The sequence below is a fragment of the Rutidosis leptorrhynchoides genome, chromosome 1 (genome assembly GCF_046630445.1).
Source record: "Rutidosis leptorrhynchoides isolate AG116_Rl617_1_P2 chromosome 1, CSIRO_AGI_Rlap_v1, whole genome shotgun sequence".
NCBI lineage: Eukaryota > Viridiplantae > Streptophyta > Magnoliopsida > Asterales > Asteraceae > Rutidosis > Rutidosis leptorrhynchoides.
The window spans coordinates 434,904,172-434,976,260 of record NC_092333.1 but is presented as its reverse complement, the minus strand read 5'-3'; the positions used below and the strand labels follow the sequence as shown (position 1 = coordinate 434,976,260).

Genomic DNA, 72,089 nt, shown 5'->3' with positions numbered 1-72,089 from the left:
GTGTTAAACCCGGTAGCTACCTTTACGATTCGCGTGAATTAGGGTCATACCCGTTTTTTAATTCTTAGGTTACCAAGCAATAATAGGCAGGGGAAAAATATTCACAGTAATTAGTGGCAATTATAACGTCCAACTAATTCAATCATAATCAACAGAACTCCTGTCTGCATAATAATTCATTCGAGGAATGTTTTGCTTGTGTCATATCGCGTCAAACATTTATAAAAGCATTTCATGTATTCTCAGTTTAAAATATATTTCAAAAGCATTTAATAAAACAGTTATAAAAACAGTGCATGTATTCTCAGTCCTAAAAATGTAAAGAATAAAAGGGAGCAAATGAACTCACAATACGATATTTTGTAGTAAAAATATGCATACGACGATACTGAACAATGCAGGGTTGGCCTTGGATTCACGAACCTATATCATTTGTATATATATATTAACACACATAATTGAAATCGAATAAATTTATATCATTTTTATATTACTACTTCATATATTCATTTTTATATATAAAAATATAAATTTTGCTTTGATATAAGTATTAAATATATTTTTATGTATATACATTATTTGTTTATTAAGATAGTTATTATAATAATGCTAAAATAATATTAATAATGGTAACAATGATAATAATTATAATACTTATTATTACTAATAAAAATAGTAATATTAATAATTCTTTTAATGATGGTAATAATGATTAATAAATTAATAATAAAAGCAAAAATGTTACTTTTAATAAATTGATGTTCTTAATAATCGTGATAATAATAATACTTATATTTATGATAATTCTAATAATTTTAATAATAATTTTGTTAATAATAATGATAATATAGTAATGTTTATATAAAATTGTGTCATTGATAATAACATTAATAGTACTGATAGTAATAATAACTATAGTAAAAATAAGACCAATGATAGTGTTTTTAATCATAATGATAGTACTGATAATAACCTAATGATAATACTTATAATAATACTTATAATAATAATAATAATAATAATAATAATAATAATAATAATAATAATAATAATAATAATAATAATAATAATAATAATAATAATAATAATAATAATAATAATAATAATAATAATAATAATATTAATAATAATAATAATAATAATCATAATATTAATATTAATGATGATAATAATTACAATAATAACACTTATGTTAATAATATTAATGATAATAATATTAATACTAATCATACTTTCATAATTGATAAAATCATATTTTTAATGATGATAAGAATATTAGTAATAGTAATTATAATAATAATCATATTGGTAATTATGATCATAAAAATAATAATGATAAACTTGATAATAATACTTGTATTAGTATTAATAAGTGTTCTAAACTAACAATAATAATAATAATAATAATAGTAATAATAATTATAACAATAAGAATAAAAAGAATTAATTAGGTTACAACCTTTGAAGAAGAACAAGTTTCAAAAAAAGGAAGCCCCTGCCCGGACTCCAACCCACGACCTCTCGCTCACCCGCAACACACTTAACCATCCGTCTATTTCTGTTTTTCTTGATATTAATCCATCTCATTTTATTATAACCCGTATCACTAAATTCTCCCTCTTTCTTCTTCATCATTAATCGACCAGTGAACTTCAACAATCAAAACAACGAATTTATGGTTTCGTTTAGGATTTGTAAACAACCAGAATAAACAGAAAGTGGTGTCTTTTGATTAACAGAACAATAAAAAAAAAATATGGGTAGTAGCAATGTTCGTCAAGAACTCTTTGAACTCAATATTCGATTTTTGCAATACAGACATGTTTGGATGATAATCACAAAATGAAATATGTTTAAAATCTTTCATAGAAACTTTACGAATCGTTAATTTCAACAGAGATAACCTTTAAAGCTTTAATTTGATTTTTGAATTCCCGGTTGACTTTTTCCAACTGAGCTTTGACTCTAAAATTCAAACTCGTTACAAGGAATTGGGAGTTAAGATTTTACAGGAAGTTTTCTTGGAGGATTTCTAACAAAACTGCATTAGCACATTTTGAAGTGGTATTCGAATTCGAGATTTTGATGTTCTTGGTCAAGAACAGAGATAAATGGGTCTGTGACTTTAATATTTCTGTGTAATTCGACTGATAAAGGCTTAAAATGTTTAAAATTAATAATGGTAATAGATAAAGAATGATTTTTAACATCACATTGAGCTGCTTGATTGTTTTATAGTCAATTGAGTCGACAGGGAGAATCAAACAAGAAGAAAAATACAGAAAAATATAATAAAAATAAAAAAGAAGAAAACGACCTATAACAATTTTTGTAATTGTCTGTTTGATCGAATTTGTCTGATATCGACTTATCACAGAAATCCAGACAGGATATTAATTCAGATAGGATCGATTGGGATATATATAACAGATTCCATTTATTTAGCTTTTTAATTTATTTTTAATTAATATTAATAATTAATATTTATATTAATAATAATAATATTGATACTATTTATTAGTAATTAAAAATACTAATAACAATAATAATAGAAAAAAATAACAATATTAATCAAAATACTACTAATAATAATATGACTAATGATAAAGTAGTAAAAGTAATGATAATGATAATTTTAAATAAAAATGATAACTTTTAGTAATAATAATAATAATCGTAATAATATCTAAAATTATAATTTTTTTCACTAATTATAATAATAATGATATTAATAATGATAACAATATTAGTAATATTAATATTAATATAACAATTTAAATGTATCAAATTTTATATCTATATATTATATATTAAATTAATAACATTCACAATACAGATATTATTTTATTATTATTATTATTATTATTATTATTATTATTATTAATATTTATTTTATTGATAATAAAAGTTATAATAACTATATTTTAACTTGTAATTAATATTACATTTTATTAATTATGTAATATTTAATAATTTTATAATATATATTACATATACATAATATTCATACATTTTAACAATATATATATATATAGTAATAGTTTTGTATAGAAATTACTACTGTATATATGTAACTATGTTCTATATATCAAGTTTTTATTACTTTATTGATTATATATACTGAAATTCAAAGTATAACATTATACATTTATTACATTGGTAATGTTTACAAATTATGTCCGCCATCATTAATATTCAATATACTTTATATACTCAAAATAACAAGTTTTAATTATTCTAAGTTATCTTTCATAAAAACTAAATCACATAATAGTTCATTAATATATTTAACTTATTATATTTATTTATTTACATATACATGTATATATATACTTTTCTGTTTATAATTAAAAATTCGTGAATCGCCGAAAATAGTCTAAGGTTAAATGAATCCATGTAAACAGTTCAAAAATTTTGTGACTCAACATTACAGATTTTGCTTATCGTGTCGAAACCATATAAGAATTAAGTTTAAATTTAGTCGAAAATTTCCGGGTCGTCACATGTAGTACTTTTTCCTTGTGCATCATTACCAGAACTCTTAGCTGAATCCAAAACACACAAAGGTCCATATTTTTCAACTATATTCAGTTTCTTTGACTGAGCTACATCAAACACTGTGATACTTGCCAACTGTTCCATGTTAACCAGTGCCTGCTCATTAACAATCCTTAAACCCAAAGGTAACTGGGTTATATAAAGATAATTAGCCAAACACTTAGCAAGATTGCACGGCTTGTTATTAACAATACAATACATGTAAAACATGTCTCTTTTTGTAATATGGTTTATGCAGCTACCACGTTGATTGACTGACTTAGAAATAAGTCGATGAAGGATCTTGTAAGCTGTTTTTGTGATGGACATTGATGACACATTATTTTCATACACCCCAACACCAAAAGTCTTTCAAAATTCACTTGGCTCAATATCACTTGGCCAATCAACTAAACCCGATCCAAAGTTTGAACCCTTTACTTCCTCTTTAGTATACAAACCCATATACAAAGCAAACTCTTCAAACGAAAGGACGTAGTTTTAACCACGTAGAGTGAAGACCATTGGTGTTTCTAAGGTCTAATTACCCTTTATATAGCCTTGTGATTGAACTTGTACGTGTTGAGGAACTCGTAAATCAGTGACTTGTAGACCAGTAGTTGGATGCCAAATAATCTTCTCCAAACACGAGTCATCCATTCACTAAACTGCTTATGGACATCAAGTTCCTCGAGCATCTCCCACTGTAAAGTTCGAGGACCCAAAAATTTAGTCTTTAGCACAAGATCTGATGGTGTAGAAGTAGGGTCTATATGAGGTAGTAGATTTGCTGTTACTATAACTTTCTTCAATTGTGATTTACTCAATCTATTAGTGCTGGTGGTGGGGTTGACTGATACTTCAGGTTGTTTCTTGTTTCGTGGTTTTTCAGTTTGCGGATTTTCTGTTTCTTGGACTTCTGGTTCTGTTACTTGGACTTTTGGTACTTCTGTTTCTTTTTCTGTATTGGTAGCTGAACCATTAGTTGGTGACACATCTTCATTCGATGTTTTATTCTTTCGAGTTTTTGGTTTTGTTGGGAATTTTTGTTGCTGACTATTTGGCGGAGCTTTATGTTTTTCAGTTCTGGTTAGGGCATCAGTTTATTTTGAAACAGGTTGCTTTGTTTGAGAAGTGTTGGGTTTGAGTGCATTTTTTGTTATTTGAGTAATCGGAGAGTTTTGAACTTCTAGTTCATTTTTAACTGCAGGGGCATTAGGTGGTGTAGAAAGTGGTTGAATTATTTTTAATGTTGTGGAAGTTGTATGTTTATTTGCCATTTTTTGATTACAAATCTTTGGCGGAGAGTCATGTTCTTCGGTTCTGGTTGGGGCATCAGTTTGTGTTGAAACAGGTTGATTTCTTTGAGAAGTGTTGGGTTTGAGTGCATTTTTTTTATTTGAGTAGTTGGTGGGTTTTGAGCTTCTTGTTCATTTGTGATTGTAGACGCCTCATGTGGTGTGGAAACAGGTTGTACTATTTTTTGTGTTGTGGAAGTTGTGGGTTTGGTTGATGTTTTTGGATTAGAAATCTTTGGCGAGCTTTTAGGTTGTTGTTGTAGTATTGTATTGTTAGGCTTAGCAATTGATGTCAAAAAATCTAGCGCTTTATTCTGTATTTCACAATTAATGGGTTCGGATTGTGTCGATTTATTAATTGTTGGGGTTTTTTTTTCATGGTTGTTGCTTTTCGGTACTACTATCTACATCGTTCAGAGATGAAACCTCATTAGCTGTTTTCTGTGTGCTACGAGTCATAGTTTTGCGTGCTACTTCTGGTTTATTAGTTCTTGACAGGTTATCGGGTTGTTGTTGATCAGTAGTTGTTTCCAAAGCGTTAGGTGATGAAACCTGTTGAACCGTCTTCTGTTTCTTAGAAGTTCCATTTTGCCTTTTAGATGGAGTATGTGGTTGTGACACCTTTCGCTTTGGCACCATTTCTCGCCTAGGCATTATTTGAAGGTCTACAAACATGATAATCAACAAGAATATGCAAAAAAAAATTAATGAACTTGTTAAAAGAAACAAAAATCTGAAGCACATAAATGTAATGCATTCCATGGTTTGAAAAGCAAATGTAAATTCTAACACATTAGTTGTACATATATAAAATGTATTGATTGATACTTATTTATGAACATATATAAAATAAAACTTCATGTTCTGTTTTTAGTTGTACAAATTCCCAAAAGAGTCTGAGGCCCTACATTTAAGCACAAAGTTCAAAATCGAGCAGAAGGGATTCGAACTACTATCTTATTTAATGAACTTCGACAGCCTATTGGTAAAAAAACTTCCGAACTCACTCATTACATGGGAGTCATATCGAGGAGTGGCTAATATTTTCCAGTTTACAAACCATGGAATAAAGCTAAAAAACTAAAAACAAGCTTTGATCCCAAAGTTGAAGATACGTTATTAAAATCTATATGTTAGTGACTACCTTATTTATTTACTGATATTATATTTTATTTTTATAGATCAAATTTGATATTCCAAAAATTGGTCAAGAATGGATCCTCAAATCATTTGGAAGGAAATTGAAGAACTGGAGGGGAAGACTAAAGGCAAAATACCATGATCCATCTCTATCGCTCGAGGAACAAATAAGAGCTTGCCCACCCCAAGTACATGAAAAAAAATGGAAGAGACTTGTTTTCATGACCCGTCCTAATCTATCTGGACGAATACATTACATTTAGTTACATCGCGAGGTACTTGACCTCTATATGATACATTTTACAAACATTGCATTCGTTTTTAAAAGACAAACTTCCCTTATATCAAAAGTTGACGGCATGCATACCCTTTCATAATATATCCAAACTATGAATGATTTAATATTGATCTTGATGAACTCAATGACTCGAATGCAACGTCTTTTGAAATATGTCATGAATGACTTCAAGTAATATCTCTAAAATGAGCAAATGCACAGCGGAAGATTTCTTTCATACCTGAGAATAAACATGCTTTCAAGTGTCAACCAAAAGGTTGGTGAGTTCATAGGTTTATCGTAAACAATAAAATTCATCATTTTAATAGACCACAAGATTTAAATACAGTACACCTATCTCGTGTACAAAACCATATTTCATAATGCTTAGCAGAGTAGGTTCGTATCCTTTTCTCCCCCGTAGGTTGCCTCGCGATTTTTAATATCTTTCATAAACATAATCTCATATCAGGCATTTCGCACGACATAGAGATAAAAGTCATTCATATGAACTACAAACACCTGGTAATCGACGTTAACAAAATGCATCTATAATATCCCCCGCATACCGGCATTTCGCACGGTCATGCAAAAAGCATACAATCAAGCCACTCTTTTAAATATGATGGTTGTGTACACCTCACAAACAGATCATATCTTTTAAAGCTGGCGGTTGTAATACCTATTTCGAAGTAATAAAGCAGTTCAAATTCTCTGACTGGGGCTTGTTAGTGCCCATAGATCTATCTTTAGGATTCGCGTCAATTTGGAGCTCGGTTTCCAAATTCTCAGATTACCAAATTAAAAGGGGTGATATCCGGTGTACTCATAATAACTCATTCGTAGAATGTTTTTAAGCACTTGTGTATATCTCGTCAAACATTTATAAAAGCATTTCATGCATTCGCAGTTCAAAATATATCTCAAAAGCATTTAATAAAGCAGTTGTAAAAACAGCGCATGTATTCTCAGTCCCGAAAATGTAAAGAGTAAAAGGGAATCAAATGAACTCACAATACTGTATTTTGTAGTAAAAATACATATGACGGCATTGAACAAATGTAGGGTTGGCCTCAGATTCACAAACCTATATCATATATATATATATATATATATATATATATATATATATATATATATATATATATATATATATATATATATATATATATATATATATATATATATATATTACAACATATATTTGTAATCAAAAAAATTCATATATTATATTTATATATCTTATATATTTAATTTGTATGTATTTAATGAAACAACCCAACCCGTATTAAAACCGGCTCGTAAAATTTTTCCTTTTAATACACGTTAAATAATAGTTTAGCTAAATCATAAACCGGTTATAATCATTATGACCCGACTAGTTACATTTACACAAAATCGAGCATGGTGATTTGGGACTACGCTACCCAAATCCTAATCGAGTACAAAAACAAGATCTTCTAAAGCAAACTAGCCAAGATCTCTAATCCCCATGCTTACCCGAGCCGCCAAACACGCGAACCTATAAAAATATCAACAACGAGAGGGTAAGCTAATGCTTAGTGAATGTAAAGATACTACACACATACATATGCATAAAATGGCTACGCATCACCAAGCATCAAAATAACACATACCGTATTCGCATGGCAAAACAAACTACAAAAGGGCACATACACAAAGTAGCTACACGCTACGTAATCACCAAGCTAATGCCACAAGATTAGCTACAACACAACAATAAGTATATACGCGTATATAACAAATGTAATCAACAATAACGATAAGGTTAACCCCTTAACCCAAACCACATGAAGGTCGGCCGAACTACCCGAGCCTTAGTGAATTCGCACTACCCGAGATTCACTTCCTTCACCACTTCTACAACCGAGGTTGGCCGAACTACCCGAGCCTTAGTGAATTCGCACAACCCGAAATTCACCACCTCATCATCAAGATGACCGAAACAACCCGAGTCATTATGAATCCGCACTAACCGAGATTCATTTCTTCAACAACAAATGCTAGCAACCCATCGCCAAAAGGGTTATCCAAAACGCTAGCCAATTCACAACACCAAGGGTAAAAACCCACAATGCATAAGTGTATCTTATGGACTCGAAACACAAGGTCCATTCACCCACACGAACATAGAGTAAACCCGAACAAGGGTCACCCTACACACACGCACCCATTTTACACATACACATGTGCATAGTAAATTTACACTCACCTTAACGCCTCGATGAAGTGCAAATCCAAATCCGCAACTCGCCAAAGGAAAGTACCTATTCCATTAATCACAAATACAACAACACAATTAGGGTGGATTTATAAATCAACCCAAATTATCAACTAGTGCAATTCCGACCCAAATTGCACTTCCAAGCTCAATCCGCGCCAAAACTAACCAATAATCACTAACACAAGTGAGAATGGTCCTAATATGCCAATTAAACTCGAGCATAGGCATTAAATACCAATCTTGCCCAATATGACACCTTAACCCTAATTTTGACCCATTTCAAAATTGGTCAACCACAAGAACCCTAAAGGTCTCCAATACATCAATAATCACTAAATACTAGTGATTAATCCCATTTACAAGTCTTACAAGCATAAACTTGCACATCAAACCCAAAACCCGCCAACAACAACAATAAACCCAAATCTTGGTGTTAATCTTCAATTAACAACCAAATGGGTTCCATTATGAACATACAATCAAAACCCCTAAATTTAGATGATGAACACGAAAACAAAATTCGGAGTTAGAGCTTACCGCTAGTATCAACTTGTAGCTAAGAACGACGAGAACAAACTTGTCTCTTACGCTTTCGATCAAAACCCGCTTCTTCCTTTCCAAAAATACCTTTGAATCAATTGGGGTATTTGAGTTTTTGAGAGAAAAGAAGAAGAAAAGGAAAAAGATAAAAAGAAAAGAGGTGAATGGATGGGATTTAAGATCCCAAATCTGGCACATATGCAAAATGACCAAAATGCCCTCGAACATCCTTTAAAATTGCAAATCTGGTACCAGCTCGCCCAGAATGCCGCGCCGCGGCCTTTATCGTCGCGGCGCGACATATAACGTGGTCTGGTGGTTGCCTTGACATGCCTCCTGACTTTGAAACCAGCTAAATGCCGCGCCGCGACCCAAGGCATGGTCTGGTGCCTTCCTTACCGTGCCTCCTGACCCTGATTTGTTGTAATGTCGTGTCGCGACCCATACCTCCGCGCCGCGACCTTTAACTTGGTCTGATCACTTTTCGCATACAAGAACTTTAACGAATGAACATGTCTCAATTCCTTCATACACATATCGTACATACGCGATACACATGTAAATCATGTACGGGGAAAAACGGGGTGTTACAACTCTCCCCCACTTAGATTCGATCACGTCCTCGTGATCCTAATCACTTAAACAAATCGAACCTACACTCGATGATTCTCAAACAATCGTTCCAATCCGATTTCCAACACATTCCTCATTAGCCTGAAGATTAATTCATTAACTAAAATACACACTTGCACGCATTTCGAGACGTACAATACACACAATCATCTGAAGTCTTATAACGATCACTTGGAATACGCGAAATCGCCACGTATCCTTCCAACTCCTCTAGGCAATTCTTCTCATAGAGTTACCCCTAACAACTAAATCGTCATTCGCGATTTATCAAGTCCACAAATCCGAGCACTAAAACTTGCTCAATCCCTCATATCGGGAAAAACTCCACCAATCTTGTACCGAGACATCAACCCTTTAGCGTACCATACCAAGTACAATGCTAAAAGTAAACACGTCCCAAACTAAAGTCAACCATCTAGCCGATGAAGACCAAATAAAAGTGAAATCTAACGGATAACACTTACCACATAACATCCCTTGTAGTTGATAATGCTAAAAAAGAACATATATTTCATAGCATTATTCCTTAAGAAAGACAAGATTTTAGTTGGTATTGTTCGATTTACAAGCGATATTCGTTTAAATTTTAAAAAGAGAAGATAAAAGGCAGATTCGACAAATTGAAGACAAAAAGGTCCAAAGAGCTAAAAAGTACAAGATACAATTAAAAAGGTTCAAAATATTGATGAGGAACGTCTCAAAATGACAAGAGTACAAGTTACAAGACGCAAAGTACGCGATTTAAAATAATACGCGAGGACGTCCGAAAATCCGGAACCGGGACCTAAGTCAAGAAGAAACGCCCGACGCAACGGACCAAAAATATCTAGTCTACTATGCACAAGAATATAATATAATATATATATAATTATATATAATTATATATTATTTTATATATTATTATTATATTACGTCGGCAAGAAGAAAACAAACCAATTTGGCTGGATCCAGGGTGGCCATGCGACTCGCATGGCCAGAGGCACAAATCCATGCGAGTCGCATGGAGTGAGATTGCTGGTCAGGTCCTATATAAAGCCAGTTTTCTGCCGAGTTTTAATCATCTTTTTCCTTCCTCTTCATACGTAAAACTTATATATATATATATAATTTATATTTTAATTTTAATTTTAATTCTAATAATAAGGGTATGTTAGCGAATGTTGTAAGGGTGTAAGTCGAAATTCTGTCCGTGTAACGCTACGCTATTTTTAATCATTGTAAGTTATGTTCAACCTTTTTATATTAATGTCTCGTAGCTAAGTTATTATTATGCTTATTTAAAACGAAGTAATCATGATGTTGGGCTAATTACTAAAATTGGGTAATTGGACTTTGTACCATAATTGGGGTTTGGACAAAAGAACGACACTTGTGGAAATTAGACTATGGGCTATTAATGGGCTTTATATTTGTTTAACTAAATGAAAATTTGTTAATGTTAATATAAAGATTTACAATTGGGCGTCCCTATAAATTACCATATACACTCGATCGGACACGATGGGCGGGGTATTTATATGTACGAATAATCGTTCATTTAACCGGACACGGGAATGGATTAATAGCCACTAGAATAATTAAAACAGGAGTGAAATTACATTCAAGGGTAATTGGTGTAATTGTTAACAAAGTAGTAAAACCTTGGTTTACACGCAGTCGATAACCTGGTGTATTCATTAAACAAAGTATTAAAACCTTGTTACAATTCGAATCCCCAATTAGTTGGAATATTTAACTTCGGGTATAATAATAATTTGACAAGGACACTTGCAATTTATATTTATGACTGATGGACTGTTATGGACAAAAACCAGACGAACATATTGAATAATCCAGGACAAAGGACAATTAACCCATGGGCATAAAACTAAAATCAACACGTCAAACATCATGATTACGGAAGTTTAAATAAGCATAATTCTTTTATTTCATATTTAATTTCCTTTATTTTATATTTAATTGCACTTCTAATTATCGCACTTTTATTTATTGTTATTTTATTTCATCGCACTTTTAATTATCGTACTTTTTAATTATCGCAATTTTATTTTATCGCATTTTTATTATTCGCAATTTCATTATCGTTATTTACTTTACGCTTTAATTTTAGTCTTGTATTTATATTTTACATTAGGTTTTAACTGCGACTAAAGTTTTAAAATCGACAAACCGGTCATTAAACGGTAAAAACCCCCCTTTATAATAATAATATTACTTATATATATATTTGTATTTTTATAAAAGTAAACTAATATAGCGTTGAGCTTTGTTCAAAGATTTCCCTGTGGAACGAACCGGACTTACTAAAAACTACACTACTGTACGATTAGGTACACTGCCTATAAGTGTTGTAGCAAGGTTTAAGTATATCCATTCTATAAATAAATAAATATCTTGTGTAAAATTGTATCGTATTTAATAGTTTTTTTTCCTAGTAAAATAATAACTATTTTATATACACCTCGTTCGACATCAAGTATTTTTGGCGCCGCTGCCGGGGAAATTCGCCGAAGCGAAACGCCATATTTTTAATTTTTAAGTTATAATTAGTTTTTGTAAAATTTATATTTTTGTTTAAAAATTAAAAAATATAAAAAAAAAGAAGCTTTTAAAATCGAAAAAAAAAAAAATATTTTAAGTATATTTTTAAGTTTTTCTTTTATTTTTACAAAATTATAAAGTATTTTAAGTTTATTTTTAAGTTTTTATTTTAATTATATATATATATTTTATTTAAATTTAAAACAGAAAAAAAAGAAAAATATTAAATATTACGTGACCTGTCATTTGAACCAGTCCAATTGAACCAGTTCAGGGTGTCCATGCGACTCGCATGACCCACCCCCTTAAACCATGCGACTCGCATGAGGGGTCTGACAGGGCCACATCCAAACCCTAATTCCGCATTTATTACGGTTATTATTTAATTATTATTAATTAAACCCTAATTTGATTTTATTATTATTAATTAAGTTTTTAGTTTAATTAATTTTAACTACTTTTAATTAGTTTTATTATATTTAAAATTTAATACTTTAATATAAATAATATAAAAATAATATTTTTATAAAAATTGTACTTTTTACAACTTTTTGTATATTTTTATATTTTGTCCCTTTTTAATCGTTGTAGCGTAATATTTGTATTTTTAGCTCATATTTAATTTTAAACTTAGTTTTTGCTATAGTTATTTTTATTCCTAGATTTTTAGGCTTTGCCGTAGAATTCCTTAAGTGCCTTTTCTTTAGACTAAGATTTAGGTGCTTTAGAATTTTGCGACGCCTTTTTAAGTTTTAGTTTCTTTTTAAGTTATTTCCATTTGGGATTTAGTTTCTCCTGTAAGCCTTAATATTTTTAGACACCTTTTACTATGTATCAATTATCATTTCAATTAGTAATCTCAATTTGCGATTATAATTTTAAGTTAGTTGTAGTAATAAGGATAGGTTAGTTAAGTATTTTTAAGTTTTTATAAGTTTCTTTTATTTTTCCGTCACCTTTTATTTTTCAACCATTTTTTTTTCTTTTTCGACCTTTTTCGACGAACTCTTTTTCTCTCTTATTTCTCGCTATTCTAGTTTTAGGACTTAGAATTTTTTTCTACTTCTTATCTAAATTTCTTAAAATTACGAAAATTTATTTTGAGTGGTTAAATTAATAGACATCAAAATTTTCTGGTTCGTAGTAATAGTTGGATTTGTACGTGGACCGGGTTATTGGAGCCAAACAGTCCTCAATTATATTGAGACCAAACGAATCCTGCCCCTCTGCTGCATCTTTTGGCTATTCGAAACGTGGGCAAAATCAGAAAAGTCTATTGATTGGATAACTTATTATAATTTTTCTTTCCTTTTAAAAACTAATAGGATATTCAGTGAATGCACCGAGCAAGACATTCATCACCTTTTGTACGTTCACCACCTGTAACTAGATCAAGACATCGTTTAACAAATATAACCGCCGTTGATTTTTCTTTAGAATCGTCATCCAGTCGACCAAGTACTTCAGTTCAAATTTCCGATAATCCATTTTTTGAACCCAACCTCACAATTGAGAATCCAGAGAATATTCAGGAACGGTTCGTAGATCCTGAACCATTAAACTTTTCTCCGGAACCACCAATCATTCAAACAGAGATTGTTGAGGAACGAACTATTAAATCAGAATCATCTAGTGATACCGATTCAACAAATTCAATTATGGAGAATCTGGAACCTTTAAGTATGGAAGACCGAATGAGAGCTAAACGCACTGGCCAAGGTCACGCAATTACCCATCCAGACATTAATGCGCCAGATTATGAAATCAAAGGACAAATTCTACACATGGTGACTAATCAATGCCAATTTAGTGGTGCACCGAAGGAAGATCCAAATGAACATCTACGTACCTTTAATAGGATCTGCACACTATTTAAAATCCGAGAAGTGGAGGATGAACAAATATATCTCATGTTATTTCCCTGGACTTTAAAGGGAGAAGCCAAAGATTGGTTGGAATCGTTACCTGAAGGAGCGATTGATACATGGGATGTTTTAGTTGACAAATTTCTTAAACAATTCTTTCCTGCATCTAAAGCCGTAAGACTTCAAGCAGAAATTGTTACATTCACACAAAAACCAAATGAAACTCTATATGAGGCGTGGACAAGATATGGAAAGTTGTTAAGAGGATGTCCGCAACATGGTTTAGACACCTGTCAAATAGTACAAATATTCTACCGAGGATGCGACATCACTACAAGAAAAGACATAGATATAGCAGCTGGTGGTTCTATTATGAAGAAGACCGAAACTGATGCTTACAAAATTATTGATAATACTGCTTCCCACTCACATGAGTGGCACCAAGAAAAAGATATCATTAGATCATCTAAAGCAGCTAGAGCCGATTCTAGCCATGACTTAGATTCCATTTCCGCAAAGATAGATGATTTCGAGAGACGAATGGAAAAGATGACTAAAGATATTCATGCTATACGAATTAGTTGTGAGCAGTGTGGAGGACCACATTTGACAAAAGATTGTCTAAGTATTGAATTAACAATGGAACAAAGAGAGAATATTTCATACATAAACCAAAGGCCTGGAAATAATTATCAGAATAATTATCAACCGCCAAGACCGATTTACAATCAAAACCAGAATTATAACCGAAATATTCCATACAACAACCAACAAGGTCCTAGCAATCAACAAGTATCCAATAATACTTATAATCAGCAAAGACCTAATTTTCAAAACAAACCACCACAACAAACCGATGATAAAAAGCCGAATTTAGAAGATATGATGACGAAGCTAGTTGAAACTCAAACGCAGTTTTTCACCTCTCAGAAACAAACCAATGAACAAAATGCTCAAGCATTTAGAAATCAACAAGCTTCTATTCAAAATCTAGAACAAGAAGTAAGTAACCTAGCAAGGTTAATAGGTGAAAGAAAACCGGGAAGTCTACCTAGTGATACAAATGCTAACCCCCGGAATGAAACAGCTAAAGCTATTACCACAAGAAGTGGTACAACACTTAAACCACCTGAAATACCTGTAACTTCTGATGAAACTATTCCTACTCCACAAGAACCACAACCTGATCAAGATAAGGAAAAAGAACCGGTAGTTGAAAAGGTTAATGAAGATAACACAGTTAAGGATAAACCTTATGTTAAACCATACCAACCACCACTTCCTTACCCGAGTAAAATGAAGAAAGAGAAACTTGAAGCCGAGCAATCCAAATTCTTGGATATGTTTAAACAGATAAATGTAAATCTTCCTTTCATTGATGTGATTTCAGGAATGCCTAGATATGCTAAATTCTTGAAAGATCTAATCACGAATAGAAAGAAAATGGAAGAACTCTCGGCTGTTACTATGAATGCAAATTGTTCAGCAGTGCTGTTGAATAAGATACCAGAGAAACTATCTGATCCAGGAAGTTTCACAATTCCATGTTTTCTGGGTAGTCTTAGTTCAATAGAAGCATTGGCAGACTTAGGTGCTAGTATAAATCTAATGCCGTATTCACTATACGCTAAACTAGACCTTGGAGAATTGAAACCAACCAGAATAAGCATACAACTAGCCGATAGATCAATAAAATATCCTAGAGGGATAATGGAGAACATGCTAGTTAAAGTTGGTACTTTAGTATTTCCAGTAGATTTTGTTGTTTTGGACATGGAAGAAGATTCTCAAGTTCCTCTCATATTAGGAAGACCATTCTTAAACACGGCTAAAGCAATGATAGATGTGTTCGGTAAGAAATTGACCCTAAGTATAGAGGATGAGAGTGTTACCTTTTCAGTTGATAGAGCAATGCAACAACCACAATCTGCAGATGATACATGTTATTATATTCAAACTATAGATGCACATGCAGAATTATTAGAAGAATTTCCAGAATTACAAGGAACAGGAGAATGTTCTTTAGGAGAAGGTAATGAACCAATTGATGAAGCTGAAATGTTAGCTACACTTATAGCTAATGGATATGAACCAACAACAGAAGAAATTCAAATGCTAAAAGAAGAAGACAGATATCGATATAAATCATCGATAGAAGAACCTCCGAAATTAGAGTTAAATCCACTTCCAAACCATTTGGAATACGCTTATTTACATGGTGAATCTGAATTACCTGTAATAATATCGTCTTCTCTTACTGAAAATGAAAAATCACAACTCATTTCTGTGTTGAAAGCTCATAAACCAGCCATTGCATGGAAGATTCATGATATTAAAGGAATAAGTCCTTCGTATTGCACACATAAAATCCTTATGGAAGAAGGTCATAAAACGTATGTGCAACGCCAACGAAGACTAAATCCTAATATGCAAGATGTAGTTAAGAAAGAGATTATTAAACTGCTAGATGCAGGTTTAATTTATCCAATCTCTGATAGTCCATGGGTAAGCCCAGTTCAATGCGTACCTAAGAAGGGTGGTATGACTGTCATTATAAATGAGAAAAATGAGCTTATTCCTACTAGGACTGTAACAGGATGGCGTGTATGTATTGATTATAGAAAATTAAATGACGCCACCAGAAAAGATCACTTTCCCTTACCTTTCATAGATCAAATGTTGGAAAGATTAGCTGGAAATAGTTACTATTGTTTTCTAGATGGATTTTCCAGATATTTTCAAATTCCAATAGCACCCGAGGACCAAGAGAAAACCACATTCACGTGCCCTTATGGTACTTTTGCTTACAAACGCATGCCATTTGGACTTTGTAACGCCCCTGCAACCTTTCAAAGGTGCATGATGGCGATTTTTCACGACATGATAGAAGAATGCATGGAAGTATTCATGGATGACTTTTCAGTCTTCGGTGATACATTTAAATCATGTCTAGTTAATCTAGAACGAATGCTAATTAGATGCGAAAAATCAAATCTAGTACTTAATTGGGAGAAATGCCATTTCATGGTTAAAGAAGGCATCGTTCTTGGACATAAAATTTCAAAAGAAGGAATTGAAGTGGATAGAGCTAAAGTAGATGTAATTGCTAAACTTCCACATCCCACCAATGTTAGAGGAGTTAGGAGTTTTCTAGGGCATGCCGGTTTTTACCGACGTTTCATAAAAGATTTTTCTAAAATTGCCACTCCTATGAATAAACTCCTAGAAAAGGATGCTCCATTCATCTTTTCAGATGAATGTATCAAATCTTTTAATATTCTTAAAGAAAAACTCACTAATGCGCCGATCATGATAACACCAAATTGGAATCTACCATTTGAACTAATGTGCGATGCAAGTGATTTTGCAATGGGAGCCGTTTTAGGACAAAGGATTGAAAAACGATTTCAACCTATATATTATGCTAGTAAGACATTACAAGGAGCACAAACGAACTATACAACTACTGAAAAAGAACTCCTTGCTATTGTCTTTGCTTTTGACAAATTTCGATCATATCTCGTTCTAGCAAAAACGGTGGTCTATACCGACCATTCTGCTCTTAGATACCTATTTTCAAAACAAGATGCTAAACCAAGATTAATCCGTTGGATCTTACTCTTACAAGAGTTTGATATTGAAATCAGAGATAAAAGAGGAGCAGAAAATCTCGCCGCTGATCATCTTTCTCGTCTTGAAAATCCCGAATTAGAAGTTCTGAATGAATCGGCCATAAAAGACAACTTTCCTGATGAATATCTATTGAAGATAGATTATAAAGAAATCCCATGGTTTGCAGACTATGCAAACTACTTAGTTTGTGGATTCCTTGAAAAAGGATTATCGTACCAAAGACGAAAGAAATTCTTCAGTGATATAAAACACTATTTCTGGGAAGATCCACATCTGTTTAAAAGTTGTCCCGATGGAATAATACGCCGATGTGTATTTGGAAATGAAGCTAGTAAAATATTAAACCATTGTCACACAGGACCAACAGGAGGGCATTATGGGCCTCAACTAACAGCAAGAAAAGTTTATGAAGCTGGATTCTATTGGCCTACAATTTACAAAGACGCACACCTTCTTTGCAAATCCTGTGATGCATGTCAAAAGGCCGGAAAAATAAGTCAACGTGATGAAATGCCACAAAATGTCATCCAAGTATGTGAAGTATTTGACATTTGGGGTATTGACTTTATGGGTCCATTTCCAAAATCTCATAATAATTTATATATACTCGTAGCCATTGATTATGTATCTAAATGGGCGGAAGCACAAGCTCTCCCAACTAACGATGCACGAGTTGTAGTCAATTTTTTAAAACGTCTTTTTGCAAGGTTTGGAACACCGAAAGCTTTAATAAGTGATCGGGGTACTCATTTCTGTAATAATCAACTTGAGAAAGTTCTTAAAAGATATGGAGTAACTCATAAAATCTCCACCGCATATCATCCACAAACAAGTGGACAAGTTGAAAATACCAACCGAGCTTTAAAACGTATTCTAGAGAAAACCGTAGGATCAAATCCGAAGGAATGGTCCATTAAATTGGAGGATGCACTCTGGGCTTTTAGAACAGCCTACAAAACTCCAATTGGAACCACACCTTTTAGACTTGTTTATGGAAAAGCATGTCATCTTCCAGTAGAAATTGAACACAAAGCATTTTGGGCTTTGAAGACATGTAATCTTGATTTACATGAAGCTGGACGTCTACGATTAAGTCAACTAAACGAATTAGAAGAATTAAGACATGAAGCATACGAAAATTCGTTAATCTATAAAGAAAGAACGAAGAAATGGCATGATAAAAGAATCAGAAGTTCAAAAGAATTCAAAGAAGGAGACAGAGTTCTTCTTTTCAATTCACGATTCAAGCTATTTCCTGGAAAATTGAAATCAAGATGGTCTGGACCATTCATAGTCAAAAGAGTTTTCCCATACGGAACGATAGAATTGATAAATTCAAATGGGATTGAATTTAAAGTTAATGGTCACAGAGTTAAACATTACATACATGGTCCGATGGAAGTCGACAACGAAGTTAATCACAATTTCGATACCACAGCTAACTAAGTGTGGGGAGAATCAAGTCTTTAAAGGATAATATGTATTTCTGTTAGAGTTAGATTATCTGTTTTCGTGTAGTTCTCGAAAATGGAACACGTATGGTCTTTCCCTAGCAGACCCTAAAGAACTAGTCTTCTCCCCCCATTCTGAATTTTTATTTTTTTAGGTTTTTACGAAATGAAGACTGCCTGTGAACTAAACCATGGTCTAATGCTACACGCTTTGATCACTAAACGTAATAATGACATACTACCGAGTGAATTAGTATCAGTAATCAGAGAAAGAATGGACGAAGTTAGAAAAGGATCCAGATGCGAAGATAATAAGTTACAATTTGGTAAAGGAAAATCAAAATCCGCAGCGAAAAGAAGAGCACGACACCTAGAACGATGTCACAAATGCGGAAAATGGTCACATGGAGGTAAATGTTCAAATAATCAAACCTATTCAAATACCGAATTTGTTACTTTATGCAGAGACGGACCGTTCATATGTTTAGAAGAAAAGACAATGAATGCTCGAGGTTACGCCTATGCAGCCATGGAAAACCAATTAAACCGACTATCTTATGAATATAATAGATCATATAACTAAGAAATCTATTTCACAGGTATGTCTGTACAGTTTTTATTTTTATTTTTATTTTTAACCTTTTGATAATAAACGATAATTTGTTCGCTAAAAAGTATGAAATTGGTATTAAATAAAATTAGGTTTGGCGACCGAAATTATTGATATCGTTCAAAAATTTATTACATCACTGCGAAATTTAACGTTTATTCTTAAGGTATAAATATCTTTAATCAATCAACCCAAAATATTTCAAAAATTCGTCATGAGTTAAATTAGGTCTTGGAACCGAAATTACTTTACCGAAAAGAGGGACGCATATTTTTGATAATATTTGATTGATTAAAGTGGGATAAAAAGACAAAAAGATTTTTAAATTTATTTTTACCATGTTTTTAAAATTAATATTTAAATCTTAAGTTAATATTGTAAACTTTATAAAAACAATATATTTAAAATTGTAAATATTTGAAAAATTAATATAAGTTTGATATGAATTTATGAATTTTTAAATTAAGTTTGGTGTGAATTTTTAATTTTATATTTAAGTTGTGTGAATTTAAAAACAAAAATTTACTTTATCTCATTAAGTTAAGAATATGATTTTTAAAATTCGTCGTAAGTTGAAGACTAGGTCTTTGAACCGAAATTGCTTTACCCGAGGAAGGGACGAGAACTTTTATTATCATTATTTTTAATCTTATTGATTTAAAGTATGCCAAAAAATTAAAAAAAACCCAAAAATCTTAGCTTTTAAAACAATCGCTACAAAAAGACAAATTTTAAAATTTTGTCGAGGGACGGACTAGGGCATCATCCCGAAACGACCTCGTCTTAAAAAGAAACAAAATTTTTAAATTTTATTTAATTTATGTTTTAAAAGCTTAAGGTTTTAAAAAAAAAAAAAAAAAAAAAAAAAAAAAACCTGGAATTTAACCCCATGCGAGTCGCATGGGGATGGGCAGGAAACCATGCGACTCGCATGGCAGCCAAAAACTGGACAGGAACAAAATTCCAGCCGAGCTGCTCTTTTTCACAACACACATACACAAACACGAACTTACTCCAAAACCCTCTCAAAAATTCATCATTTTTCACCAAATTTCTTGCAAAACTTCACAACAATTATGCCTAGATTCAGTAGTCTCAACCCCTTCAGGAGAAAGGTAAAGATTTCACCCCTAATCTCTTTGAATTCGAATTTTTGTGTTCTTGAGCTAGAAATTTTATATTTTGATTTTGTTAAATTTAGGTGTAATTAAAGCTAAATTGTTGTTATATTATGCATGTATATCCTAGATAGAAGCTATTTAACATGAATTGAAGCTAAAAACTTCAAATTTTTAAGAATCTAGGGTTTGTGTTCTTGAGCAATTTGGGGCTTTTTGATATAAACAGGTTATGGCCGATTTTTGTCATGAATTGTTGCTAAATTAAGTAGTGTAACATGTTTAGGTAGTTAATTGATCCAAACTTTGAGCCTAAACATGTTTTTGAGAATTAAAGTGGACTTTTTAAGTCTAAAAATTCATGAACTTGGATAATTTGATATAAAGGCCATTTGAAACTTGTTTCATTGCTAGTAGTGATTATTTTGGCATGTTATTTGAGATAAATGCTTATGAACTTGATGTACATTTTTCGTATATGCTTATTTGACAAAGTATAGACTTGACAAAAATATGAAAATGAGCACTAGTTTGATTTGAATGCCATGTAACAAGTGTTTAATTGCTATAATGATTATTGTTGACATGGTTAAGAGTTTAAATGTGATAAAACATTGTACACATTTTCGTATGTAAAAGTGTAGAATTGTTATTGTTAAGAGAATGTGTATAAAATGTGTTATGAATTGAACATGTCATCATAATTGTTTCAAGTTATTATTTTGCTAACACTAATGCATATTTGGATGCACAATTTCTGTGTTTAATGTGTTTTACAGAGAGCCGATACTGGAGGTTCAGGAGCATCATCGTCCAGGCAACCAGAGCCCGAACCGGAAATGTTTCATGAACAAGAACAACATATGCAACAAGAAGAAGAAGAACAGGAGGAGCAACATATTCCATATCACGATCAAGATCAATTATTCATGAATCAGTTTCGTCAATTCGCTCCACATCAAAGGATTCTGAGCTTAGACATTAATGAAGATCAGTTACACCCAAATCTGAGATTTGATCGATGTTGGATAGAGTATCCAGATTATCAAAAGATCATGCACATTCTCTACTTTAAGGTTGTTGAAATGCCAAGGGCAATTGACTGGGTACCTTTGGAAACAGTTAACCTTGCCGAACCGATTCGGGAATTATTGGTGCAAAGGTATGGTAATTCTCAGTTTAACGATTGGATGCGCCTATTTTCCATTCGTAGAACCATATATAGGGAATGGTGTATAGAATTACTTAGTACTATTAAGTTAAACAGTGATGTTAGGAGGATAGATGATAGAAGCTTTATTAGATTTCTGTTAGGTGGACGCATGTACAGAATGTCCATGATAGATTTAGCCAGGGCCTTACAGATTTACACCCCTGCTGAACTTTTGAGCCCCGACTGTAATAGCCTGATTGCCCAAGGAGAAAGGATAGATAGGGAATTTGATATTAACGCCATCTGGAGGCGTATGTCCCACTTTAATGAATTTCACGCCAGTGGAAATCATACATACTTAGATATAGACAGAGTTGAACTCCGGGTGATTCATAGATTCTTAGCAAACACAATTACACAAAGGGGAAGAAATAAGGAGAAATTGACCGTAAACGATTTGTTCTACCTCAAGTGTATTAGAGACCCGAGGAGTTTCGTTAACATTCCCTATTGTGTTGGTTATTATCTCGCTAATGTAGTTTCGGGGATGAAATCGGGGAGTATTATAGGTGGTGGTATTTTCATTACTCTCATTGGAGAGTATTTAGGTGTAGATAAGCACCAAGGGGGTCCAATGAACGAAATAGAGGACGGAGGTGAAACTATAAGTTCAAATCTTTATCACGGTGCAAGGGTATTATTGATGAGACGTGGTCGGGTATATCGATACGAGGGACCTCAGCGACAGGTAGAGAGAGGTTCGGATGACGAGATGGAAGAGGCGAACAACATTATAGGAGTTGTTCGGGAGACTGCTCTTGATTTAGGCGTTCGTATGGAGGATGAATACATGACGAACTATGATAGGCATATGCAGTACGAGGCATGGCAACGTCGGAATGACTACGAGCATTCCCGGCAACGAGAGCATGGCCGATGGGATTATCATCAGCGCCAAATTATAAGCCAGTTGCAGCCTGGCGAGATGTATTATCCGACCCGACCCGCATACTATCCCGCACATCAGCCAGAAATGAGACCACCCTATGATTCATATGATTATGACGCAGCATACCAGTTCACCTATAATCAGCCATGGAACCCGGACGCGAACATGAATTGGGATCCATATCCTAATTATCCTCCTAACCCACCTCCTGATCAGTAGAGATAAGTTGGTAATTTATATTTTTATTATTTTAAACACTTAACATTTTAATTACATTTATGTAATGTTTGATATTTATATTATTATTGTGTACTAATATTTTTCTTATAGTTTGAAAGTGGGATGCCAAAGTTCCATTTCAAATTGCATGTATGATTATATTTGTATTGTATGTATTCTCTTTTATGCACAAAACAGGGTAAAACAACGCGTTTTGAAAGACTGGCATTAAGTTCAGCAAAAGCAAGTAATTTTGACGACAATGATGCAAAATATATGTGAAATAACAACAAGACGGAATGAACAAATGACGTGCACCATTTATCATTCAGCAAACAAACGCCAATATATTTGGAAACTTTGGTAAAGATTTAATCATTTTCACACAAATCACCCTCAATAATTTAAATTGTTACTGAATTCTTGCAAATGAGGGCATTGCAAGATCTTAAGTGTGGGAAGGGATTAAATTCTTTCGGATTTTAAAAATTTTTACTTTATACACTTGGTTACCATTAAAAATACTAGTAAAGCAGTAGTTGTATTAGAATCTAGTGCTCTCTGATAAAAAAAGAACAGCCCTAGTCTTATATACTGACTACCCAATTCTAGTAAAATTTTTCAAAATTTTCAATTAAATGAATTCAAATCATGTTTACACATATTTATGAACGATAAAACTAGGTTTTAACACCGAAATTATTGTTACCTCGGAAAGGACATAAATTGAGAAACAAACTAAAATGTTAAAATTCATTTAAAATGGAATAGAGGACGATAAAAAGGAAAATAAAAGCCAAGTGTGGGAAAATTTACCAAATTATTTTAAACAAATGTCACATATATCTGTAACAAATAACTGAAAATACTTTTGCTTTGGACTAAACTAAACTATTTTACCCAATGAAAGAAAAGAAGAGATGGATCTACACGATGAATCAATTCCATCATTAAAAGGAAGTAAAGTCTTCCGAAAAAGACACGCGCTTCTTGATTTAGGTCATGAAGTTGTCGTCCAGACCAGCTGTAGGTTGACGAAAAATCTAGAAAAGTCATCACTAAAATCAGCAGGAAATCCACGGACCTCAGCATTAAACAGGGTCGCCAAGTGGTCAGATTTATCCTAACCATGAGAAGGATTTATCTCGTACAATGGGGAGGCACCGTGCAAATTAGCTGGATAAGACTAATGAATCAGATCCCCAGAAAGGATAATCTCCTTAAAGATTAAAAATCAGCTTTTAAGACTGATATTACTCAATCCTAGAGATTGACCTTAAAGATTGAGAATTACAAACTCATGGAATTCAATGATATCTAAACTCGAGCTTAAACGAGAAAATATTTTGATCAAAATTACAAACCGATTTGTTTTCTGAAAACCCTATTTTCAATGCGTTCATTACCATTGAACGTAAAATCCTAGGAATTCACCTGGAATTCATTAGGTCACCTGAACTAAATCGGGTGTCAACCGTAAGAACGGTGGTTGCATAGTGGTCAAAGACAGGACCTTGTGCCAGACCGAAAAATTATAAGGGTGAGCTTTACTATTGCTCCTACCAAGGATAGTAATTGCGTCCGACACGTTATAGACCATAATCAAAAGCATGTCACTGGACATTGCCTTAACAGTTGCTTGTTCAACGCTTTCCTTTACAACCAAACGGTAGTTTGCCGAAAGGTAATATACGGAACAAGTAAACTGGACGTGTTGCTTTCCAAATACAAGGTTAGCAAGTGGGTGACACAAAACCGCAAGTTTTGAGCTAAAATTTTCAATTCTGAAACCCACCAAACCCACAAAAATATTTTGCAAACACCGGTAAAGGGTTATTCCGGAAAACTTATCTAGGGTAAAAACTAGATTTAATTTTCAGAAAGATCAAATGTTTTCATAAAGATCCAATTTCCTTAATGGATCTAAATTTTTATAGTCATGTGGGACTGTAAACCATATCGTTACTACCATTGTTTATACCGCCGTATAGAAATCACTGATGTACAAAGTGTGAAGAATAAAGAAGTGATTCTAGTATTTCAAGACAATATTGCTTGAGGACAAGCAACGCTCAAGTGTGGGAATATTTGATAATGCTAAAAAAGAACATATATTTCATAGCATTATTCCTTAAGAAAGACAAGATTTTAGTTGGTATTGTTCGATTTACAAGCGATATTCGTTTAAATTTTAAAAAGAGAAGATAAAAGGCAGATTCGACAAATTGAAGACAAAAAGGTCCAAAGAGCTAAAAAGTACAAGATACAATTAAAAAGGTTCAAAATATTGATGAGGAACGTCTCAAAATGACAAGAGTACAAGTTACAAGACGCAAAGTACGCGATTTAAAATAATACGCGAGGACGTCCGAAAATCCGGAACCGGGACCTAAGTCAAGAAGAAACGCCCGACGCAACGGACCAAAAATATCTAGTCTACTATGCACAAGAATATAATATAATATATATATAATTATATATAATTATATATTATTTTATATATTATTATTATATTACGTCGGCAAGAAGAAAACAAACCAATTTGGCTGGATCCAGGGTGGCCATGCGACTCGCATGGCCAGAGGCACAAATCCATGCGAGTCGCATGGAGTGAGATTGCTGGTCAGGTCCTATATAAAGCCAGTTTTCTGCCGAGTTTTAATCATCTTTTTCCTTCCTCTTCATACGTAAAACTTATATATATATATATAATTTATATTTTAATTTTAATTTTAATTCTAATAATAAGGGTATGTTAGCGAATGTTGTAAGGGTGTAAGTCGAAATTCTGTCCGTGTAACGCTACGCTATTTTTAATCATTGTAAGTTATGTTCAACCTTTTTATATTAATGTCTCGTAGCTAAGTTATTATTATGCTTATTTAAAACGAAGTAATCATGATGTTGGGCTAATTACTAAAATTGGGTAATTGGACTTTGTACCATAATTGGGGTTTGGACAAAAGAACGACACTTGTGGAAATTAGACTATGGGCTATTAATGGGCTTTATATTTGTTTAACTAAATGAAAATTTGTTAATGTTAATATAAAGATTTACAATTGGGCGTCCCTATAAATTATCATATACACTCGATCGGACACGATGGGCGGGGTATTTATATGTACGAATAATCGTTCATTTAACCGGACACGGGAATGGATTAATAGCCACTAGAATAATTAAAACAGGAGTGAAATTACATTCAAGGGTAATTGGTGTAATTGTTAACAAAGTAGTAAAACCTTGGTTTACACGCAGTCGATAACCTGGTGTATTCATTAAACAAAGTATTAAAACCTTGTTACAATTCGAATCCCCAATTAGTTGGAATATTTAACTTCGGGTATAATAATAATTTGACAAGGACACTTGCAATTTATATTTATGACTGATGGACTGTTATGGACAAAAACCAGACGGACATATTGAATAATCCAGGACAAAGGACAATTAACCCATGGGCATAAAACTAAAATCAACACGTCAAACATCATGATTACGGAAGTTTAAATAAGCATAATTCTTTTATTTCATATTTAATTTCCTTTATTTTATATTTAATTGCACTTCTAATTATCGCACTTTTATTTATTGTTATTTTATTTCATCGCACTTTTAATTATCGTACTTTTTAATTATCGCAATTTTATTTTATCGCATTTTTATTATTCGCAATTTCATTATCGTTATTTACTTTACGCTTTAATTTTAGTCTTGTATTTATATTTTACATTAGGTTTTAACTGCGACTAAAGTTTTAAAATCGACAAACCGGTCATTAAACGGTAAAAACCCCCCTTTATAATAATAATATTACTTATATATATATTTGTATTTTTATAAAAGTAAACTAATATAGCGTTGAGCTTTGTTCAAAGATTTCCCTGTGGAACGAACCGGACTTACTAAAAACTACACTACTGTACGATTAGGTACACTGCCTATAAGTGTTGTAGCAAGGTTTAAGTATATCCATTCTATAAATAAATAAATATCTTGTGTAAAATTGTATCGTATTTAATAGTTTTTTTTCCTAGTAAAATAATAACTATTTTATATACACCTCGTTCGACATCAGTAGTGCATAAACACGTCTAATACGCAACTACCGCAAACACGTGAGCAAAATACGACGATTGCATCACTATTCACACTAAAATGGTCCTTACGACCCCACCATTAGCGTATAAAACAACCAATAGATCACAACATGGTCCTCACTACCCCATCATCGGTGTATAAAACAACCGATAGATCACACAACACAACATGGCCGAAACAACCCGAGCCTAAACACATATGGAGGATGGTCGAAACAACCCGAACCTTAGTGAATTTGCAACAACTCGAAATTCACCAACCCAAACCATATTTCCTACAACGAAATGACCGCACAACCCGAGTCATCGTGAATACGCACAAACAGATATCCACTACCTCCACCACATAGTATACCCGAGGATGGCCGTACAACCCGAGCCTTAGTGAATCCGAACTACCCGACATTCACTACCTCAAACTATGAGTCCAACCAACAGGGACAATCGTACAACCCGAAACATTGTGAATACGAACAACCCGATATTCACGTCCCAAACCACACACAAGGAATGGTACTCGCATTTCCCGATAATGTTATACCATGCCGATATAACACTACTCCCATGATGAAGTCAGCGGACCCCGAAGGTCATGCTTCACCAATCAACAATACCATGATGAAGTCAGCGGACCCCGAAGGTCATGCTTCACCAATCTCATACGCACTTTTGGCCTCAAACAACGAGTAGTGCAACATTGCGCTCTGCTACACTATAGTGAACCTTAACGGATACCACTAACCATCCATACAATCGAGCGAGAACCACCTATATCGAACATAGGCACAAAAAAATAATTCTCTACAAGAGAATCCACCACGCACATCCCTTAGTCGAGGGATATCACCTTGCTTGCCAAACATGCCCATTATCTCTCAACGAGATTACCACATTATCACCTCGGTGATAATTTATATCCCAAAATCATAAGTACAATTTAACCGAAATTGTACTCTACCACAAATCGACCAAAACTAGGTCCCAACGCAAACTTCCGGATCTACCAAAAGCATTATCCGAAGTCTCACACTAAAACTTTCTCGTGCGGGAGTGTAACTCCCCCACTTGGAACTACGTTCCATAACCGCCTCTCGTACAACCGTACAATACTACCAAAGGTAGACTTTACCAACAATTGGGTTCACACGACCCATTACCATATCTTGCTCCAAACCTTGAGCATACGAAGGATTTTAACCAATCCTTTAACACTTGAACGAAAAGTGTACCACAATTACACAAACCATACTCTCGCAATCATCCAATTGCTCTAGGTTTTCAAATTTCACCCAGTCACTCATGTACCTAAGGGTTTCTCTCCGGTACCCTAAGCACAATGTAACCGCAACACCATCGGAGTCGAACACTACGCTAGTAGGTATGAAAGAGGCACCTAATGTCGCGTCATGTAGACTCCATTACCAACATACATCGAGATCCAAAACACTCGATCTCAAAGGTTCCAACCACCCGACGAACCTTACGGTTCATCAATTTCAACACGAGAGCAAACACACTCTAACATCCGAACACCAAAGCCCATTCCCAAGGCTTGGTAGAACATTTCTCAATACTAAGGAATGCTTGGTTACACCAAGTCTTACGCCCTTCGCCCATTGACCAAAATGTCACCATAGGGTACTTCCATTAGGAACGTCACCCATAACAATAACATGCACACGACGACACATAATAAATATCCAAAGGACATATTTATTAAAACGAAACGTACCTTAACGTCTCCTTGCGGCATTCGCCGCCGCTAACTCAGGACAAACCGACTTGCGATGTCCCTCTTTATGACAATAGTAGCACATTCCGTCATCACTTCTCGGCATTGTGCATTCCCATAACTTGTGGCCCCTAACACCACAATTTAAACATCTAGGCGCATGAGAACTCATCGAACCTTTCTCCATGTTACCCGTACTCGCACTCGCGCCCTTAGTTTTCTTACTTGGAGCACCATACGAATCAACCCTTCTCTTACTTGAAAGCTCCTTAACCTTTGATCGTGAATATGATTCGAAACCCCTAGCCATGTTAAATAACTCCGCAAACGAGTTCACTTGGCCAACGCTAATTTTGCCCTGCAACTCATCATTCAAAGTCCAATAGAAATCTTCCATCAACATCCGATCATTCCCAATATACTCCGTGCAAAAACGAGCCTTCGACATAAAGGTCGTCTTTAGAGTATTCAAGTCCATCGATCCTTGTTGCAAATTTCGCAACTCATTACGCAACTCCGACAAGTCAGCTGAAGTTCGGAACTCCTCGAAGAATTCCTTCTTAAACTCGTCCCATGATAATGCCATAAACGGTTCACCACCGACAAGATCAATCTTACCATCCAACCAATCCTTTGCCCTACCCCGCAACAAACTAGCAGCGAGTCTTGTCCTCTTCTCAGGAGGGCATTCAATAGTACGAAAACACCCTTCGACATACGAGATCCAAGTTGTGCTTATCAAAGGATCCGGTTTCCCGTCATACATAGGGGGTTTAGTCCTCATGAAGCTCTTAAGACAACGCTCCATTTCACCACTACATTGAAGTTCGGAATACTTCCTATCCATTTCTTCTTGAAACGCACTCATTTGCTCCGCAACATCGGCCGCAACTCTAGCGTTAAACTCCAAATCGTTCGTCTCGATCCCGTTTCTCGTCGCCATTCTAAGGAATGCAAAGCGATTAGATCACGAACGTATAAAGCACACATAATACCGCCCCATCTTGCTAAACACTCATCGTACATCACTTGCTAGACACGATTTGCACCCGTAATAAGGTTTGCAAGTCCTTATTACGCACACACGCCGTATCAACTCGTTAGTACAACGACCGCCTCGCTCGATGATATAAACAAACACAAACAAAATTCTACGCGATATAAACACACGTGAGAATTATTATCACAACACAATAATATATTAATAATATCTGCATTACTAATATTACGTTAGTCCACCTATAAAGAAGGCACTAACTATAACCCGTTCCGACCCGTTCACCTACAAGTTCCGCAACAAATAAGCACACACAAAAGTCTAAGTCTTGGCACCTATCTCAAGTCGCCTAAATCCCTTAGACCATGCTCTGATACCACTTGAAACAACCCAACCCGTATTAAAATCGGCTCGTAAAATTTTTCCTTTTAATACACGTTAAATAATACTTTGGCTAAATCATAAACCGGTTATAATCATTATGACCCGACTAGTTACATTTACACAAAACCGAGCATGGTGATTTGGGACTACGCTACCCAAATCCTAATCTAGTACAAAAGCAAGATCTTCTAAAGCAAACTAGCCAAGATCTCTAATCCCCATGCTTACCCGAGCCGCCAAGCACACGAACCTATAAAAATATCAACAACGAGAGGGTAAGCTAATGCTTAGTGAATGTAAAGATACTACACACATACATATGCATAAAATGGCTACGCATCACCAAGCATCAAAATAACACATACCGTATTTGCATGGCAAAACAAACTACAAAAGGGCACATACACAAAGTAGCTACACGCTACGTAATCACCAAGCTAACGCAACAAGATTAGCTACAACACAACAATAAGTATATACGCGTATATAACAAATATAATCAACAATAATGATAAGGTTAACCCCTTAACCCAAACCACATGAAGGTCGGCCGAACTACCCGAGCCTTAGTGAATTCGCACTACCCGAGATTCACTTCCTTCACCACTTCTACAACCGAGTTTGGCCGAACTACCCGAGCCTTAGTGAATTCGCACAACCCAAAATTCACCACCTCATCACCAAGATGACCGAAACAACCCGAGTCATTATGAATCTGCACTAACCGAGATTCATTTCTTCAACAACAAATGCTAGCAACCCATCGCCAAAAGGGTTATCCAAAACGCTAGCCAATTCACAACACCAAGGGTAAAAACCCACAATGCATAAGTGTATCCCATGGACTCGAAACACAAGGTCCATTTTCCTACACGAACATAGAGTAAACCCGAACATGGGTCACCCTCTACACACGCACCCATTTTACACATACACATGTGCATAGTAAATTTACACTCACCTTAATGCCTCGATGAAGTGCAAATCCAAATCCGCAACTCACCAAAGGAAAGTACCTATTCCATTAATCACAAATACAACAACACAATTAGGGTGGATTTACAAATCAACCCAAATTGACAACTAGTGCAATTCTGACCCAAATTGCACTTCCAAGCCCAATCCGTGCCAAAACTAACCAATAATCACTAACACAAGTGAGAATGGTCCTAATATGCCAATTAAACCCGAGCATAGGCGTTAAATACCAATCTTGCCCAATATGACACCTTAACCCTAATTTTGACCTATTTCAAAATTGGTCAACCACAAGAACCCTAAAGGTCTCCAATACATCAATAATCACTAAATACTAGTGATTACACCCATTTACAAGTCTTACAAGTATAAACTTGCACATCAAACCCAAAACCCGCCAACAACAACAATAAACCCAAATCTTGGTGTTAATCTTCAATTAACAACCAAATGGGTTCCATTATGAACATACAATCAAAACCCCTAAATTTAGATGATGAACTGGAAAATAAAATTCGGAGTTAGAGCTTACCACTAGTATCAACTTGTAGCTAAGAACGAGGAGAACAAACTTGTCTCTTACGCTTTTGATCAAAACTTGCTTCTTCCTTTCCAAAAATACCTTTGAATCAATTGGGGTATTTGAGTTTTTGAGAGAAAAGAAGAAGAAAAGGAAAAAGATAAAAAGAAAAGAGGTGAGTGGATGGGATTTAAGATCCCAAATCTGGTACATACGCGAAATGACCAAAATGCCCTCGAACATCCTTTAAAATTGCAAATCTGGTACCAGCTCGCCCAGAATGCCGCGCCGCGGCCTTTATCGTCGCGCCGCGACATATAACGTGGTCTGGTGGTTGCCTTGACCTGCCTCCTGACTTTGAAACCAGCTGAATGCCGCGCCGTGACCCAAGGCATGGTCTGGTGCCTCCTGACCCTGATTTGTTTATAATGTCGCGCCGCGACCCATATCTCCGCGCCGCGACCTTTAACTTGGTCTGATCACTTTTCAAATACAAGAACTTTAACGCATGAACATGTCTCAATTCCTTCATACACATATCGTACATACGCGATACACATGTAAATCATGTACGGGGAAAAACGGGGTGTTACATTTAAAATAATTAATATTTATATAGTTTAATATTATATTTAAAATCAATAATTTGTTATATGTAAATATTTATGTAAATAATCTTAATATATAAAATTATATGTAATATCATGGTTATTGTAATATATATACTCTTATATAGAAATATTTATTTGTTATAATAATATTGGTAATATAAAATTAGTAATAATAATAATAATAATAATAATAATAATAATAATAATAATAATAATAATAATAATAATAATAATAATAATAATAATAATAATAATAATAATAATAATAATAATAATAATAATAATAATAATAATAATAATAATAATAATAATAATAATCATAATGATAATGATAATGATAATAATAATGATAATAATACTACTACTAATAATAACTATGAAAAATAATGGTTTTACTAATAGTAATAATACTAACATTTATTTTAATAACTATAATGATAATAATGATATGAATAATAATGATAAGTGAATAAATAAATAACTACCTCAATGGAGTAATCCTAAAAATAATTGCCCAAACTCGGGTTTGAACCCGTGACCTCACGCTAACCCAATAACACCACAAACTACTCCTCTATTTCTTATTTTCTGATAGTAACCATACTTAATTTTGTTTAACCAGTTAACTGTCCCTTCTTCTTCTTCTTTTTCCTAAAAAAAATAAAAAAAAAATTGCCATGGACAAGGATTGAACCCGCGACGTCTTGATTAACACCAACACGCCTATCCATCTGATCTAGTATGTCTTTCTGTTTTAAATTCCCATTTTATTCCTATATCTTCATCTGTTCTCTTTTTTTTTTTCTTCCTTAAACTTACAACCCATCATCATAATTATAATCAAATCGGGATTTAATACCTACATAAAATCATATCCATACAAACTTCCTGTCATCATCTCTATATATGTTCATCTCCGTTTAAATCATCATTAAGATCACATAAAATCATAATCATCTTCATCTAAAATCATCTCTATGTCCTAGTTCATTTTCCCTCGGCCCAACCCAGATTTACATAAGCTTCATTAGTAATTAACGGCCCATCTGAGGATGATATACAGCCCGGTAGCATAAAACAAACAACAAATTTGGTTCCTGGCTAGCGTAGTGGAACAGGTAAAGAAATAATATATAAATGGAATGAAAGTCCTTGGATACTCACTTGCTCGGTCGACAATTAATAAACCATCATCATCATTACTTTATCCATTTGTTTTAATCCATTGGAACCACTAACTAACCCACTAGCCTAAGTCAAAAGGAGGAGTTCGGTTTCTATATAAAACAATTGGGAATCAACGAAATTCAGCAGCCTTCTACAACGACTCCCATCATCCCCTTTAATCATACCTAACCCTTCATCATCAATCCTAGCGAAAAGATAAAAAAAAAAAAAATGAAAGGTGTAGCAGCAGCTTAGAACGAAAAAGAAAAGAGAAGAAAGGAAAAAAAAATTATGATGGTGTTTTGTTGGTGATTCGATGGTAGTTTCGGTTGAAACAGAGAAAAAAAAATTGTAGTAATAACAAGTATTGAGTTGAAGAAAATGATCATGGGGTTTCATCGAAGTAGGCAAGAGAAGAAAAAAAAAATAGGGTGAGCTATAGTTCTATCATCGTCTGTATCTATCAAATATTAGTTATCTTTATTACTTCTTCTTCGTGCTTTTAAAATTTAACAGAAACGGATAGAATAGCAGTAGTAGTTTTGGGTATTTGTTGTTGGTTGTTTTGGTCATCGAATGTAAATGAAAGCGGTTACGGAATAGCATCAATAAACAAGTTATCGTATACAAGGGCTGTTAGTTGATTGGTGATCAAGTATCTTAGTGGTGTACTATGGTTGGCCGAATCAAGAATAGGAGGAGAAGGGTGGTTCGTTGGGTTGTCAAAACAAAAAGATAAATGGTTGTTGATAGTTGGTTTCTCGATGATGGTCAAGGTTCTTTAAACAGAATTAAGGAGGAACGAAAATATGGTTTGGTGATCGACGATTTGTTTTTGGCTCAAAAGCATGGTGAGGGTGGTTTGAGGTTGCTCAACAAAACAACAACAACAACAAAATGGAAGTAGATAAGTGATATGTATAAGTTATGTTTGATGTTAAAAGGTTGTATGGATTAGTTATCACTGGACTTGATCAATCATATGAGGAATTCAAGGTCGACAAGAATTTTTGGCAGTACACAAAATAATATAAAAGATAAAATAGTTTGATCATGATGTCTAACGGAATTTGTTCTTTGTGAAGATGATTTGTACGAATTCTGTAAATCAAGAACAGTATGATAGTTACATGAATCATATTTTGATTCCCATTTCCATGTATATATACTTTTATATAATTAATTAATATTAATAATAATTTTATTAAAAATAAAATAAAAAAATACTGAAATATTGATAACAATTATATTAAAAATTAACTTAAAAATACTGAAATAATAATAATAATAGCATATTAAAACCGATAATAATAATTGCCATAATAATATTTAGTATAATAATACTAATAGTTATAATAATATTTATGATGATATTATTATTAATGTTATTAATAAATTGTATTATATTTATAATAACTTAAATTTAAAATGTTACTAATAATTATAATGATATAACAATTTTGATGTATCAATTCTATTATATTAATAAAAATATATTAACATTATTATTAATATTAATACTAATTATTAATAATGAAAGTAAATAATACTACATTTATATTTTAACTTGTAAGTAAATACATCAATATTACAATTCAATAATCATGTAATATTTAATTTATATATATATATATATATATATATATATATATATATATACACACACACACACACAATTATTCGTGAATCGTCGGGAATAGTCAAAGGCTCAATGAATTCATGTAACAGTTCAAAAATTTTGAGACTCAACATTATAGATTTTGCTTATCGTGCCAAATTCATATAAAGATTAAGTTTAAATTTGGTCGGAAATTTTCGGGTCGTCACACTTGTGGCGTTATGGAATGATGAAACGACTAAGGCAAGACATAGTCTTCCACATCCTATAACTTTATTGTACTACACATTTTAATATGGAAATATCCTACTTCAGAATGTTAGTGCAAAAAACAAATTGAATCGTGTTAACAAGAAGATGGTGCCACTCACGGTAAGAAAAGTTATGCTCGAATTCGGGAAGAACTCAAGGTAAATTTAATAAAAGGTCTAATGTTAGTATAGCATCTCGATATCTATATATTGTTATAACACAATTTATTTTTATTTATAACATGAAAGTTTAGGAACAAAACCAAGTCGGTTGGAAATACGAAATGTGACAAAGCTGCAGATGCAAATGTAAGTAATAATTTTACCATATTAAATAACCTTGTATAATGGGAGATTATGATTGCTCTTTGTTATACTGCTTATTATTATCAATAAAGAAAGCAATGCTCACATCAAGGATAAACTTCCTAACGATTCAGTCGATAAGCCTGGACCAGATGATATATTTTCACAAGTCATGGGTACAGCTAAGAATGGCAGGCAGAGATGTATGGTCTAGGTGTTCGTGCAACAGATCTTTGGTTGTGAATAAGAGTCATGCATCAGTTAACAGAGAGAACATAATGTTGAAGTCTAAAGTTGAGCATCTAGAAACACAATTACAGCCACAGAAAGGGTCTAGAGATGATTCCAATGTTCGAGCGTCGACATCAACAGAGAGTCCCATTATATCCCGTCCACCTATAAAAGTATGTTTCTATTTAAATACTCTTGTTCTTATCCCTATTAACATAGAGATTAATAAATATTTTTTTGCATAATGAAACATAGGTTGGATATGAGGTGTTTCTACATAGCCTTCATGACCCTATCGAGAAGGTAGCCAAGGGCTGGGTTAGGAGTTTAAATCCAAATACGATTATTGGAGGTATATAGATTGGGCGTAAATGGAGTGAGATAAATGTGCAGGTTGCATTTGAGAAAAATGAAAGTTTGATAAGACCATTTGACATGTTTAAACAAATAGGAGATGTTATTGGTGGATCTATTGAGTGGTCGCGTAATTTACTCTCGTTATGTCCTTGTTAAACTTTTATAATTATTATTTTTTATATTGTGTGTACGTTTATGCTTATATGTGAAATTTATTTTAGGTAGTGCCTTTGGATTGAGAAGATTTGGTGAAGACCTCGGACTTATGCTTCAAGACTTATGCTTCTTTTAGGTAGTGCCTTTGGATTGAGAAGATTTCCACACCACTTATACCTGCAACAACAGACTTGCCAGAAAAGTTTTTATTTCCAAAACTATTAATCCAAGGTGAAGTGTAATTGTAATTGAGTTTATTATTAACCATTTTTCCCTTGTAATTGAAAGGATATCCCACCACTTCATAACATCTATCAATGGTATGCCCAATCTTTTGACATTTAGTCCAATTTTAGGTTAGGATTAGGACATCTGCCTTTGATATTATTAATTTGAATTTTGTTTTGATTAGCAAAATTTTAGTATTAAAAGCAGATGCAGTAGGCTTCTTAAAAGTGTGTTGAGAAGTTATTCTGTGAGACTCTTCCCTTGATAGAATAGAATAAGCAACTTTAACATAAGGAAGTGGTTTTGTTGTTAAAATGTTACTTCTAAGTGAATGATCGAAATCATCCAACCTCATTAAGATCTGCATTAATTTAATCATTTCATGATGATCCTTTAATTCATCAGAGTTATAAAGACTTATCAGGTATTTCAACCACAGCATCAAACTGTATCTAAAGAGATTTAAGAGAGTGATAATATTCAGAAAGTGCATTACCATTTTGAGTTAAAGAATTAATTTTCTGATGTAAATTGAAAACCATAGACCCATCAACTCTATCACAAGTCTCTTTTAACTCAAGCCAAATCTCAGAAGCAACAGTTAAAAAATTTAACCCAAATAAAGTTCTTTTGAGATTTATCTAAGAATCCAAGAAAGTACAACAAAATTACATCTATCCCATTGTTTACTTAAAGCATCATTTTTGTCATCTTTCTTAATAGTTCCATCAACAAATTCAAATTTATTATTAGTTTTTAAAGCAAGAGTCATAGCACATTTCCAGACTCTAAAATTTTTTGTACCAAAAAGTTTATATGTGATAACAGGTGTACTAGTGATATCACTAGGATGTAAATACAATGGATCACTAAAATCCATTTTACTGATGGGATTTTTCATCTGATGTACTTCCCCATCACCCATTTTGACAAACTAAATAAAATGTAAGACAATAAAAGAATACATCCTAATACACAACTGTGCTTGATCAGGTTTTCACAAGTTTCGAGATTTGGGATCAAGAGTTAGGCACAGTTGTCTCTTTTACAAAAGAAAACAAGTTAGCACAACTCAATAGATAAAGAAGGGTTGGAAGTAACCAATCCAAGCTCGGTTGAATGTGCACAGCGAAAAAAGAAAACCAGTGAACAAGAACTCAAACCCTAATTTTGTCAATTAGGGTTTCTAAGAATCAAAATAGAATTAGCAATCTATTTCACCACAGTCCGTGGTCGAACCCACAAGAACAATAATCAACCAAGAATGATAAGATCAGGAGTGAAGAACATCCCAAACGCAGAAACCCTAATTTACAAGTTCTACAAAAAATCACCGATTGAAGATGAGAATCGAGTAGCAGGTTCAATTCACTCTGATACCATGTACAAATAGATGAATCTAACACCAGATAAAAATAAAAACTATAACAATCTTCCATTAAACTTCAATCTAATATAGAATTGTTCAAGATGACTTTGAACAATTATTACAGAAAACAAAAAAATATAAGATCCAAAATTCTACTCACAATACTCGGATTTATTGCAGTTAAATCTAAGAACAAAGAAGAAATTAGAAACCCTAATATTTTGGGAGAGAAAATAAGATGATTGAATTGAAACGAGTTATATAAAATGAATGAATTCAATCATTGAGTTGGATATTTATACTCGACAGCTAAACCCATAAAATAAGTGATATGGGCAGTGGCGAAACCACTTGGGGGCAGAGGGGGGGCGGCCGCCCCCTTGGTTTTTTTTTTTTTAGTGTGAAAATTTTGAGTTTTTCGACTTTGCCCCCTGTCGATTTTTTTTTTTTTTTGCCCCAAAACCCATATACTTTACCCCAAAACTCTCAAATTTTGCCCAAAATTCTTCGACCTTTGCCCCAAAACTTTCAAATTTTGCCCAAAAATCTTCAACTTTTGCCCAAAAACCTTCATAATTTTTCTAAAAACTTCAATTTTTTGCCCCAAAACCTCCATATTTTGTCCAAAAAAATTGCTATGGTTTTATTTTTTTTTTTGCCCCCGGTGAAAAAAATTCTAATTCCGCTACTGGATATGGGCCTTGTAAAGTAGTAAGTCCGTAATACAGCAAGCCCATTTCTTTATGTCTAGAAATAAACAGCAACATCTTTTAGCCCATCAACACTATCCAATCACTTCTAAGACTTGAACAATATTTTCTAGCACAAAACAAAGTAAGTCACAAATAAGAGTGACAAGTTATAAACATTCCTCGTAACATGCTTAGTTATTCCATGGTGTATAATTGAAATAAATTAGAAATTTCCAACATACATGCCCATATAGACTTTTAACCAGGTAACTTATAAGCTGCAAAGCATACAATTGAAATAAATTTATTTATTTATATTTTGCATAAAAAGAAATACTAAATATTGCTACCCAGACTAATATAAATGTAACAATAGAATCCAAAATCTATCATCATATATGGAAGCTTATTCTAATTCCATAGACACTACTAGAAACTGCACCTTTAGGGACGACATGACCGACGAATTAGAGACGACATGTCGTCCCAAAAGACTTATGGGGACGACTTGTCGTCCCGGATAGTCGTCCCGGATGCTCCGTCGCTAAATGATGTTAATTTGTAGTTTTGTAGCATTTGTGTTGTGTTTCATTTTCAAGTAACTGATCTAGTTTCTTTTGGAAGTATTGCGTTGTAGTTTGGAAGTATTGTGTTGTAGTTTGGAAGCATTGTTCAATTAAATATGTAGTTTGGAAGTATTGTTCAATTAATTATGTTTTATATTATATGCCCTAAACACTAAACCCTGATTAAACTATCAAGCCTTAATTAAATTATAAACCCGAATTAAAATCTGTATGGAACTATTGGAAGTTCCATAGTACGTACGGGCATCCTTGACGAATATCTTCATCCTGAAATTAGTGAAGGTCATGAGGTCAATCTAGAAGATCTTCCAGAAATTGAGCACGAATTCGAAAGTATGGGTTAGCTTCCTTTCATTCAGGTTAATAAGTACCTTTTTCCCCTACTCATCTATCAATTATATTCAAAGTTTCAATTCATTAATGAACAAACAGTGAGGTTTCGAATCTTTGACGTTCCATATGAGTATACTTTTCAAGAATTCGGTGCACTATTGGGAGTTCCATTTGATGGTATAAAAATCTATTATCCCGGTGAAGACCTTCAAGATCTTCCCGAGGGTATCGTACCACTTCAAATGACCATACTTAAATGTCGTACTTGTGTTCCATACATGACCATAGTACGTACGGGCATCCTTGACGATTATGTTCGTCCTGAAATTTCTACAAGAAATGCAGTTATCTCAAGTAACATGTACCACCATGATCCAAATGTCAGTCGTTTGTCAATGACTGAAGCTTTGATTCACTAGTGCATGACTCACAATATTAGAGTTAATATTGCTTATTTAGTCGCTTCCCGAATGAATGGGCTTCACAATGAAACAAGACCTCTTCCATATGGAGCGTTTTTTGAGTCGTTTATTTACTAATATTGGTGCGGTTAATGGTCTTGTAGGACGACGTCTTTTAAGTACGGTACCTATTGACATTTCCTTCATTGCTGAAACTTCGGCAGCGTCGGGCTCTGGTTCCGAAAATTCGTCCACTAGGTCGGATGCTCGTAGTCATCCTCGTCGCCGTGGTTAGTAGTGCGATTTAACTTTAGTAACTTTGGTAGATCGTCATTTAATAAATCATGTTGAAGTGTGTGTTTAATTCAGTACCATTGTATGACATTTATGTAATGTTTGTTGTTTGTAGTGTTTAAATTCAGTACCATTGAATGTTTGTCGTTTGTCCGGTGTTAATTATATTAAAATTAAAATAAAATGACAATTTCATTCAATAGCTTATAAAACGATACAGTTAATACTTGAAAACTAGAAAATGACAATAACACAAACGATACAACATAATCTTAACACGATTACATTATTTCCCTAACGGTACATTATTTCCTACCGGCTATCGTCGGTACTAGCAGGCACAAGGCAGCTCTCGTCAGTACTAGAAGCTATCTTCACTTTCTGTAGATTTGGGTTTAACATCATCTTCACTTTCGGAAATGGCGTAGCTAAGCTCATCCCTATATTCGGTATAAAGCGTAACTGGCTGATTACGTACCAAAGCTTTTCCAATCAAAGCATAATAATCGTGGTCTTCTTCAAGTAGCGTGGCGGGAACGTTGGGTTTTTTGAAATACCAAACTTGTCTGAAAGAGTAAGGTATACTATTATGGAGAACTCCAAGCAACGATTGAAAATAACGACACTGACGCACATCAATGTAGTAATCTCGTGATTCAGATGGTGGATAATTCATTAATTCTCGATTAAATTCAGCTCCGTAATGAACTTTGAAGCAAACATTCAATGGACTCATTTTTAGTGTATTTTTAGTGTGTTAAAAATGTGAGTAATGTTTGAGATAATTGTGTGCTTAAAGAGAAAATCCGACCAAATAGTCATCCCTAAATCTTTTAGGGACGACATGTCGTCCCCAATAAATTGGCGCGAAATTTTCAGACTTTTGGAGCCAAATATTTCTGGACTAAAAACAAATTAAATACTAGTTTTTTTAATCCTGACGACTTTTAGGGACTACATGTCGTCCCCAAAGTTTTGGCGGGATTTTTTTTGTTTTTTGGAGCCAGTTTCTGACCAGATAAAATAAATAAAAAGGATAATTTCTTTAGGGACGACATGTCGTCCCTAAAAGTCGTCCCCAAAAAAATGGTCAAACGTCTCACCAAAAGCTGGTCCATTTTTTGTCGTTTTCCTTTCTTTTAGGGTCGACTGGATGTCGTCCCTAAATGTGTCGTCTCTAAAAATAGAATTTCTTGTAGTGAGAACTGAATTCTGAAATATGTTGCAAATTTAACCTTGCAGTGGATTGCATTGGTTACCCACCCCATATGTGTAATCGAAGTTATTCTATGCATTTACGATATACCTCGAGTCTAATGTGTAACTTTAACAAACTTAAAATTGCATTGGATACCAGTTTTTGAGATGGGTCAGTGAATTGAAGGCACAGATGGAAAAAATACTAACTAACGATGGTGATTTAACTTCATGTGTCTTCAAGTTATACAAAGATACAAATGGAAAAATACTAACAGCATAAATACATGCTTCGTATCATCATGCATGGAGAAATGTAAAAGGCAAACATGGCTTATGTCGACGGCCCCTTTTAATAAAAACACGTGTTGCCATATAAATATCGCACAATTTTAGCCCCCCTCATACGTCTCTACTATATTTTCTTTATAATGCATATCCAAAATGACTTTATCTTTTGTCGTCCACCCACGTATACATAACACTACATAGCAATATTGTGTGTTCATCTCTGTAAACGACTTATACTAGCTAGTTAAGAAATAAGAAAATGAAGGTAATTAACTTGTTGCTTAGATACCTAGGATTTTCATGTTATAAAATTCATAAACATTTTATTACTATGTCGTTTTAACCTTTTTTTCTTCTTAAAAATTGTTCACAGATCTTTGATTGGGTTCATCGCAAGTTTAATCACAAATGTGAGATCCTCATTCCTTAATTAGTTATTTTAACGTCAAGGTATAGTAGGTGTATTACTGGTTTCCTGACTTCCCTTAAGATCGGTGACTTCCATGTGCTGCTAAATATTTTCACTTGAGGTTACCTGCCCATTTCATCGCAGGTTTACCACACACGATGATCATATGAATTCGCCGTGGGGGCTCCTTCGGGCGGTAGGACTATAATGTTCGTCCCATAAAATGATTGGTGGGTGGGTTCTGACATTGCGTTCGGACCCGTCAGTGACTCTAACCTTAAAAAAAAAAAAAAAAAATTAGCTATCGTATTTTCATCTCTTACTTTACTTGTCAACTTGTTTATTGATTAGATGAAGCTAACCAAGATGTCAGGAAGGCTGACCTTAACGAGATTATTAGGAAGGACAAGATAGCACTGCTTGAAACCGAATCATTGGATAATGTGTTCGACGGTTGGAAAGAAGGCTTATTCGTTATTGCGACATTTGGTTTTGATCCCGAACGATCCAAAGATTACGAGATAGAACATGACACGTATTTGTGTCATGATGATATCAGTCATAAAAACCTTGTATTTGTTGGCGAATGTGAATGTGATCAAGACACAGAAATGGAAGTTCCGTTGGTATTGAAAGCAGCTAAGCATGGTTTTGTTCATGATCAAAAAACTGATCATCTAAAATATGAAAAAAGTACTGAACCTAACGATGATGAGGCGAAAAAGGAAAAGAAGGTAGGCGAGAGAATCACTCTTGCTGATTTATTATGGGCTGATTCTGAAAATAACTTGTTAAAGAAGAAAAAGTTGGCCTATGATCAAGATCATGTCAAAGTAGAATACAATTCTACCGATAAATCCAACATGAAGCATGAATCGAATGATGATAACGTTTCATTAATCTCTAATAAGAAGCTCGAAAAGGACCACACAGCGCGTCCCTTAAAAATAATGAATCGAGTAAGCATTCATATCCGTTTCTGTTTCTATAAATATTGCGAGTTAGTAGTATTTATTACGGAGTATAATTAATTTTTATATCTCTTAAAAGATGATGAGAAAGATGTTGAAGAAGAAGATTCATCCTGACATTGTGAATCAAAAGGAGACTACACGTACAAAATCCGTTTGCATACGTGGATCAGTTAAGAACTCGTAGTCAATATATATATATATATATGTATGTATTGGTATCTCTTGATTGAGTCAGGTAATTAATTCTGTGACATATTGTTCGAAACATATATACAAAACATCTTATGATAAAGAACTCGTGGAGTAATTCGTCTTATCTTTTGTTTGCAGCTTCTTTGGAGGAAAGCGTTTGCAAGTATATGGTGCTGAAAGTTATTACATTACTGTAATTCGCTTGGTTTTTTTACTTCAGACTGTATTGTATGTTTGGTTTCTCATGTTCATTCTGTTTTATCTGGCATTTATATTTATTAATGAGGTAATGCTTGAATCGGATATATAAAACTTCTCGTTTTGAGCTCCGAAACCCTCCCAAAACCCGATAAGTCATCCCCAATCCGACTAAAACTTCTGGGTTTCTTGTTGGGCTGGTGTGGTTTTGTCATACATCCAGTGTGGCGGGCATAACCATAACCAGGGCCGTCCTGTCAAAATAATGGGCCATGTGCGATAAATAAAAGTGGACTTTTATATTCACAAAATTTTCAATTATATAACAATAAAGTTTAATAATACTGATAAAGTCATAATTACCATGATCAATCAACATAACGGACATAGAAAACGTAGTATCAAATCTAATAGAAAACGTAACATGGTGTATTTTGTTTTTTAGTTTTTAAAAATATTAATTATCAAATGAACTCATGTATGGATAATGGGCCTAGGTATGCAACATTAGAATATATTTTTTGGACCCCTATAGATATTGGGCCCTGTGCAGCTGCACGGGTTGCACGGCCCAATAACCGGCCCTGACCATAACAACACAAAAATAGCGATTGGCACTGATAGAAATCGTATCTCTTAGGATGACATTTTACAACCTTTAGGGACGACAGACCTTTTCGGACACTACTAGAAAAACGATTATTCGCGACGACACCTTTCCGGACGATATTTTCGAGAAAGTTGGCTACACGACAAAAAAACCTACTTTTCTGTCTCGCTTTTTCTAGAATTGTTGATCAACTTTCCCGTACAACCACATGTCGTCCGGAAAGGTGACTGTCAGAAAAAAAAAATGGCTCCAAAAAATTTGACTTTAAAGATTTGGCTCCAAAATTTTGGCGGGGTTTTTCTTTCCGGACGACATGTCGTCCGGGAAGGCTTTCCGGACGACATTGTGAGCTGATTGTTTTTGTGTATTTATACATCTACACACCTTTACCAAACTCATCAACTAAAAATTTATTAAAATTCTCAACTTAAAAATGTTAACGCTTTCACCGATTATCGTCTCATTTGACGTGTATTACGGTAGTAAATTCCGTAATGAAAATAAAGAGTACGATTATACGCCTGGTTCGAAAACATCGTTCGAAGAAATTGACTTTCACGACCTTGGTTCAGAGAATTTATTAGAATTCTTGAAAGAAAATGCCGTATGAACACACTGACGTGTTGTATTTTGAAGATGATTGTGTTCCAAAATTGTCTACTACATATCTTCGTACCGAATAACAGTGGTGCAGTATAAAAGAAAGGCGTTCCAGACGAATTTTTCTTTATTTACTTTTGAAAGATGAAGAAACTTTTATTGTGTATTAGTTTAATTATGTCGTTTTTGTAATATTTTATTGTGTCTCAGTTTAATTATGTGTTGTTTTAATATTTTATTATGTTTCAGTTTAATTATGTTGTTGTTTTAGTATTTTATTGTGTTTTAGTTACTTATGTTGTTGTTTTAATATTTTATTGTACTTTATTAAATGAATAAAAAATCGCAGTTAATTTCGATTTCTAACAAAGTTACTGAATTAAATCACATTACAACGACGAACATTAAATGGAAATCATATGAAGTTACTGAAATTAAAATCACATTGATAACGACAAGCATCCGAACTAGTTGGAAAACTTATTAATGAAACACTAATAACGACGACAAGGATGACTACGAGCATCCGACATAGTGGACGAACTTTCAGAACCTGAGCTCAATGCTGCCGATGTTTCAGAAATGAAGGACCGGTCGATAGGTAACGTAGTTATCGGATATCGTCCCACATGACCTTCAACCACACCAATACTAGTAAATACACGGTTCAAAAATGCTCCGTACGGAAGATGAGGTCTTGTTTCTACATAACGAAGCTGATTCATTCGGGAAGCTACCAAATGAGCAATATTTATTGGATGTTGTGAGTTATGGACTAGTAAAGACAGGCTTCAGTCATTGACAATCGAGTGACATTTGGTTCACAGTGGTCCATGTTACTCCTAATAATTCCATTTCTTGTAGCAATATTTCCCGGACGAAGATATTCGTCAAGGATACCTGAACGTTCTACAGTCCTGTTTGGAACCGCAGTACGACACACAAGTATGGTCATTTCATATTTTGGAATATCCTGAGGAAGAGCTTCGAGGTCTTTACCGGGAAAATAGATATTTGTACCATCAAATGGTACGCCCAATAGCACACCGAATTGTTGAAGAGTATACTCGTGTTGCCAGCCATAGATTTAAAACCTCACTAATTGTTCATTAATGAATTCAAAGTTGGAATAGAATTCAAGCATGAGTGCAGGAAAAAAGAACCTATCAGCCAAAAGGAAAGAAAGCCAACCCATTTGTGACGATCGCTCCAAATCCATATGGACGAACACGTCATTCATCGATTTCATTGCGAGGTATTTGACCTCTATATGATACGTTTTGTAAACATTGAATTCTTTTGAAAAGGCACACCATAAATGAATATTTAAATCAAAGGTTTTCGACATCTGGTGATTTCTACATATAGACAATCACTGTAAATAATAGTTTACAATAGTACTTCAGTTGACAATGCAGTCAAAATAATATACATGGTGATGATTCGGTGAATGCAACATTTCCTTGAAAAATATGCCATGTAAGACTCCATGCACATAGCTTGTCTAACATATAAGCAAGCAGCGGAAGACTTCTAGGGAACCTGAGAATAAACATGCTAACAAGTGTCAATACAAAGGTTGGTGAGTTCATAGTTTCAATGTTTTGCATAATCTGTACATAAAGGTGGATCACAAGATTTCAGTTGTTCAATCCAGAAACGTTTATCAAAATATTCTACAAGATTGATGTGACGACCCGGAAATTTCCGACCAAATTTAAACTTTAATCTTTATATTATTCCGACACGATAAGCAAAGTTTGTTAAGTTAAATCTCAAGAATTTTAAACTGTGTTCATACATTCATTATAACCTCGACCAAATTCCGACGAGTCACGAACCGTTATATATAAATAGATATGTATATGTATATATATATATATATATATATATATATATATATATATATATATATATATATATATATATATATATTATAACTTGAGAATATTAATAAAGTATTAAACATATAATACTTTACACGAACGTATTTGTTTCAATATGATTTTCGAAGAAATTAAAAAGAAATATATTAAATGATTGAATTATCAGAAACATTGAATTATGATTACAAGTCTCTGTTGAGAGGTCCACTATGATTTGAGAAAATCTATTCCTCTTAACGATATTCAGAATAATTTGTAAATCTATTTATAAATAAAAATAAAAAGTGTCATTTACGAAAGTTAGACAAAAGTTAGTGGAGAATTAGTTTCCATAATATTCTATTAATCTATTTTCAAACGTACAAAGACGTTTTCAGTTTAAAAAGAACTTTATTATTAAAACGTATATAACTTTTATAAATATCTAGAATCACTTTTGACAACTCATTACTTAACCAGTATAATAAATATAACGATATTTATATTTTATTTCATTAAATATATATAACGATTTAAATTAATATTATATATATTTATACGCGTATTATACATACATAGTTTTTATACTTTTACTATACTTTAACTTTACCTTTACTTTATTTTTAGTTTACTTTAACTTTAATAATTCACTTTAATAATTCATACTTTAATAATTCACTTTAATAATTCATACTTTAATAATTCACTTTAATAATTCATACTTTAATAATTCACTTTAATAATTCAAAAATCTATTATAAATAGAATTCAATAGGTTTCATTATTTCATAGAAACTTGAAAATATATTTCTCTAAACTCTCTCAATCGATTTATATATATATATATATATATATATATATATATATATATATATATATATATATATATATATATATATATATATATATATATATATATATATATATATATATATATTTTGCTCTGTATTATTTCAAGATATTATTAGTATACATAAAATATTACGACGAAGTGCTGTTCGAGTGATTTCAAAATAGTTATTTGAATGAGTCGAAGCTAAGGAAATTATGGGTTATAGCTATGGAGGTGATGGGTATGGTTCATGGGTATGCTCGTGAGGTCAATCTAGTGTTTATCATCTCCGTTGCGTCTACGTACTTTCCTACAATATTGAATCTCAATATTGATATGTTCGTGAATCCGAGGCCAACCTTGCACTTGTTAAATGACGTTATATGTATTTTTACTACGAAATACAGTATTGTATTAAAGAAATCTTTCGCTGTGCATTAGCTCATTTTAAGGATATTACTTGGAGTCATTCATGGCATATTTTGAAAGACGTTGCATTCGAGTCATTGAGTTCATCAAGATTATTATTAAGCCAATTATAGTTAGATGTATTATGAAATGGTGTGCATGCCGTCAACTTTCGTTGTAAAGAAAGTTTGTCTTTTAAAAACGAATGCAATGTTTGTAAAATGTATCATATAGTGGTCAAATACCTCGCGATGTAATCAACTATTAAGAATCGTTTATAATGTATATGAACGGGTCCTTTCAGTTGGTATCAGAGCGGTGGTCTTAGCGAACCAGGTCTGCATTAGTGTGTCTAACTGATAGTCGTTAGGATGCATTAGTGAGTCTGGACTTCGACCGTGTCTGCATGTCAAAAGTTTTGCTCATCATTTTTGTCGAAAATTACCTGCTTATTATTCTTAGTCTAGACACATCGTATTGCATTGATTGCATGAATAGTATATAGACAAAATTCATATCTTAGCGTATCTGCTAATTCATATCTTAGCGTATCTGTTACTGTAAACTTTGCCTGACATATTCCGTAAATTCCTCCGTAATCTACGAAACCTTTTGCTCTATATAATTAGAATACCACCCGATAGCCGGAAAATCATTTTATATCGAAAAATTCTTTATTCAATCGTACGAAATGGAATTCGTCATTAGTTCAAGTCCCTCGGATTCCGAAATGGAATCCCACTCAAGTTCCGAAAGCAGTGTGACCGGAATGGATCAACCAATTAGTCATCATCTATTCTGGATGAATTGAGGATGGGTTCGTAGCCTCCTTAATCATTGGAGACAAGAAGAAGGTGATCCCTTCCATCCACCACATTGCCCTCTTGGCGAAGAACCTGAAGCACTTACCGGCGAACCTATCCGAAACACCATTTTCTCTCTTATTTCTAGAGTATCTCGTCACGATTACATACTACACCAAATTCTAGATTTTATTTATCCGCTCGTCCTAACCGACAATCACCCCGGTGTAATAGAAGAAGTCAACGAGCTTTGCGCTCGGGTAATGGCTTTGGAGAATATGGTGCAAAGGTTACAAACACCAGCAGCAGCACCAGCAGCATAAACAGTACCACCATCAGCAACACCAACAGTACCATCACCACCACCAACAACAACATCCACATCCCACACCGCAACATCACAATCTGTATCTCAAACATCAACGTCATACGCCCTGTAAATTGTGAAGACCCGTCCTAATCCATCCGGACGAAGTCCATATTGATTATAAACGATTCACAACAGTTGATTACATTGCGAGGTATTTGACCTCTATATGATACATTTTACAAACTTTGCATTCGTTTTTGAAAGGACAATCTTTCATTACATTGAAACTTGACGGCAGGCATACCATTTCATAATATATCTAATTATAATTGATTTAATAATAATCTTGACGAACGCAACGACTCGAATGCAACTTCTTTTGAAATATGTCATAAATGACTCCAAGTAACATCTCTAAGATGAGCAAATGCACAGCGGAAGATTTCTTTAATACCTGAGAATAAACATGCTTTAAAGTGTCAACCAAAAGGTTGGTGAGTTCATTAGTTTAACATAAATAATCATTTCATAATTTTAATAGACCACAAGATTTCATATTTCCATTTCTCATAAACATACGTCCCATGCATAGAGACAAAAAATATCATTCATATGGATTGAACACCTGGTAACCGACATTCACAATATGCATATTAGAATATCCCCATCATTCCGGGATCCTCCATCGGACATGATATAAATTTTGAAATACTCAAGCATCCGGTACTTTGGATGGGGCTTGTTGGGCCCGATAGATCTATCTTTAGAGTTCGCGTCAATTAAGGTGTCTGTTCCCTAATTCTTAGATTACCAGACTTAATAAAAAAGGCATATTCGATTAGATAATTCAACCATAGAATGTAGTTTCGATTACTTGTGTCTATTTCGTAAAGCATTTATAAAAGCAGCGCATGTATTCTCAGCCCCAAAAATATATATTGCAAAAGCATTTAAAAAGGGATTAATGAAACTCACTTAATGTATTTTGTAGTAAAAATACATATGACTATATTGAACAATGCAGGGTTGGCCTCGGATTCACGAACCTATATTATTTGGATATTTATTAATACACATAATCGTAACTGAGCAGATTTATATATTACTAGTGATATACTAGTAAATGTTATAGTAATAATTTATATATTTATATAATAATATCGTAGTATTTACATATTAAAAGTTTTGATTATATAATATTTATTATATCATTACGTTAATAATTTTAATAACTAATATAAATGTAGTAAGTACCTGTTAAAATATTTTTAATACATAATTTATATTAATATGTTTAAATACTCAAAGTTTTTAATATGTTAATATTTTAAGTAAATACAATATATATAGTTATATGAAAACGTAATATATTATATTGTTAGTAATTATTTATAAACTTGTTAATATGTCAATTAAAAATATATGCTTATATGTATATATATAGAAGATTATAATCAATATATATTGTATTTATTTCTAATATTCATATATAACAAGTTATATACTTATTTTCCATTGAAACCATATTATCTATAATACTTAAAAATACTAATACTAGTAATAATAACATTCATAATAATAATGTTAATAATAATAATACTTATCATATCAAGAACACTAATAATAACCATAATTAATATTAACAACATTAATATAGTAATAATAATAATAATAAAAAATAATTTACAACCTTTGAAGGGAAGCTCAACAAAAAGAATGCACCCGTCAGGACTCGAACTCATGACCTCTAGCCAACCACACACGCCTAACCACTATGCTGTCGCCTACATTTCTGATTTAAACCATGCCTTAAATTTATTTAACTTGTATTTTCTTTTTGAATCCCGTAAAACATAATCACTTGGCCCAACAGAAATTATCAGTCCAACAACTTGATTTCTGGCCCAACTAAGATACATTTATCATCTCGGCCCAAAAGAAAAATGGAATCACGGCCCATGGTTTGCAAGATAACACGATAACTATGGCAGTAAATTGAATTCGATTTCTTATTGTTTTAAATATGATGAACTGGATTCACACATGGGTATTGGATACCCATCTTGTCCCCATTCGTTTCTCACAAGAAGATAAAACAAGTGCCCCTTTTTGTATTACACTTTATTTTAATCAACAAGTGGGAGGTTGGTTGAATACTTTCGGCAAGGAAAAAGGGAAGAAATAATATATTATAAATGGTAATCTCTTTCAAGATGTAATATCATTACTTACCAATTTGTAGTTTAAATAGCTGAGAGACAAAACATAGTTTGAGATGGTTCACGTTTGAGGTGGTGGAGTGTTGTGGTGATTTTCGGTTGTGATTAACTCGGTTATCAAGTGTATGTATATGTTCTCGTGTATATAAAGAGAGTGTGGTTTGATTGTTATTGCTTTTTAAACAGAAAGGAGTAAAAGTGCAAGTGGGTGAGGATATCAGTTGGTGTTCGATAGATTGGCAAATGAAAACATAAAGGTTTTGATACTGTTGACTAGCAGTCTATTCGAAACACCAATATATTAATAATAATTTCGAGCAGGCAGGAAGAGAGATAAATCAAACGGGTTTGGTGGTTGTTTTGTGTGTTCTTCGAGTCAAAATAGAAAGTAGCAGTAGTAACAACAGGAGTGGCGATGTAGGTATAGGAAAAACAACTAGCAGTTCAAGAAAGTATCAATCATTCGGTCAAGAAAAGGATTTGAATATGTGGTCCATGATTTTGTTTAGTAGAATACCTTTTTCTTAAATAAGGCTAGTGGTGTTATATGATACCAATCGACATTATGACAATTGCAAGTGGATCTTTCGATGGAGGTGGGGTTTGAGCAAAAAGGAAACAGAAAACTAATATATGTAACATTTATTGTCTCGACTTCTTCTCATTCTTAATTCTTAATAGAATTCGAAAGAAAAATGTGGGTTGCAGTCGTTCTTTTTGAAGTTCATGGGTGTTCACAAAAAAATATATATATATAAAGAGAGAGTAGAAAGAGTGAGAGAGAATGGACATGGAGTTAAGGATGATGAAGCTGCGATGATGTTTAAATAGTGACCGTGGTGTGAATTATCTCCGGAAATAGAAGTATAATAGCTGCAGATTCTCGACACATAAATCATGAGAATGGTGGTTGTGGTCGTGGCTATGGAAAAGAAACATGAACGTAAAGCTACAGCAGTTCCCGGTGACTTGATGGTGTTAAGGTGGTTGCTAAAGTCGTGATCATAGGTGGCCGGTGAGGATTATGTTCGACAAGAAAGAAGCAAGGAGAAGAAAAGATAGATGGGTTTCACAAAGAGTGAGGGAGAGAGATAGAAACAATTAGTGGATGTGGATGTTTTTTTTTTTTTTGTTTTTTTTTGTTGCAAAAGTCTCGCACTATGAGTGTGATATGTATGTCCATGCATATGTGTTAATTATGTAGATATATTTATTGTTAATTGATTAGTGGAATGAAAGAAAACAAAGATCCAGAAATGAATAATAATAATAGTACGATCTTTTTAACTTTAAGTGAAAGAATAGAATTGATAGTTACACTCACTGAAAAAGGCAATACAACAAATATAGTAGTTCAATTACATATCAATTAAGCACAGTATAGCCATCGAAATTCTTTTGTGATTGAGATGTCTAACAATATGGATTCTGTAATCGTACACCAGATCTCATATAATTAATATTTAATAATTATAATTAATTAAAATTTTAATAATGTTAATACTAGAATTAATAATAATATTAATATTATCAAATAATATTAAAAATTGATTTTAATGATATTATTAATGATAAATATAATAAATACTATTATTTTCTAATAACTATAATAATAACAATAATAATGATCTTAATAAGTTTAATAATAATTAATAATGATAATAATAATAAAAATGATAAAAATAATATTATTAATGATACTGAATATAATATTAGCAATAATAATATAACATCTTATACGATATTAAATTTCATAATAATAGTAATAATACAATATTAATATTAATATTAAAATTAATAATGAAAGTAATGATAAAATATTAATATAACAGTTATATTCAAACTTGTAATTATATTTTAATATATTACAATTTATTGATTATATTATATTTGTTAATGATATAATATTTTGAATCTTTAGTATTTATTAATTATATATATATATTTATTTACAACAATTGTTCGTGAATCGTCGGGAATGGTCAAAGGTTAGATGAATTCATGTAAACAGTTCAAAAATTTGAAGACTCGGTTTAACAGACTTTGCTTATCTTGTCGGAATAATATAAAGATTAAAGTTTAAATTTGATCAGAAATTTCCGGGTCATCACAGTACCTACCCGTTAAAATAAATGAGGTTGTCATGGCTAACAATAAAAATGTTTTCATGACAAATATGAGTTGATAAATAGAGTTTTATCATCATTGAGTAACATGGATAGAACCATTTGATTTTGTGACGAGTGCAAGTGAAGCTATCACCAAAGAATGAAATGAGTAGGTATAGATTCGTCATATCTTTTGACGTAGATGAGATTGATTTCCCAAGTTCAAGAGATTTGTAGGAAATCTTCGTAATAGAATTTGATTCTTCGGTAATCAAGGGAATTAGGATCCGCTTTGAATGCGATCGTCTGTTTTGATTTCTCTGTCGAATATTTTACTATAAATCCGCCCCCTTAGTGTTCTTATTTCCATATCTCACATCTTCTATTCTTTCCCCTCAATTCATACTTTAAAACAATCATCAATATGCTCCATCCCGTTTTAATCCTTGATATACTTCTAACCTTCATATTTTTCATTCTTTTCTTTCATCTACCACCGGAGGATTTTATTTACTTCTACTATTATCTTGGGGTTATATTGTTGTTAATTTTCCCATGTCTTTACGTTGCATTACGTATTGATATACACGATTTGTAATTTCTGGGTTGTTGTTGTGGGTTTTATATTCTCCCTTATATTTTGGATCTCTTTGCCTTTTTATTATCCTTTTAACCTCTAGTAAAGCGAGCAACGGTCCAGAATTCATAGATATGAACTTCGAAATGAACATAGTTAATGTTCTAAGAAAGAAATGGTAATAGCACAATCTTGATTCATCAAATTACCAGAATATCCGAAAAAGATAGAACTATCAAGAAAATATGTTCTTGATATGTTTATATATCAGATAAAATGTAAGAGTCGTGTAACATGGCACATGATGACGTTATAATCTGTGAATCATCATATCCCATTTAGAAACTCAGCATGACTTACTGTAATATAATCACGTTGATCAAGTGTCATTATATTATACTAACTCATGCATCAGTTCCCAACATTACTTCTATAACATTCATATTTTAAGCTCGAAAGTTTACAGAATATAGAAACTAACAGTTTCTATATGATGTAACACTGATATCATGATGAGATTAATGATTTCAGATAAGAATAGTTATGAAAATATCTTCAGAAATATGGAGGATATTTATAATGAAAGTTACGATAATATCTTTGAATATCTAAGATCAGAGAATGATGGAGACTGTTGTCTGCAAAGGTTTAGAGTAACAAGCAAGATGTTCGCTAAAGACTTCAGCAGACATTGAATCATTTAGATTCTTTGAAGTCAAACTTATTCTTTGTGATTTGTCCACGGCTTTCTTCATAGTTTCGCATAATCTGCTTTTTGGTACTAAATTTTCTCTTGAATGTTTCCAATATAATGATACCCAGGAAGCACGAAGAGGTATATAATTTTGGACGAGAATATTTTTGAAAATATCCTCAGAAATATCGAAGATATTGATGATGATATTTCGGAATTTCTAAGTTCGATGGTTGATGGAGAAAGATTTTCCGCAAGATTTTAACATGACTTCGGAGCAATATATTCTCTAAAGATTTCAACAGATCTAAATTTATCTGGGTTCTATGAATTTAGGGTATGTTACTTGTATTTCTCCTTGGTTTTCTTTATGGTTAGCTCAATCCGTTTTCCAGTTCTAACGTTTCTGACTTTTCTAACATACTATTCTTTATCATCAAACTTCCGATGATTTAAGGTCGTTTACGGCTATCTACGGTTTCTGCTGCTTCATTCAACTTTTTCAACATTCATAGTATTGATTTGTGACTGATTGCTTTTCAAAATTTCAGAATGAGAGATCATTAATTCTAAGAGATAAATGTTATACATGTAACTGTTGATGTAGATATGCTATGAGTTTTCAAAGTACTGCTTGCTGATTCCCGGTAATTGGTATGGCAGTTCTCGTTACAAGATGCGGATGAGTATATGACAGAGCTTCAATGAATGAATATAATGATTTGTCAGAGTGATCTAAGCCAAGAATCAACGAGGTTGCTGGTACGTTTGCTGGTAATATGGTGGAATATAAAAGAATTCTCCGGTATCAAAAGGGTAATCGTATATATATCAGGATTATAGTAAGGCTACTTCGAATGAAAAGTCAAAGTTGACTTGCTGGAGCTGTGACAAAATTGGCTACTTTGAAAAGGAATCGCAAAATTATTTTTGCTAATAAATGCCAAAGGATCTAACGCGGCTACGTGTTAAACTTTTACTCAGTTGCCGAGAGTTTCTCAGGTGCATAACTATATGCATAAATCTTTCCTTCTGTAGATAAAGTGCGGTTGATTCATCCTATCGATTGAGGTGTTATCAAGAATCATGAAAGGTTGGAACGCAGATTGTAATCGTCAAGATAAAAATGGGGTTTAAGATGAAATCAAGTGGCAAACTTGAAGAATTGTTCAGTTTCATATGTTATAATCAATATTTTAATTCATTTTAATTGTCCACTGTTGGTAGTCCTCAGTTGATTAGTCCACAGTTAGCTAGGAACATTTAGCTAAGATTTTTGTTAGCGTGGATTCTTAACAAAATTTCTCATAGTTAATTTGTTTGTTTCTAACAAATTTTATTCCGTCAAATGTTTTCTTCATTATGCCACTTGTTGGATTCTGATAGGTTAAAATCCAAATATGAAATTTGAATGGAAATGGTTATTCTGTGGTGAACGGATTCATATATCTGTGAATGTAAGTAGGATAGGAAATGACTGTTTGTGACGACCCGGAAATTTCCGACCAAATTTAAACTTTAATCTTTATATTATTCCGACACGATAAGCAAAGTTTGTTAAGTTAAATCTCAAGAATTTTAAACTGTGTTCATACATTCATTATAACCTCGACCAAATTCAGACGATTCACGAACCGTTATATATAAATAGATATGTTATGTATATATATATTATAACTTGAGAATATTAATAAAGTATTAAACGTATAATACTTTACACGAACGTATTTGTTTCAATATGATTTTTCACGAAATTAAAAAAAATATATATATATTAAATGATTGAATTATCAGAAACATTGAATTATGATTACAAGTCTCTGTTGAGAGGTCCACTATGATTTGAGAAAATCTATTCCTCTTAACAATATTCAGAATAATTTGTAAAGCTATTTATAAATAAAAACAAAAAGTGTCATTTACGAAAGTTAGACAAAAGTTAGTGGAGAATTGGTTTCCATAATATTCTATTAATCTATTTTCAAACGTACAAAGACGTTTTCAGTTTAAAAAGAACTTTATTATTAAAACGTATATAACTTTTATAAATATCTAGAATCACTTTTGACAACTCATTACTTAACCAGTATAATAAATATAACGATATTTATATTTTATTTCATTAAATATATATAATGATTTAAATTAATATTATATATATTTATACGCGTATTATACATACATAGTTTTTATACTTTTACTATACTTTAACTATACCTTTACTTTACTTTTACTTTTACTTTACTTTAACTTTAATAATTCACTTTAATAATTCATACTTTAATAATTCACTTTAATAATTCATACTTTAATAATTCACTTTAATAATTCATACTTTAATAATTCATACTTTAATAATTCACTTTAATAATTCATAATTTAATAATTCATTTTAATAATTCAAAAATCTATTATAAATAAAATTCAATAGGTTTCATTATTTCATAGAAACTTGAAAATATATTTCTCTAAACTCTCTCAATGGATTTATATATATATATATATATATATATATATATATATATATATATATATATATATATATATATATATATATATATATATATATATATATATATATATATATATATATATATTTGCTCTGTATTATTTCAAGATATTATTAGTATACATAAAATATTACGACGGAGTACTGTCCGAGTGATTTCAAAATAGTTTTTTTGAATGAGTCGAAGCTAAGGAAATTATGGGTTATAGCTATGGAGGTGATGGGTATGGTTCATGAGTATGCTCGTGAGGTCAATCTAGTGTTTATCATCTCCGTTGCGTCTACGTACTTTCCTGCAAAATATTGAATCTCAATATTGATACGTTCGTGAATCCGAGGCCAACCTTGCACTTGTTAAATGACGTTATATGTATTTTTACTACGAAATACAGTATTGTGAGTTTCATTTGCTCCCTTTTATATATATTTTTGGGACTGAGAATACATGCGCTGTATTTATAAATGTTTTACGAAATAGGCACAAGTACTAAAACTAATTCTACGTGGGTTTAAACCAGAAATATACCCTTAGCTTGGTAACATTAAACTACTTGTCTATGTACGGTAGGCGCGAATCCTAAAGATAGATCTATTGGGCCTGACAAACCCCATCCTGACTATGGGATGCTTTAGTACTTCGAGGTTATTTTAAACACACCTGATCTGGTGTACTTCAGAGGGTAAAACATGAACGTTAAGGCTTGTTACCGGGTGCCTACAACTTATAGAATACTTTTATACACTTGCGAGTGTACATATATTTATAAACGGAAATCTTGTGGTCTATTAATATATTGAAATGATTGTTATGATAAACCTATGAACTCACCAACATTTTGGTTGACACTTTAAAGCATGTTTATTCTCAGGTATTAAAGAAATCTTCCGCTGTGCATTAGCTCATTTTAAGGATATTACTTGGAGTCATTCATGGTATATTTTGAAAGACGTTGCATTCGAGTTATTGAGTTCATCAAGATTATTATTAAGCCAATTATAGTTGGATGTATTATGAAATGGTGTGCATGCCGTCAACTTTCGTTGTAAAGAAAGTTTGTCTTTTAAAAACGAATGCAATGTTTGTAAAATGTATCATATAGAGGTCAAATACCTCGCGATGTAATCAACTATTGTGAATCATTTATAATGTATATGAACGGGTCCTTTCAGTTGGTATCAGAGCGGTGGTCTTAGCGAACCAGGTCTGCATTAGTGTGTCTAACTGATAGTCGTTAGGATGCATTAGTGAGTCTGGACTTCGACCGTGTCTGCATTTCAAAAGTTTTGCTCATCATTCTTGTCAAAAATTACCTGCTTATCATTCTTAGTCTAGACACATCTTATTGCATTGATTGCATGAATAGTGTATAGACAAAATTCATATCTTAGTGTATCTGCTAATTCATATCTTAGCGTATCTGTTACTGTAAACTTTGCCTGACATATTCAGTAAATTCCTCCGTAATCTACGAAACCTTTTGCTCTATATAATTAGAATACCACCCGATAGCCGGAAAATCATTTCATATCGAAAAATTCTTTATTCAATCGTACGAAATGGAATTCTTCATTAGTTCAAGTCCCTCGGATTCCGAAATGGAATCCCACTTAAGTTCTGAAAGCAGTGTGACCGGAATGGATCAACCAATTAGTCATCATCTATTCTGGATGAATTGAGGATGGGTTCGTAGCCTCCTTAATCATTGGAGACAAGAAGAAGGTGATCCCTTCCATCCACCACATTGCCCTCTTGGCGAAGAACCTGAAGCACTTACCAGCGAACCTATCTGAAACACCATTTTCTCTCTTATTTCTAGAGTATCTCTTCACGATTACATACTACACCAAATTCTAGATTTTATTTATCCGCTCGTCCGAACCGACAATCACCCCGGTGTAATAGAAGAAGTGAACGAGCTTCGCGCTCGGGTAGTGGCTTTGGAGAATATGGTGCAAAGGTTACAAACACCAGCTGCAGCACCAGCAGCATAAATAGTACCACCATCAGCAACACCAACAGTACCATCACCACCACCAATAACAACATCCACATCCCACACCGCAACAACACAATCTGTATCTCAAACATCAACGTCATACCCCCTGTAAATATCCAGGAATATCAACAACAACAAACGATGAAGTATTAATTCATAAACTTCATTGAAGAGATATCTCTGCGGCAGTTATGTAATCTCCAAAATCTTAGAGATTATTTAATTCTGACCGTAAATCGGATGAATGAACGGAGATGGTAGAGTAGAAACTTTGATCGAAAATGGTGTACGATTTACAAGCTAGATTTGTTTTACCAACAGCATCAACAGGACCGCAGCATCATCAACACAGTCAGTGCCGTCAGTATCGTCAGAATCAACAGCACCTGTAACATCACAAACTCTGTCAGTTCAAGAATCATTGTGGACATCATTACGAATCAACAACAAATATATTGTATCAACGAGTTATGAAGTATTAACTCATTTCCAATCGAAAGATTTATATGTATATTTTATATGTATAAATTTTTAAACCATAATAAATCTTCCCGTACTAAGCTATTATGTGTGAATCTTAACTACTCAGTTAATTCATATTACAAATATGCAATGATGTACGTCCTTCGTTCGCAACTTAACCATCGTTAATTACAATCTCTGTCTCAATTCAATAAAAATCCAATTCATAATAAATCAAGTGTATTATTCGAATATATGTTTGATTTTACACTTTCATCATCGATGTACTCGAAACTTTTCAAATAACATCATTCGTACCTTGCGAAGTTCAAAAGAATTTCACGAAAACCAACAAATAAGAAAGTAATGACTCATAATTTCAATATTATTGAAGAAATACTTATGCAATTTATAAAGTTTTAGGGATTACTCAATTCTAGTTCCAACCATAAAACAAATAAGTTTAATTTAATATTAACTCATTAAATCTATATTACATCTAAAGAAAATATACACATATATTTTCACAAAGACTGTAATAAACTTCTTTTGTACAAAATATTAATTGTGAAAAATTTTTAACGGGTAGGTTATACCCGAGAGATATATAAATTCACAATTAATATATTACATTTTTTGAAACTGATTCAGCAATCATCAACTATACTCCCTACTTTCACAACAATATCCATTCTTTCATATAAATCAAAACAATCATACTCATTCAAATTCAATTACATATTCTGATTTTGAAATCGCATAATTCAATTTGAAATATAACCAGTATCATCACTCTTAGATTCCTATATCTTTCAAAGCTATACTTTGACTTCAAAACTGTGTTAGAACATCATATGTATTAACGATTACAATATGTGCTCAAACCCTTCGAAATTTCCGAAGACACTTCAACTAAGGAACAATCGAGATGATGATCTAACCACATGTTACCCACAGTTATACACCTGAAAAACTCTCAAAACCCAAGTCATAATTCGACACGTATCCGTGTTAGACCCTTTGGCATTTACTAGCTAAAATAACTTTTCAATTCTGTTTCAAAATAGACAGTTTTGTCACATCTCCAGCAAGTCAACTTTGACTTCTCAATCAAAACAGTCTTATTATAACCTCAATAGATACGTTGCCCTTTCACCAACGTTACCGGGGAATCGTTTATATTCACCACATTAGCAATAAACTTACCAACAACTTCACTGATCTTTGACTTTCAAAAAAAAAAAAAATCATTATAATTATCGAAACCCTATCATATACTCATTCGTACCTTATAACAAGAATTGCCATACCAATTATTGAGAATCAGCAATCAGTATTTTGAAACCACGCAGCATGTCTACATCAACAATTACATATACACACAACGTCTACCTCCAAGACTTACATTCTTTGAATGAGAAATTTCAGAAAAACACCCTAAACTGCGAACCAGTTCTCGAAATTTTGAAAAATGCTGATGAAGCAGCAAAAACTGTACACGACCTTAACAGTAAAAAGTTGGATGATAAAGGATAGTATATTGGCAAAGCTCAGAAAAAGAGAAGCTTTGGAACTGGAAAACGAATTGAGCAAAGTATGAAGGAGGCTGTGGACAAATCACAAAGGCTGAACCTGCCTTCAAAGAATCCAAATGATTCAGTACTTGCTGAAGTCATTAACTAATACCTTGCTCCTGACTCTAAATCCCTGCGGATAATATCCTTCATCATCCTCTGATATTAGACATTCTAAGATATCATCGTATCTTTCATTATAAATATCATCCATACTTCTGAAGATATTTTTATAATTATTCTTATCTGAAATCATTTACCTCTTCGCGCTATCTGTATTATATCATAAAAGAAACTATTTTAGTTTCTAAATTCTGAAACATTCGAGTTTAAAATAGGAATATTCTTGAAGAAGTGTTGGGAGCTGAAACATGAGTTAGTATAATATAATAACACTTGATCAACGTGATTATATTACAGTAATTCATGCTGAGTTTCTAAATGGAACATGATGATTCACAGATCATAACGTCATCATGTGCTATGTTACACGACTCTTGTATTCTCTTTGATCTCTAAATATCAAGAAAATATTTCTTGATGATTCGGCCTTTTTCGAGGTATTCTGGTAATTTGACAAGTCAAGATCGTGTCATTACAATTTCCTTCCTAGAACATTAACAATGTTCATTCCGAAATTTATATCTACGAATTCTGGACCATTACAAGCGGTGCTTAATCGCAAGAAGAAGAAACGAAAGGACAAAGCTCCGAACTAGAAATGGGAGTATAAATCATAGCAAATAGAAGAGAGCATTAACTGTGGATGACAATGATTATAGAAGAAGTAAGGACTTTGAAATATAAGGGAAGATATAAAACCCAACAACAACCCAGAAATCACAAACCGTATATATCAATGCATATAGCAATATAAAGACACGGGAGAACTAAAAACACTATAAAACCAAGAGTATAGTAGAAGTAAATAGATTCTTCCGGAGGCAGATGAAAAAGAAGAACGACAGATATGAAAGTGAGGAGTATATCAAGAATCAGCACTGGATGAAGCATATTGACAAATACTTTAAAATATGAGTTGAGAAGGTGTGATTTGTAAGAAAAAAAATGAGGTGGATTTATAGTGAAATATCCGACAGAGAAATCAAAATAGATTATCGCATTAATTCGAAGAGGATCATAATTTCCTTAATCGCCGAATAATCAAATCCAATATAGATTACAAAGATTTTCTTTTCGGAGATCAATCGTGATGACGTTAAAAGATACAATGAATCACTATTATCTTATTTCATTCACGATAACTTCACTCACACGCTTCGAGTAATCGAATTATTTTATCCATTCTTCTTGAACATGATAAAACTCTATAATCGTTATAATAACATTCTCATTGTTAGTCATGACGACCTCTATCAAATTTCGGGGACGAAATTTCTTTAACGGGTAGGTACTGTGACGACCCGGAAATTTCCGACCAAATTTAAACTTTAATCTTTATATTATTCCAACACGATAAGCAAAGTTTGTTAAGTTAAATCTCAAGAATTTTAAACTGTGTTCATACATTCATTATAACCTCGACCAAATTCAGACGATTCACGAACCGTTATATATAAATAGATATGTTATATATATATATATATATATATATATATTATAACTTGAGAATATTAATAAAGTATTAAACGTATAATACTTTACACGAACGTATTTGTTTCAATATGATTTTTCACGAAATAAAAAAAATATATATATATATTAAATGATTGAATTATCAGAAACATTGAATTATGATTACAAGTCTCTATTGAGAGGTCCACTATGATTTAAGAAAATCTATTCCTCTTAACAATATTCAGAATAATTTGTAAAGCTATTTATAAATAAAAACAAAAAGTGTCATTTACGAAAGTTAGACAAAAGTTAGTGGAGAATTGGTTTCCATAATATTCTATTAATTTATTTTCAAACGTACAAAGACGTTTTCAGTTTAAAAAGAACTTTATTATTAAAACGTATATAACTTTTATAAATATCTAGAATCACTTTTAACAACTCATTACTTAACCAGTATAATAAATATAACGATATTTATATTTTATTTCATTAAATATATATAACGATTTAAATTAATATTATATATATTTATACGCGTATTATACATACATAGTTTTTATACTTTTACTATACTTTAACTATACCTTTACTTTACTTTTACTTTTACTTTACTTTAACTTTAATAATTCACTTTAATAATTCATACTTTAATAATTCACTTTAATAATTCATACTTTAATAATTCACTTTAATAATTCATACTTTAATAATTCACTTTAATAATTCATACTTTAATAATTCACTTTAATAATTCAAAAATCTATTATAAATAAAATTCAATAGGTTTCATTATTTCATAGAAACTTGAAAATATATTTCTCTAAACTCTCTCAATCGATTTATATATATATATATATATATATATATATATATATATATATATATATATATATATATATATATATTTGCTCTGTACTATTTCAAGATATTATTAGTATACATAAAATATTACGACGGAGTACTGTCCGAGTGATTTCAAAATAGTTTTTTTGAATGAGTCGAAGCTAAGGAAATTATGGGTTATAGCTATTAAGGTGATGGGTATGGTTCATGAGTATGCTCGTGAGGTCAATCTAGTGTTTATCATCTCCGTTGCGTCTACGTAATTTCCTGCAATATTGAATCTCAATATTGATACGTTCGTGAATCCGATGCCAACCTTGCACTTGTTAAATGACGTTATATGTATTTTTACTAAAAAATACAATATTGTGAGTTTCATTTGCTCCCTTTTATATATATTTTTGGGACTGAGAATACATGCGCTGTATTTATAAATGTTTTACGAAATAGGCACAAGTACTAAAACTAATTCTACGTGGGTTTAAACCAGAAATATACCCTTAGCTTGGTAACATTAAACTACTTGTCTATGTACGGTAGGCGCGAATCCTAAAGATAGATCTATTGGGCCTGACAAACCCCATCCTGACTATGGGATGCTTTAGTACTTCGAGGTTATTTTAAACACACCTGATCTGGTGTACTTCAGAGGGTAAAACATGAATGTTAAGGCTTGTTACCAGGTACCTACAACTTATAGAATACTTTTATACACTTGCGAGTGTACATATATTTATAAACGGAAATCTTGTGGTCTATTAATATATTGAAATGATTGTTATGATAAACCTATGAACTCACCAACCTTTTGGTTGACACTTTAAAGCATGTTTATTCTCAGGTATTAAAGAAATCTTCCGCTATGCATTAGCTCATTTTAAGGATATTACTTGGAGTCATTCATGGCATATTTTGAAAGACGTTGCATTCGAGTTATTGAGTTCATCAAGATTATTATTAAGCCAATTATAGTTGGATGTATTATGAAATGGTGTGCATGCCGTCAACTTTCGTTTTAAAGAAAGTTTGTCTTTTAAAAACGAATGCAATGTTTATAAAATGTATCATATAGAGGTCAAATACCTCGCGATGTAATCAACTATTGTGAATCATTTATAATGTATATGAACGGGTCCTTTCACTGTTGAATCAGATTTGAAGAATGTACAGTATAATTTATTAATGTGAAATCTTAAATATTCCTCGGGTATTACCTACCTGTTAAAATATTTTCATCATTAACAGTTTGTATGAAAGAATTTTTAATAACAATCTTTATGAAAATATATATATATACATATACATTTTCTTCAGATGTAATTATGGATTTAACGAGTCAATATAATATTAGACTCATTTGATTTTCGGTTTGAGCTAGAATAAGTAATCTCTAAAACTATTAGGATCCACATATTCTTCGCAGAATATTAATGAAGTTATGGTTCAATACTTCATTGTTAATTGCTGTTGGTACTCCATGGTATCTATGGTGCATATGATGTTGATATTCGTGGAACAGATTGTGAAATTAAGACTAGGGATGCGGATGTTGTTGTTGGTGATACTGTTGATGTCGGTAATGTTGCTGAAGCTGGTACATTTTGCACCATTTTTTTTTTAAATTGATTACTCGAGCGCGAAGTTCGTTGACTTCTTCTATGGTTCCGGGATGATTGTCGATCAGAACGAGTGGATGAATAAGGTTTAGAATTGTGGATAGAATATAATCGTTTCGAGATACTCTGGAAATGAGGCTGAAAATGGTGTTTCGAATAGGTTCACCGGTAAGTGTTTCAGGTTCTTCGCCAAGAGGTGAATTCGGTTAATGGAAAAGATCATCTTCTTCTTGTTTCTAATGATTAAGTAGACTACGAACCCATCAAATGAATTGGTTGATTCATTCTGGTGACTCTGCTTTCGGAGCTTAGTTGAAACTCCTTATCGGAATAGTTGTCGGAATCCAAGGAATTCGAATTGGTTGAGGGATTCATCTCGTACGATCAGATGAAGGATTTTCGATAAGAAATAGATTATAGGATGTAGATTAGTATCCTGCAATACATAATTTACATATACATATGTAATACTAAAATCTCATAAGTTACGGAGGAATCTACGGAAGCTGTCAGGCAAAAATAACAATAACAGATACGCTAAGATATGAATTAGCAGATACGCTAAGATATGAATTTTGTCTATACACTTTTCATGCAGTCAATGCAATAAGATGTGTCTAGACTAAAAATAATGAGCAGATAATTTACTAAGGAGGATAAGCAAATGATTTCTGACTAGAAATGATAAGCAAAACTTATGACATGCAGACACGGTCGAAGTCCAGACTCACTAATGCCTCCTAACTACTTATCAGTTAGACACACTAATGCAGACCTGGTTCGCTAAGACCTCTGCTCTGATACCAACACTGAAGACCCGTCCTAATCCATCCGGACGAAGTCCATATCGATTATAAACGATTCACAACAGTTGATTACATTGCGAGGTATTTGACCTCTATATGATACATTTTACAAACTTTGCATTCACTTTTGAAAGGACAATCTTTCATTACATTGAAAGTTGACGGCAGGCATACCATTTCATAATATATCTAACTATAATTGATTTAATAATAATCTTGATGAACGCAACGACTCGAATGCAACTTCTTTTGAAATATGTCATAAATGACTCCAAGTAACATCTCTAAGATGAGCAAATGCACAGCGGAAGATTTCTTTAATACCTGAGAATAAACATGCTTTAAAGTGTCAACCAAAAGGTTGGTGAGTTCATTAGTTTAACATAAATAATCATTTCATAATTTTAATAGACCACAAGATTTCATATTTCCATTTCTCATAAACATACGTCCCATGCATAGAGACAAAAAATATCATTCATATGGATTGAACACCTGGTAACCGACATTCACAATATGCATATTAGAATATCCCCATCATTCCGGGATCCTCCATCGGACATGATATAAATTTTGAAATACTCAAGCATCCGGTACTTTGGATGGGGCTTGTTGGGCCCGATAGATCTATCTTTAGAGTTCGCGTCAATTAGGGTGTCTGTTCCCTAATTCTTAGATTACCAGACTTAATAAAAAGAGCATATTCGATTAGATAATTCAACCATAGAATGTAGTTTCGATTACTTGTGTCTATTTCGTAAAGCATTTATAAAAGCAGCGCATGTATTCTCAGTCCCAAAAATATATATTGCAAAAGCATTTAAAAAGGGATTAATGAAACTCACTTAATGTATTTTGTAGTAAAAATACATATGACTATATTGAACAATGCAGGGATGGCCTCGGATTCACGAACCTATATTATTTGGATATTTATTAATACACATAATCGTAACTGAGCAGATTTATATATTACTAGTGATATACAAGTAAATGTTATAGTAATAATTTATATATTTATATAATAATATCGTAGTATTTACATATTAAAAGTTTTGATTATATAATATTTATTATATTATTACGTTAATAATTTTAATAACTAATATTCATATTTGAACTAATATAAATGTAGTAAGTACCTGTTAAAATATTTTTAATACATAATTTATATTAATATGTTTAAATACTCAAAGTTTTTAATATGTTAATATTTTAAGTAAATACAATATATATAGTTATATGAAAACGTAATATACTATATTGTTAGTAATTATTTATAAACTTGTTAATATGTCAATTAAAAATATATGCTTATATGTATATATATAGAAGATTATAATCAATATATATTGTATTTATTTCTAATATTCATATATAACAAGTTATATACTTATTTTCCATTGAAACCATATTATCTATAATACTTAAAAATACTAATACTAGTAATAATAACATTCATAATAATAATGTCAATAATAATAATACTTATCATATCAAGAACACTAATAATAACCATAATTAATATTAACAACATTAATATAGTAATAATTATAATAATAAAAAATAATTTACAACCTTTGAAGGGAAGCTCAACAAAAAGAATGCACCCGTCAGGACTCGAACTCATGACCTCTAGCCAACCACACACGCCTAACCACTATGCTGTTGCCTACATTTCTGATTTAAACCATGCCTTAAATTTATTTAACTTGTATTTTCTTTTTGAATCCCGTAAAACATAATCACTTGGCCCAACAGAAATTATCAGTCCAACAACTTGATTTCTGGCCCAACTAAAATACATTTATCATCTCGGCCCAAAAGAAAAATGGAATCACGGCCCATGGTTTGCAAGATAACACGATAACTATGGCAGTAAATTGAATTCGATTTCTTATTGTTTTAAATATGATGAACTGGATTCACACATGGGTATTGGATACCCATCTTGTCCCCATTCGTTTCTCACAAGAAGATAAAACAAGTGCCCCTTTTTGTATTACACTTTATTTTAATCAACAAGTGGGAGGTTGGTTGAATACTTTCGGCAAGGAAAAAGGGAAGAAATAATATATTATAAATGGTAATCTCTTTCAAGATGTAATATCATTACTTACCAATTTGTAGTTTAAATAGCCGAGAGACAAAACATAGTTTGAGATGGTTCACGTTTGAGGTGGTGGAGTGTTGTGGTGATTTTCGGTTGTGATTAACTCGGTTATCAAGTGTATGTATATGTTCCCGTGTATATAAAGAGAGTGTGGTTTGATTGTTATTGCTTTTTAAACAGAAAGGAGTAAAAGTGCAAGTGGGTGAGGATATCAGGTGGTGTTCGATAGATTGGCAAATGAAAACATAAAGGTTTTGATATTGTCGACTAGCAGTCTATTCGAAACACCAATATATTAATAATAATTTCGAGCAGGCAGGAAGAGAGATAAATTAAACGGGTTTGGTGGTTGTTTTGTGTGTTCTTCGAGTCAAAACAGAAAGTAGCAGTAGTAACAACAGGAGTGGCGATGTAGGTATAGGAAAAACAACTAGCAGTTCAAGAAAGTATCAATCATTCGGTCAAGAAAAGGATTTGAATATGTGGTCCATGATTTTGTTTAATAGAATACCTTTTTATTAAATAAGGCTAGTGGTGTTATATGATACCAATCGACATTATGACAATTGCAAGTGGATCTTTCGATGGAGGTGGGGTTTGAGCAAAAAGGAAACAGAAAACTAATATATGTAACATTTATTGTCTCGACTTCTTCTCATTCTTAATTCTTAATAGAATTCGAAAGAAAAATGTGGGTTGCAGTCGTTCTTTTTGAAGTTCATGGGTGTTCACAAAAATATATATATATATATATATATATATATATATATATATATATATATATATATATATATATATATATATATATATATATATATATATATATATATATATATATATATATATATAAAGAGAGAGTAAAAAGAGTGAGAGAGAGTGGACATGGAGTTAAGGATGATGAAGCTGCGATGATGTTTAAATAGTGATCGTGGTGTGAATTATCTCCGGAAATAGAAGTATAGTAGCTGCAGATTCTAGACACATAAATCATGAGAATGGTGGTTGTGGTCGTGGCTGTGGAACAGAAACATGAACGTAAAGCTACAGCAGTTCCCGGTGACTTGATGGTGTTAAGGTGGTTGCTAAAGTCGTGATCATAGGTGGCCGGGGTGAGGATTATGTTCGACTAGAAAGAAGCAAGGAGAAGAAAAGATAGATGGGTTTCACAAAGAGTGAGGGAGAGAGATAGAAACAATTAGTGGATGTGGATGTTTTTTTTTTTTTTTTGTTGCAAAAGTCTCGCACTATGAGTGTGATATGTATGTCCATGCATATGTGTTAATTATGTAGATATATTTATTGTTAATTGATTAGTGGAATGAAAGAAAACAAAGATCCAGAAATGAATAATAATAATAGTACGATCTTTTTAACTTTAAGTGAAAGAATAGAATTGATAGTTACATTCACTGAAAAAGGCAATACAACAAATATAGTAGTTCAATTACATATCAATTAAGCACAGTATAGCCATCGAAATTCTTTTGTGATTGAGATGTCTAACAATATGGATTCTGTAATCGTACACCTGATCTCATATAATTAATATTTAATAATTATAATTAATTAAAATTTTAATAATGTTAATACTAGAATTAATAATATTATTAATATTATCAAATAATATTAAAAAATGATTTTAATGATATTATTAATGATAAATATAATAAATAATATTATTTTCTAATAACTATAATAATAACAATAATAATGATCTTAATAAGTTTAATAATAATTAATAATGATAATAATAATAAAAATGATAAAAATAATATTATTAATGATACTGAATATAATATTAGCAATAATAATATAACATCTTTTACGATATTAAATTTCATAATAATAGTAATAATACAATATTAATATTAATATTAAAATTAATAATGAAAGTAATGATAAAATATTAATATAACAGTTATATTCAAACTTGTAATTATATTTTAATATATTACAATTTATTGATTATATCATATTTGTTAATGATATAATATTTTGAATCTTTAGTATTTATTAATTATATATATATTTATTTACAACAATTGTTCGTGAATCGTCGGGAATGGTCAAAGATTAGATGAATTCATGTAAACAGTTCAAAAATTTGAAGACTCGGTTTAACAGACTTTGCTTATCTTGTCGGAATAATATTAAGATTAAAGTTTAAATTTGATCGAAAATTTCCGGGTCATCACATAAATATCCAGGAATATCAACAACAACAAACGATGAAGTATTAATTCATAAACTTCATTGAAGAGATATCTCTGCGGCAGTTATGTAATCTCCAAAATCTTAGAGATTATTTAATTCTGACCGTAAATCAGATGAGTGAACGGAGATGGTAGAGTAGAAACTTTGATCGAAAATGGTGTATGATTTACAAGCTAGAATTGTTTTACCAACAGCATCAACAGGACCGTAGCATCATCAACACAGTCAGTGCTGTCAGTATCGTCAGAATCAACATCACCTGTAACATCACAAACTCTGTCAGTTCAAGAATCATTGTGGACATCATTACGAATCAACAACAAATATATTGTATCAACGAGTTTTGAAGTATTAACTCATTTCCAATCGAAAGATTTATATGTATATTTTATATGTATAAATTTTTAAACCATAATAAATCTTCCCGTACTAAGCTATTATGTATGAATCTTAACTACTCAGTTAATTCATATTACAAATATGCAATGATGTACGTCCTTCGTCCGCAACTTAACCATCGTTAATTACAATCTCTGTCTCAATTCAATAAAAATCCAATTCATAATAAATCAAGTGTATTATTCGAATATATGTTTGATTTTACACTTTCATCATCGATGTACTCGAAACTTTTCAAATAACATCATTCGTACCTTGCGAAGTTCACAAGAATTTCACGAAAACCAACAAATAACAAAGTAATGATTCATAATTTCAATATTATTGAAGAAAGACTTATGCAAGTTATAAAGTTTTAGGGATTACTCAATTCTAGTTCCAACCATAAAACAAATGAGTTTAATTTAATATTAACTCATTAAATCTATATTACATCTAAAGAAAATATACACATATATTTTCATAAAGACTGTAATAAACTTCTTTTGTACAAAATATTAATTGTGAATTTTTTTTAACGCTAGGTAATACCCGAGAGATATATAAATTCATAATTAATATATTACATTTTTCGAAACTGATTCAGCAATCATCAACTATACTCCCTACTTTCACAACAATATCCATTCTTTCATATAAATCAAAACAATCATACTCATTCAAATTCAATTACATATTCTGATTTTGAAATCGCATAATTCAAATCGAAATATAACCAGTATCATCACTCTTAGATTCCTATATCTTTCAAAGCTATACTTTGACTTCAAAACTGTGTTAGAACATCATATGTATTAACGATTACAATATGTGCTCAAACCCTTTAAAATTCCTGAAGACACTTCAACTAAGGAACAATCGAGATGATGATCCAACCACATGTTACCCACAGTTATACACCTGAAAAACTCTCAAAACCTAAGTCATAGTTTGACACGTATCCGTGTTAGACCCTTTGGCATTTACTAGCTAAAATAACTTTTCAATTCCGTTTCAAAATAGACAGTTTTGTCACAGCTCCAGCAAGTCAACTTCGACTTCTCAATCAAAACAGTCTTATTATAACCTCGATAGATACGTTGCCCTTTCGCCAACGTTACCGGGGAATCGTTTATATTCACCACATTAGCAATAAACTTACCAACAACTTCACTGATCTTTGAC

The 72,089-nt window shown here is 32.4% G+C and overlaps 1 protein-coding gene across 1 annotated transcript; it reads left to right on the top strand.

Annotated features, from left to right (window-relative positions):
- The first annotated feature begins 42,188 nt into the window (after positions 1–42,188).
- Positions 42,189–43,600, top strand: LOC139872603 (protein TILLER ANGLE CONTROL 1-like). Its single transcript, XM_071860519.1, has 4 exons — positions 42,189–42,277; positions 42,386–42,422; positions 42,773–43,380; positions 43,472–43,600. The coding sequence occupies exons 1-4, from the start codon at positions 42,272–42,274 to the stop codon at positions 43,577–43,579; spliced, it is 759 nt and encodes a 252-aa protein (XP_071716620.1). The 5' UTR covers positions 42,189–42,271; the 3' UTR covers positions 43,580–43,600.
- The last annotated feature ends 28,489 nt before the right edge of the window (positions 43,601–72,089 follow it).

Bases quoted from the DNA above. Each gene is read 5' to 3' on its own strand.
- LOC139872603 (XM_071860519.1), top strand. The intron at 42,423-42,772 runs GTGAGATCCTCA...TTTATTGATTAG, and splicing joins TCGCAAGTTTAATCACAAAT to ATGAAGCTAACCAAGATGTC. The intron at 43,381-43,471 runs GTAAGCATTCAT...ATCTCTTAAAAG, and splicing joins CCTTAAAAATAATGAATCGA to ATGATGAGAAAGATGTTGAA.